The sequence below is a fragment of the Ylistrum balloti genome, unplaced genomic scaffold (genome assembly GCF_031769215.1).
Source record: "Ylistrum balloti isolate Yb309-2 unplaced genomic scaffold, AGI_CSIRO_Ybal_v1 Utg369774, whole genome shotgun sequence".
Taxonomy (NCBI): domain Eukaryota; kingdom Metazoa; phylum Mollusca; class Bivalvia; order Pectinida; family Pectinidae; genus Ylistrum; species Ylistrum balloti.
In genome coordinates, this window is record NW_026781966.1 from 1 (window position 1) to 72,089 (window position 72,089).

At 35.5% G+C, this 72,089-nt stretch overlaps 2 protein-coding genes across 3 annotated transcripts in view; both read right to left on the minus strand.

The window, feature by feature from the left end:
* Positions 1 to 6: 6 nt before the first annotated feature.
* Positions 7 to 21,324, minus strand: LOC132544011 (fibrocystin-L-like; the record flags this gene model as incomplete). Its single annotated transcript, XM_060207568.1, is given in 34 exon segments — positions 7 to 50; positions 439 to 497; positions 499 to 598; positions 955 to 1,143; positions 1,472 to 1,716; positions 2,243 to 2,429; positions 2,597 to 2,732; positions 2,878 to 3,002; positions 3,197 to 3,466; positions 4,073 to 4,178; positions 4,594 to 4,716; positions 4,845 to 4,999; positions 5,752 to 5,851; positions 7,091 to 7,245; positions 7,704 to 7,855; positions 8,106 to 8,236; positions 8,552 to 8,788; positions 9,197 to 9,348; positions 9,630 to 9,779; positions 10,127 to 10,410; positions 11,093 to 11,181; positions 11,950 to 12,218; positions 13,119 to 13,211; positions 13,661 to 13,771; positions 14,204 to 14,274; positions 14,464 to 14,506; positions 15,175 to 15,257; positions 15,761 to 15,811; positions 16,382 to 16,475; positions 17,218 to 17,275; positions 17,606 to 17,696; positions 19,536 to 19,755; positions 20,570 to 20,632; positions 21,222 to 21,324. Coding segments are annotated over 34 exon segments (4,539 nt in total), but the record flags the coding sequence as incomplete, so codon positions are not given.
* Positions 21,325 to 61,095: 39,771 nt separating this feature from the next.
* Positions 61,096 to 72,089, minus strand: part of LOC132544012 (glucose-6-phosphate exchanger SLC37A2-like) — a 56,941-nt gene continuing 45,947 nt past the window's right edge. For both annotated transcript variants that reach the window (XM_060207571.1, XM_060207569.1), the window contains 7 exons: positions 71,859 to 71,949; positions 70,297 to 70,359; positions 69,359 to 69,444; positions 68,449 to 68,497; positions 67,369 to 67,521; positions 66,183 to 66,280; positions 61,096 to 62,246 (listed from right to left, as the gene is read on the minus strand). In XM_060207571.1, the coding sequence (XP_060063554.1) occupies positions 62,196 to 62,246; positions 66,183 to 66,280; positions 67,369 to 67,521; positions 68,449 to 68,497; positions 69,359 to 69,444; positions 70,297 to 70,359; positions 71,859 to 71,949 (591 nt within the window). In that variant the 3' untranslated portion in view covers positions 61,096 to 62,195. The remainder of the gene's footprint in view (positions 62,247 to 66,182; positions 66,281 to 67,368; positions 67,522 to 68,448; positions 68,498 to 69,358; positions 69,445 to 70,296; positions 70,360 to 71,858; positions 71,950 to 72,089) is intronic.

The window sequence follows — 72,089 nt, forward strand, 5'->3', positions numbered from 1 at the left end:
AGTACTAAGTGTACCGACACAGGATCCGGACGCTGAAGGGTTGTCAACACCTACACACATGACAAAAGTCATTGTATAACTTAAACTACGATTACCTTTAATGTAAGACCAAAAACGTTTCTATAGAAAAAAAAACATTGAATGTTGATAATTAGAAATATGAACATTGCAACGTATTAAAACTCAGATCTATGAACAATTTTCCAATTTGAGTCGACGGGACAACATGGAAAAATGGTTCAAGTCGGATTATTTTTCTTTGATTTTGTGGTTATTCTTAATCCATAAACTTATATGTTTAAATCATAATAAGTTGACTGGTTAAAAGAGCCGAGCCCAAACGAAAAATACATGATTTTGCATTAAAGTTAATCTTTCATATAGCTAGTAAGAATTCACACGTGAACTTTCCTATTTCAAATCATTATGACGTCTTACCCGAATTCTTGTCATAGACAGCCTCAATTCCACCAATTTTGACACTTAAGTCTCCAACATACGCTAATGGACCCTCGGAACCATGTAGTTGTATAGATATCTACATAATCACTCCAAAAGTATTTGGTGCCCAATGTATTAAACTTGAATTCAAAAGCGCCTGCAAAGAAAATACACTTTCATAGTACAATATATATACACGTTTTATTTTTCAAGGACTGTTGAAATTGTTTTATTGGATCATTGTGGTATATGAATGTAATGAACACTTTATTTGATCGCAGTGATCTCTCTGTTAACTAGTGGGTGCTCGTTAATATGGCTAATAGTGTCGATGTTTACCTTAGTTTCATGGATTTTGCGCTTGGATTAAAATTATACAAATGGCGCAGTTGCAAAAACTGTTGAAAGATCTTATTTTGTAGTGGTTCTACTAGTTTTTGCAATTGAATATCAACATAGTTGCGATTAAGTTTTTAGATGTTTTGTATACAATTTGATCAGGATGATTCTTACCTGTTTTTGTTCCAGTGGGACCACTACTGAAACCATCGGTTTCGGCTTCAATAGAACTAGCATTAGTGGTCTGTTGCACTCTCGGCTTCATTCCGGCCACCCAGGTTGGGTAGTTCCAAGTCCAGCGAACCGTGTCACCCTGATTCACTTGTAGGTTCTTTGGGTTCCAAGCATAACCAATGCCAAAAGCTGAAAACGTTTCAAATTACTTGCAAATCTCAGTTGAAACTTAAAACATTTCTTTTTTCCATTTCCTCTTTTTTGTTCCACCTGATTTGGTCAGGTTTTGCAATTTTCATTCTTAGTTTTTCCCTCTTGCAACCATTATCAAACAATTTTGTAATATCGAAAGTTACTATCAAAGAGCTCTGAGTTTTATTTAACTATTTTTTCTCTATTTTCCTTATTTATTTTATTCAGTGACTGCATATGAATTCTAAGAAAAACATTACGGAATTAGTGTTTCTCCCCAAGGCCAACAACATCTACAAGTGTTACCCTGAATCATAATCCTCACCGAAATGCGATCCCTGATTGTCAATATTGTGGACTATTCCTGTGTCACCAATTTTGCATACGATCTGCGTTGACGTAGCAGTTGCAGCGTCAACATCACAGACGGTATCTCCAAATTTTACTTCAGCATCAGAACCCAAACCGTCTCCGGTAATGGTAACCATGGTCCCTCCATGGAGCGAGCCTTGAAGTGGGTAAACGTTGGTGACTTTCATGAGGTAGTCAACTGTAGGCACAGCATTTGAGCTGCATGAATAATAAATGTGTTAATCCATCACTTTGTGACAATTTGAAGGAATTTACAGTGATATGTTTACTGCATAGCGATATTACATACTACTTTGTACTACCAATACCAGAAAATGTGCATTTTCAACGATTAGCTTTTTTATTGATAAATCTTGAAGGTTTCTGTAAAAATCATATTACAGTCTTTGGCAAAATGTTTTTCCTTACAAAACTCATAAGATTACACATTTGAATGAAGTTGTAAGAATCGATGTTTCGTCGATGTATAATCTAATAAAAAATAACGAGAACTCCGTTTATTGTATCCAGCCATAATTTTCATTGGATATCATGCTATTTACCATGAAATTGATATCCATCTTATCTCATAATTCAGTTAAATTAAGCCTGATCTCTGCTAAATCAAATGATATTCTAAATTCTATAACGTCTGATACTAGCTGGTAATATAACCAATGCAAACCTGTTAAGCATGTATAACCTTTAAACTTCAACTTTCACACAGATATTAGAACATAACTACCTAGAAAGAACAGCAGCGCCATCTGTTCCAACGACAACTTGAACAGCCTTCAATCCTGGAGTAAGCGATGGAAGGGTAGCGGTCACTTGCGTGTTCGAATATATCGAAGGGGAGACAACTGTACCACCAATGATTACTGTTCCAGAGCTGCCAAATCCTGACCCGGAGATCGTTATTGTAGCTCCACCTGGCGTAAGATAACATTACATCAAACAATCAAACAACAACAACACTAAATATAAAAAACTAGGAAGAAAATCATAGAAAATGTTAGCATTGATGATATAGTACAGATATACTGTATTGTATTTATTATTATGATTCATTACAAACACGACTTTGAATTAAACTGACCTTTAACCCCTGATGTTGTTGGAGTAATGGAAGAGATCTGAGCGGTGATTCCAGAATCATATGTAAATGAGCTTGAGGCTGTAGACGACGGAACTCCCGCCATGGCCACAACCACAGATACAGCCCCAGCTGATGTCTTCAAATGCAAACCACACCAACAAATGGTCAAAACAATACAAAATATTACGTGGGAGAAATAGGACTGTAATCAAATTTACCAATACCAATACCAATTAAGTGTTTGAATGATGAAGTTGGTATAACTATAACAGAGTACTGACCTTGGGAGGTATGACGCACACTATCTGGTCAGGGGATGTGGAGATGACTGGACAGTTTTGACCATCTACGGTCACTGTTGCATCACTCCTGAAGCCATATCCATCAACAGTCAGATTTACGCCACCTAGAAAGCGAAATGAACCGACATCGACTTATTTAATGAGTCATATCACATTAAAAACTGTAGGGATTACTTAGTACTTCAACAACTTGAAGAGGGTGTATAAACAATAAACTACAGAAGAGGGACATCGAAAACAGTGTAAACCGCTCAGACTACAAAAGAATGGTGGAGAAATCATAGATGGCTGTACTTACCGCCTAAACTACTGGACGATGGTGTGAAACTGTTGATTCCTGTAGTATAGATGTAACTGACGTCACCACCACTGTGTTGCGCCATTCCAGAACCTGCCACATTGACATCTACCTTGTAAATGCCCTCTGGGCCGCTGCCAATTATACAAGTAATTGATGTAGATGTGGATCCAGTCACAACACAGGCCGTGCCTCCAATCATTACAGAATTTTCAGCAGGTGTTCCACTGAACCCCGTCCCGGAGATGGTAGCAACTGTACCAGAGAGCCCTACCAAAAGTAGCGTTTGGTAGATCTGATTATCCAAAAATGTTCAACTTTCTACAATACGTTCATTATATATTATTATATAATGTTGCTCACTAGAGGTAAAATTATGAACATTCAAATAATATCTCATTAGTTTTAGTTTTCATGGAAAACATGTTCAATAACTTAAACTGCTAGGTCATAATAGGCAAAACAATTGATTGCAAGAAAAAGCCAAAATCATTATCACGTTTCAATACAAATTTACCAGTAGTTTCCTTCTAAGAATCTAACTCATCGGTGACCTATGGACCTAACTTTTAAATCATGGAAGGCGATTGAAAAATATCAAAACATAATGTCAAAATTCATCAGGGAAGTCAATTGCCGCATTGTGTGATAAATTTGTATGTATAATACTTTCAAAGGGTATGAAAAAAACGTACTTTTATAATAGTTACATCTCTGACTTGAGTTCTAGTGGATTGAGGATTGAAAACAGGTTCATATCGCTATAACGTACCCTTCAGGGATAAATATGAAAGAACAACCCGGAAAAAAGTCAGGATAATTTGAATAAGTCACTTCTCTGGGGATTTCCTGTCCTTGCACATTTTGAAGACTCACCTGTACCCGGAGATATGCTTGTTACTGTAGGCGTACTACTCATTAACCATTCAAAGTCACATGTTCCAGAACATTTAGTCGGCACATCATTGATAAATGTCGTCACCTGGAGCACAAATATGATTTTAATAAAGTGAGATAAACCTCTAACTAACCAACATACAGCTTTCAAAAATAGTTATCTTTACATTCATTTAACTCTAAACTTGCACTCTAGGACTACTCCAGGAGAATCATTAACGAGTCGATATTTTCACGTCTTCACACATTTTTTACTTATCAATATTTTTCTTTTTTTTTTTGTTCTCGAATATTCCTTTCATATATGAAACTAAATAACCAGATTCTTTAAATTCAAGTTTAAAGGTTACGTTATTACTCTGCTTAAAATAAAACAAAAATGGTGTTTTCTGTAAAGATCATCAATACTGAACAGATTCAACTTGATTGATGATTTCAAATTTTTTTTAAAAATCGATTATCTTTCAGATAGAACGAACATCAGTAACTGACATAAGTACCTGTGCTTTACTATCGGGAACTCTGAGTAATTCCCCTGGTATAGGATCAAAAACAACATGGCCGTCTGTCACATCTTTAGGTAGCATGACAACAGATTCTCCTGTAAGACGACTAGAGTCAACCTGGGAAAATAACCAACAAATAACTTCAGAGAAAGGATACATTATCTGTAAATTGGATGCACCTTCAACATATTATACTGAAGCAAGTGTTTTTCTATATCTGTGTTTAAATTCAAGACTTTTTTCACCTGAATTAGCGCCTGGTCCCCGGCCAAAGAGTCGTAAGTTATCATCCAATTGAAATTGGCGCAATCTCCGTCTTTTGTAACCGATGCATCATTGAGACCCTCAATTGACTTCAAGTTGTCTGCTAAACTGTCTGTATCAATGTCGGCCGGCATTGCTTTTTAAAGGATTAAATAAAAACAGACACGTGCTAGAATATTTCAGTAGCAAAATCGTGGTTGATTGTACAAATGACACAAAGAAATTAATGACACCATTTCAAATAAAACTTTAGAATTATGTTCAGTTAAGTATGAAATAAAACAGAATGTACTCAATAATGATTAAATTTGTATAATAAAGAGTTGTCTTTCCTTTAAGAGCTCTTCAGCAATGTCAGAGGTTATACATGCCAATCCACAAAGATATTCAACTAATCAAATATAAGCATCAACAGTTTATCGGTTCAGAAACTGATTTCAAACATGTATGGCAGATGATAACTCAAAAGAATATTTTAACCTTAAGTAACTGATATTCGTTTATTTGGAGATTTATCTTAAATAATTAACTGCGAACAAATGATAATCACTTAGGATACAAATTTCTAGTAGATTTTCTGAGTACTGTTTATCCATGAATTCATGAAAACAAGTTCCAGGATTTAATTTTCTTTCGAATACTAAATATGATGAATAAAAATAGAAAATAAATTTACATTTATTTATTGATTTTTTTTCTCGCCAATGATAATATCAACAATGATACAAACAAAACGAAAACCAAAAATTCACAAAAATGGAAACACAAGAAAAAGAAACAAAGAAATAGATATAATTAAAACTATTTATCAATAGGTCAATGCACAAGGAGTTTAAATTATTGATCTTAAAACCCTATTCACCAAGTAATCGAATTGCTGTTACTCACCAGGAGTTGTCGTTTCTAGAAATGTTAGAGTAAACGTGCCCTGGATCGGAGGAGATGCTGCTTGGTCTCTGTTCACTGTAACATTTGCTCCAGAAGGAGTCTTTGACAAAACGTATAGATAAGTTGCCTAGTGTTATTTGTTGATACATTTCTAGCGTGTCATGTCTCTTTACATTATATTCTAAATTTTCCTTGAGAAAATCGTATTTGTTCATTGACATTTCCCTCTAATCAATCTCATTTCTTGTTTTCTTTATTTGGAAATATAAGGAAAAGCATGTGTTCTGTTTAAATAAAACCCAGTCTTATTTTTGTTTCGAAGTTTTTGTATTATCGCTAAAGAATTGAGAAGTATAACATAGGGATCCTTTATATTATTTGGGTCTATATCTCTAAAGAATTGAGAAGTATAACATAGGGATCCTTTATATTATTTGGGTATAACATAGGGATCCTTTATGTATTATCTCTAAAGAATTGAGAAGTATAACATAGGGATCCTTTATATTATTTGGGTCTATATCTCTAAAGAATTGAGAAGTATAACATAGGGATCCTTTATATTATTTGGGTCTATATCTCTAAAGAATTGAGAAGTATAACATAGGGATCCTTTATATTATTTGGGTCTATATCTCTAAAGAATTGAGAAGTATAACATAGGGATCCTTTATATTATTTGGGTCTATATCTCTAAAGAATTGAGAAGTATAACATAGGGATCCTTTATATTATTTGGGTCTATATCGCTAAAGAATTGAGAAGTATAACATAGGGATCCTTTATATTATTTGGGTCTATATCTCTAAAGAATTGAGAGGTATAACATAGGGATCCTTTATATTATTTGGGTCTATATCTCTAAAGAATTGAGAAGTATAACATAGGGATCCTTTATATTATTTGGGTCTATATCTCTAAAAAATTGAGAAGTATAACATAGGGATCCTTTATATTATTTGGGTCTATATCTCTAAAGAATTGAGAAGTATAACATAGGGATCCTTTATATTATTTGGGTCTATATCGCTAAAGAATTGAGAAGTATAACATAGGGATCCTTTATATTATTTGGGTCTATATCTCTAAAGAATTGAGAAGTATAACATAGGGATCCTTTATATTATTTGGGTCTATATCTCTAAAGAATTGAGAAGTATAACATAGGGATCCTTTATATTATTTGGGTCTATATCTCTAAAGAATTGAGAAGTATAACATAGGGATCCTTTATATTATTTGGGTCTATATCTCTAAAGAATTGAGAAGTATAACATAGGGATCCTTTATATTATTTGGGTCTTAGTCATCTATTTATCAAAATTTCTATGTTTCTTACCTGTGACGAAGCGGAAGTGAAAAGTGGGAAATTGTATCCACAATTAAGCGGGACAATGGTAACTTGGTGACTACCTGCTGACCCAGTCACTGTGACACTATCTACTTGTACACCGTTTGGTGTGGCTGCCTTTAGACGTTGCATCGCGATTCCAGCTGCAGCAGATAATTAAGAATTAAGATCGATTTTGACTTGATATTTAATAATGCCAACTTGTAGCTGACTAACAGTTACGAATTGAATCAATTTAAAGAGGTCATGGGTCTACCTATCTAACGAACAAGGGGCGAAATTGTTTTGGTAAGTGGACAAGGCAGAACTGCATGAAAGTTATCGAGAGGCACAGTTCGAAAAACAAGCCTTATATGATTTAGATAATACCGGTAGACGACATTCTTAATTAAAAGAAACGATTTTCACAATGTTTCAATTTTCAACAATCAAAAAAGGTGTGACCTGTTTTTCTTTTAATTACATTTTCATGGTATCTATTTTTGTGTGATTTCAATGCATCAGCTGTGTCCTTGATACAGACTATATAAATATCACGTGATCCAGAGACATTTCTTAGAAACTTGTGTTTAATTTTAATGTAAAATACAATTAAATCTACCATCAGTGGTCGGCGTTGTTGTACCCATGTACACTTCATCGATGTACATATCTCCGGAACGATAGACAATTACTGTATTCAGGAAAAATCTGCTTCCTCCAGTTGCGATGGCGCTCAAAGCAGTCAAGACCTCGACACAGCTGTATTCCCACCTAGAAGGGAACCAAAAATGCTTAGTTGAATTTATTGATCCAAGCTAATATTTGAAGATGAATATTTTGGTAAAATAAAAAACGGTTTTTGCGCGAGTTCCGGTATCATGATTAACTAAGATCAAAATAATAAAATATATTTATTTCCTTGAAGCACTGAACTGATTTTAGTCGGCATCATCTTTCAAGTGCACATTTGTTGTATGTTTCAGACTTCCCTAAACAATATCCCTAATACAGAAATACATACGATGTAGTTCCGGTTGTTGTAATGACGTTTGACAATGTTGCCCATGCATCAACAGACTCTGATTGTTGGTCTGTGTATGTGTACGACACCCTGAGGTTAGTCCCGATAGCCCCTTGATGAGCGAAACATAGCTGTAATAAATTGACATGTTTTGGTTACGTGAAGGTTTGATAATCACTAGCTGTTTTATACTTTGTATTTTATGACATAAGAACGGTTATCGTGTTTTCCAGTGATAAATAAGGTCCTTGTTTATCAGTAGAAGTTAATGAGAGGTAGATATTACAAGTCATTTAACCTACTACTGATCTGCTATAGAGCCATACTAGAGACCTGAATTGTGTATTTCTCCTTACCAGGTACTAGCTAAATTTCGCTAAACTAATTCAGTTCAGCGAAACAATCAATTCATTATACAGCTGTTTCGTCATTTTAGAAGTAAATACCTTTGGGCTCAGCGTCAAGGAAAGTGGATCAGTGTTTGAATCAGATCTGAAGATATATCTCGGGTTTTTGACGACAAACTTGCCGCAGAAGGCTTCCATTTCTTTAAAACGGTTATATCGGTTGTAGGACGGGGTAGAAGAGGAAGATTCAAATGTGTACTGCACTTTCTTTCCAGCAGGGCTCGATATATGTGACGGACATCTTGTGCTGAAGAGTGTCTCCATTGATTTTTGTACCTTGATGATAATCATCGTTAATATTGTCAAAATGTTAATTTAAGAACTCCTTGTAAAGCGTAGTATGAATTCGTGGCCAAACAGGCACCATGCGGTAATTCTATATTCATGTACAGCGCCACAAAATAGAATGTAAAGCTAAATAAATCTGAAATGTATTCAATAGTATTTCTATGAGAATTGTCAATAAAACCAGAGGTACTCCACATTCAGAAGTGAATGTATTACAATAAACTCGTAGCAAAGAAGAAAACACTTCTTGAACATCATGCAAGAAAATGTTATCTGATATAAAACATTCCTTGAAAAGTCAAGACAAGAAGTACAATACAATAGTATACATTCTAAAATAAACCAAACAGCAATACTATCGGCACGATATTCAGTTGTTTCCTGACAAGTTCATACCTCGCTAGATGGCGCCCCTGGTGACAAGAGCGGTGCGGGAACTCCAGCAATCGACAAAGCCACCATTGCACCACTCGGAACTCCAGTTGTTGTCTTGGTTACGCTCACTGTAAGTGAGGCTGAAGTCTCGAAATCAAAGGCTGGGAAGTCTCCTGAAACAAATTGCATCAATGGAAGGTCAGTATCGCCAGTGTCCCCTAAATGCGTCAGGTCATATTTCATGTGATATAATTGACATATCAGAAATCAGGAACAAGGATCAAGTGAAGAAATTCATTATACCTATCAATGACGAAGGGCGAACGGAACGACGTAAATACTGATAAAATAGGTCAATCGATGATGGATCGTTACTAAGGAAGGAGATATATACATGGTAGTATATGTTTTGTGCACATGATCTCATCAAATGATTAAGTTTACAAGTACTTACCCCTATCCGATGTAAAGGTGATTGTGTATTTGAAGCCGTTCGTGGAGGTAGTTTGTGACGTAACAGATACACTTTCACCGCTACTAAACACTGGGAGCTTATTGATAGCTGTCGCTACATCAGCGGAGTCCGCCTGGAACGCGATTAAATCTGCAATCATAAATAGTTTAGGGTTTTGAAGGAATAACGATAGTGCAGATAAGGAAAGGTAGACAACTAGCCAGCCATGAGGACCGAAGAAAAATATTAAAATTCTAGCGGAGTTTTGTGAGAAGTATGAGTTAGTATGCTTATATAGCAAGAACTGGGTATTTTCTATGGACAGAAGTAGGGACACTTTATCAACAATTTCACGTTCTGTAAACGGACTGGTTTCAGATTTTGTTTCACATGAAGGCCAGGTTATGATAACATATATGATATAATTAACACGGGCTATGCATATGTAATTAATCAGCAGTGAGCATAAGTAAGGACTGTTTCCTCTCATCATGTACCTGTAAACGCATTGTAAAGGGACAATCTGAACTGGCCTCCTGATCCAGATACTTTCTCCTCAATTGTGACTTCCTGTACAGCAGAGGTCGAAGATCCGGTAGTAAAACCAGAGAAGGTGATATCCTGGATCTCACGTTTAATGGTAGATGTAACCTCTATCTTTTGAACTTCCGGCTTAGCGTTGTTTGTGTAAGCCCTTGTTAAATTTGTATCGTAGAAGCGAGCTGAAACTTTGGCGTACGCCCCAACTGTTCCTTCACGGTGATAGACTTCCATATAATATCTACAACAATCAATAAATGCGTTATATAGTTAATGTACAAAATCTGTATAAACTCTTCGTTTGTATCTATGTAAAAATCAACCCTGATTTTTAGTTTCTCGGCAGTTGTCTCTTTCAATTATTTTTTTCAGAGACATGTATAGGAGGATAACTTTTAGAGAATGTAAGAAGAGTTGTAAAGACGAATTTATAATATCATAATGTGTAAGAAATCTCAACAGAAAAGATTAATTTCAATGTACAGGTACTTAATTTTAAACACATGGAGGGGTGACGCAATGATGGGCTAAATGGTTTTCCACATACATCAGCGATAAAGTTCTCCTTGAAAAATGGAAACTTACCATAACTTACTAAAACATTCAATAAAGCTTTCAAATGAAATCTGACAGAAATATTGGCAATCACTGTCTTTGAGCCTGTACGTACATGTTCCACAATAATAATGTCCCACAATAACATCGATTTAAATGTTATTTTACATTAAATAGTAATGAGTTTGTGTCTCGTCCAATCGTGATGTATCATGATATCTGCAATATGTTGACCATTTTCGTTAAGACATATGATAATAACTATTTTGGTCTATAAATATATTTACATGTTGACCATTTTCTGAAGACCTATGACAATATCAACTGTTTTTGTCTTTAAAATATCTTTACTCAATGGTATTTTTTACCTGTTAGCCTTGGCCAGGTTTTTCCTTGAGGAACTCTGACTAATGGCGCTATCATAGTTGCTTGTAAGTCCCGCGTAAGCAATTCTCACCTAATGAATAAACATATAATGTCTAAGAAAACATGCACTCTTTGCTATAATTATTAATTGGTATGAGGTTTCAAACGACAGAACACGCATCAAATAAATGGAATTGCATCTTATTGAAAGGATAAGACAAATTGAGGTCGGAAACAGCGCAAGTATAGTATACCGATAGATAAAAAACTATCATTTGAACTCAAATAAAAAAAGACAAAAATGAATCAAACTGAGGAAAAAACCGAGTCTTTATCAGAAGAAATGTGAAAAAGGACAAAGATGAGCAATACCACGTTTTCAAAATTAGAGAAGTAGTGCAAGTTAATACAACGCAATCACTGATCACACCAATGCATTGAATAATCGTAGGTTAATTCTGATCAACTATTCATCAATATCATATTAAAGAAAAATATCGATTATTATGATTACCGCTTAATGACACACAGTTAAAGGCATCATAGTGTTGAAATTGAACAGTTATCTTCAACAGTATTGTGTATTTAAAACTACTCCGGCAGTCAAAATCCAATAGTTACCCATTTATGTTGAATCACAAAACATTTGAAATTCCTATTTCGGCACGCATCCTAAAGATTAATATCGTCCGACCAGTTTAAATATTGAGGTAGAAAATGTATAATCTGCATAATATAGGGCAGAATAAGTCACACTCAAGAGTGCAAACTTCTTTTAGATATAGGTATAATGTTTACCGTTCTGAAGAAGACATGTACATCCAACATATCTAAGCTGAAATAAAATTCCATGACTAACCATATTGGCAGGGTCATCGTCAGTGCTGAGATAAAGTTCAGCCCCATCATCTGCCATGATATGGAAACTGTAGGATCCGTCAAAAGGTGGTTTGAAGAATCCGCTCATTTTCGTGACCATATTATCCATGGTACTGTCAGTGTAGTATGCCTCATCTAGGAAATCCGTGAAGTAGTCTGCGGCACTATTGTCTAGAGCTCCAACCTCGGACAAAAGAGCTTGTGTCTTTGTGGTGGCATTCCAGATCTCAAGCTTTAGACCACGGTTTCCTAGCAATAAAAGCATAGGTATGAGAAACTTAGGAAATATTGCTTAAGGAAATTAAGCAAATAATGAAAATGCATAGTGTTCATCCAAAAGAAACAGTATCCACAGAGTGGTTAAACCTACAGGTCAATATATACGATTACAGTGATATATGACAAAATAGCTGTAAAATGTTAGTTTATTGATTTAATTACAAATAATTAATCATTGCTGATATGTAATTGGTAGTATAAGTAAGTATGGTTTGGTTGTGGAAATGTATAATATATATATATATCGATATGTTTCTCTCTCTCTCTATATATATATATACTTTAACCAAGCATGGATAAAGTAGTGCAGAGAGAAGGCTAGTTTTATCAACACAATGCTATACTAAATTCGTTTCCAATTAAATTCCGATTAAGTTAGTTTGGAATGGACATCTGAAACATTAATCTCAATAGTCCATGGAGATGGTTGACATCTAATTTGCGAGAGAAGCTTTCAATCTCCCTTACAGAGGTCACCAGCGACAAGCTAATGATTTCAATGATTTAATTGTTTATTCGATAATTAATTCTGCGAGTCCGTGTGGAAGTTGATAATGTATGATAACCTTAAAAGGTTAATAATTGAATAATGTGCAGCAATTAGACACATGTTTTCTCTCTGTTCTCACAATGTAGATTTATTTTGAGGATAGAAAATAGTCAGACTGGGGACTGAGTGATTAGATTGAAAGCGACACTCGAGGTTTGAAAGTCGAGCGTGGGGGAGAGAACGCGCGAGCGGTAGAGAGAGTAGACATCATGTTCCTATGAGGGATGTATAGCTGAGGGACATAGACGCAACGCAATTAGCATAATAAAAGTTATACGATCAAACCAGAAAACATGTTGATGGTGTGTAACAGATACTACCTGCATGTCTGGCTGGAGTCGATACTGGTTTAGCTGCTGTCTCGCATGTAATCAGTGTTTTGCTCACGGCGCCCTTTATAGTACAGGGCGTACCTATAATACAAGCAACATTTTAAGTTAGCAAGGTTTGTGTATGCCTTTATTTTCCTGAATTACTAAAGACAAATTGCATATCGCTCATAAAAGTCAATAGAATAAAATAAAATAACTCGTGAGACTGTTGATTTTTAATGACGGTTATAAAACTTAGACAGTCTTCAAAATAGCTAAGAAAGCCAATAGAAAATTATTGGTATTGTATTCTGTTTTTTTGGTTTTTGTTCCTGTTCTCTCTGTAAAATTGTTTTTATGTGCTAAGACATCGTTCAAAACTGGACTTGAATTTATTATTGGTAGCTTCTTCGCGTTTGTTTCATAAAGTTAGGGACATAAGTCAATAGTACACGCCATTCTCATATGTAAGATACGCAACAAAATCAACATCGCTATATTACATACATTTTAGAAATCAAGACAATTTATATGGCTTAATTGATACCTACCTCCAACCATTACAACGGCACCAGTGCGGGTTTCGTCAAAGTTACTTCCGTTGATGGAGATAAGGGTTCCTCCCTCCACACTGCCAGTGGCTGGGGTGACCGAGGTTATCTCTGATAAATAGAACACGACCATTTAACATGAACAGAAGTATAATGAAGAACGGAGTCCCACCCTCCACACTGTCAGTGGCTGGGGTGACCGTGGTTATCGTGAATAAATAGAACACGACGTTTCAACATGAAAAATAGTATATGTATCAGAAGCAATTTCATGAAACTCGTTTTTTATATCAATGTTAATGAAATGATCAAAATACCAACACATTCCATTGGATTTTTTTTTAAACCAGAAGAAACCAAGAAATTTACAATTCAAGAAAAGTCTATATGGGTAGAATGAAAGCACTATCTCCGCCCACAATAAGTTTAGAACTTACTGCTCGTGTATAGTTTAGCATACAGAATCTATTACCTTGTTTACAATCCCGTAAGGTATGTTTTATGATGATTATGTCTCATTTCATGGTTAAACAATGTACATACCAGCGTAAGTCTGGAACATGTAGAACTGGTAATTCCCACTGACTTGGTATAAGTCCTTACTTGGTTCAGCCCTGAACATAAAGCAACTAGTTTCTGATTTGACAAATACGAAGTTTAGTACTTTTTTATTCACACTTGAGTAATGTTTCTAAAGGTAAAAGCGCATGATGTTTCTTTTTCGTAATACGTAAAACAAATGCTATAATTCATTAGAAAATGGCAACAAGCGACATTCAAATTGAAAAAAAAAATCTACTCACCTTCCGTACTCATCAGAAATGATGAAAGTGCCATTGATGTTCCCTATAAGTAACCAAATACAAATGTTGATATTCAAGGGATTGTGATGTTTGATATGGTTTTAGCATTGTCAGTATCGACTCAGGAGGTTGACATGTCGATAAACCTTCATATTCACTCTGGAACCTTTGGGGCAGAATACTAATTATCTAAACGTTAAATGTCATTTTGAAATATTGTATCAGCAGATCATTGTTACAATAACAGAAAGACCGTGGATATAAAGCGGAATGTTATAATAAAACGTCTTTTTCTATGGTTATCCACAGAAAATGCTGCAATGAAAGAAACGTTTTTAAAAACAAACATCGATCTAGGATTTTATTAATCTCTTTAACTTTATTTTTCATAAAATCGAATTTGAATTTATTGGTTAAACTCATAATTATCAAGATATAAAATTTACAGTTTTTAAACACACGTTTAAAGCATCGTATAATGGAGTCACTACGTGTTTTGTGCAGAAAGTGTGTGTTGTGTATGTCGGGTATACAGGTGAAATAGACAACATCTTATCATACTTATTTTCCGCTCTAAATCTACAAATAATGGCCTTTCAATCAAACGACACATGTGAAATTTATTGTATAGAAATAGTGCGGTATATATTAATTTCACTATCACTACAAACATTGACCGACTAGCTGACCAGTGGTCAATCGATTACTTACCTATTTTAGTGCCATTCACTCCGATTTTACATTTGATATAACCATTATCACTGCCACCATTGTTGTCCAACTGGATCCCATAACTGTGGAGACAATAACTTGTTATAAAATATTGATGATGAAAATAACTGTCTTTTTAACGTTCTTTTCTTGGAAATAAAACCATTGATCCGCACCATTTGATCAGCCACCACAACTACACAAAAGTGTATAAAACGTGATGTCTGGTTTAGATATATTAGCTTTTAGGAACAAATTGGGAACTGTACAAAGCATATATATGGTGGATGTCGTCGATGAAGTAGAAGACGCTTACTTTTCCGAAACACCTTGCCTTTGCTCCTTGTATTTTGTCCACGAGCCTCGATGTAAATCTTTCTTTTGGTCATATATTGCCCTAGTTTTGTTGCATCTGAGTTTGCATATTGATAATGTTGGCATACTGGTATTTTCTTGTTGTATTTAATGTTTGATATATGTATACACAATAAACATTAAGTACGTGAAAGTAGGCCAGGACTAACTATACAATGAAGATTTGATTACATTGGTCTGAACGTTTTCGGCGGATGAACTGGATACTTACAATACGTCATCTGCTTGCTTCAGCTCACAATTTTGACCTCCAACATAAACTCTACAAGACAAAGCATGGATCTAACATCAAAATTAAGCGTTTCTTTATCTATGCTTTCAAAATCGTTTTGGGAAGAATAAGTGTCACTCTGTTAAATTTCTAGCCGAGCCGCAAAATACTGCTCGAGTTGCGAAAACTTGCTCGATATGTTGAGCGTGATACTAGAAAAACAGTGGTCCCTCGTTCGAATCCTAGTATCGATATCCTAAAATACTGAAATAAATAATGACCACTTCTGTCATATTATACATATTTACTGTAAGAAAAGTTTGAAGGGGTTTTTTTATTTAGAATTTTACTCATTCATTTTATATGATTTATTCCTTGAACAAAATGGCAATTAGTTGAACAACACGTGTATTGTTATATGTACTCGCCATTCTTTCTCACGATATCTACCTAAAAGGTTTTTTTTTAAATACCTAGTCTAATATTATGTTTACTTTTCATTCTTTTTGGTTACGTGGAGTTAGAATTATTCGTTGCATTTTCTTCATTATCTGGATCTGCAATAGTTTTTTAAACTAAATCCTCACCCACAGGACAATTGTTTTCATGAAATAAACATACCGTACAATATTGACTGTTTTCCCATTGGAACTTTCATCCTTGTTACTTCCATACATATCTGTGAAGATCTTTCCAGAAAGTGTTATAATTGTACCTGGAACCCAGAAAATTGTATCCTGTAACACTTATAATACTAATGATTGACTTCTCAGAATCAACAAACAGGTTATTTCTGTGTCTGATGTAAATATGGACACTTTATCTTACGAAATATCTGTAGATTCAATATAACTTTATTTCAATAATCTACAAAAGTCACATGTAAATAGCACCTTTCAGTACAATTTAGAATCAGATATACACAGTTCAGCCCAATCATGAGTTCAATAGTACCACATAGATGTTCTGTCGGCATCATCATTTAAACTCTTACGTGTTAGAGATTTACAACTTGACATACACGTAGATCTCATATATACCATGTTTATCATACAATGTATATCATAAATGTTTATCATAATTTGTCTATAATACAATGTAATACCATATATATCATACAATGCTTATCACACAATGTTTATCATACAATGTTTGTCATACTATGTTTATCACACAGTGTTCGATACTTAACATACAATAGTTCATTTGCATTGTTTAATACGCCATATTGAATGAACATGTCGGCTGAAGACTATTGAAGTGATTAAAAAACGATCGTGTTTTGCCATTATATCAATGTTAGCCTCTCAGAAGGTTACATTGTCTCGCAAGATTTCGTCATAACATGAGATAAAGACTATAGTCAAATAAACAGAAACTATAAATATTGTACGTACATGACTCTTTGTAAATAAATAACTTAGTTATAAAACCAGGGAAAAGCAATGGTTTCCTACCTGGAGGACCAGAACGAGGCTCAATAGAAGTAACGGTTGGTGTGTTTGAATCACTAGACTGAAATTGTAACAAGAAATCGTTATAATCGTGAACGTGTTCAAAATAGACTATGTTTTACTTAATAGTGACGTCACTGGAGAAAAGTCCGAGTTATAAAGGGATTGCGTTGTACATAAAAATTAATTTACTTGAAAAACAAGTGTTATTATTTTTTTTATCAATATGTAATCGTGTAAGGTGACCTGCAGTACGTATGTTTTAAAACAGAAAACTCAGATGTGATACATGACAAGACATTTAGAATGTGTTGAAGTCACTTTCCCTTTTCAGACAATGTTGTAAAATTGATATATCATATGTTTGAGTCAAACACAATGAAATACGTACAGCAAAAGGACAGTCGTTACATATGTTGCTGTCGTCGATTGAAACCCCATCAACAGCTACTTTAACTGAGTATGAGTCAGCCGGCATACGACTATCAAGGAATAGAAAATAAAAATCAATTATCAAAATTCACCCATAATTGTTTGACTTATGAGACATTAAAATTCTTAAAATTACGCATAATCAATAAACATATTTTAAAAGTAATCCATTTTTACGCTAGAGATCAAAGATGGAAAACATCCTTTACACAAACTAACAAAATGAGTGAAAAATGGGTTTAATGGTAATTTTGGAATGGTGTGTATCGTAGAGAGCAGCATCTTAGTTTAGAGTACATCAGGTCAAAAGTCAGTTAATGCTGGACCGAGGAAAAGATCCCGTGAGTGATAGGTAGTGATGCACGCCTGATAACGGGCGGGGTGTGTACCCAAGTGGTGAAGCACCGTGGCAGAATATCGCCAGTATGATTGATCAGGACAGGTAGATGCTTTCTTGTATGCCTCGCGCTGGCGAACACATTTGTAAGTAAACAAGATAAGAAACAATGTATAAGGTAGATCAAAGATGGGAAGTTCATAACGGGTACTCCTAGTCGCACGTGCCTTCATAATTAGATGCTCCGGGGGATGGGTTATTGTTGTCCAATTGGGACTAGGCTTAAATTAAGTATTTGGGTATTATTTATACAAAGACAATAGCCAGCAGAAGTCTAGTCGAGTCTTGGATCGAGTAGCTAGAGAGAGTTGGGAGTCGGACGTGGAGACGGGCAGAGTCCCGTATGGGACCTGCTCCGCGATGGAGCGGGTCCTGGCCAAGTTGGCCCATGGACATTTGTATGGAACTCTTTGATATGGACGGGCAGGTGTTTAGTTTTTGTCTGCCTTACACAGGTGTTTAGTTTTGGTGCCACGACATGATGCTGTATGTTGATTAGGAACTATCTTTAGTAAAGGATACTAACGCGAAGTACTAACTATGGTAAACCACTGTACGATGAAATAAACATTTCGGTCAACCCAAGTAAACACCGTGTTTCTGTACATTGTGTAACAAAACACACACACACACACACACACACCCTCACACACACACACACACACACACACACACACACACACACACACACACACACACACACACATTTATATATGCAATATACAATTACTGAATAATAATTCCATTCGTACACTGGGGCAAAGACGTTTAAACTGTCATTATACTTGAATGTTTATTACTGTGAATAACAGAAGTAGAAATGTCTTAATGTCACCTATGATGGTGTAAATTACAATTACTAATTAACATTTTTACAACTGTGACTAAGAAGTTGAACTATGTTAAATCTTGATACCTTGAATATCAATGATGGGGGTTTCCATCACCAAAATATATATATATACCAGTGTTACTTACAATAACTGATTACTGAAATTCAAGTTATCGGTTTGAGTGTGCATGAGTCAGCCGGCATAGAAGTGATGTGAACTTAAATCATTCATTTGACTGTATACGAACAGTAAGGCTATAGAGACAGGATAATTCAATTATCTATCATTGAGAAACATTAAAACTTTATCCTTGGCTGTAAAATCCAGTTCATTTACTTGTGATGTCCTATACATATATATCGATGACACGAGGACGTGGAATCTTTGTGACAACGAAGTTTAAGAAAGTGTTTTAAAAGTCAAGATATCTCTAGACAAAATATACCATTAGTGTATGGGGTTTGCTGTTACTTTCCTGATCCGCTAGAGGTCAAGCAAGGTCACGGTTATACAGAGAATACGACAGCGGAAGAGGAACTGACGTCATCAGATATGCCTGTAGACAACAACGGTTCAAAAGAGTCACAGAGACGTAGAACCTTTATCAAACCAATTTAAGGACAGGATGTGATCACGAGCTAAGATGACGTCAAACTTACAGAGTAGTGCACAGGATCTGTGTCTCGTGGGTACCATCTTTCTGAACGGGACAGTCAAACTGTTGGGTCCCCGACACCAGTGTGACATTGTTACCGAGGTGAGAGTTTCCTGCTCCATAGTTAAACTGATTCTGGGCGAAGCCTTTACCTGCAATGGTTAACAGAACCGCTCCATTTGTACTTCCTTTGGAAGGATTTACACTGGTGACATCGGCACATTCTGTAATGCAAAAAATAATATTAGTAAAATTAACATGTTAACAAATCGATTAAGACATGTTAAAGCCGTTGAAAGCACACTACATCGTTACATATAAGTTTTTTAACACTCCGAGAATTTACAATTCTAAATCAGGATAAAAACAAAAAAGAAGGAACATGAAGGACATAAGGGGAATTGAAGTTCTATAAATCTGGACTACCAAGCGAGACTCGAACCCGTAACGCCTTGGTGAAGGGAGAGCCTGCTTACCATTTCACTAACCAAGCACCTTATACTATTGAAATAATTCTTGTGTATTTAAGACTTGCTGTATGATCCTCATTAAATAATTTGTGAGTTTCAAATGGCATAAACTTGAGAATGAAAAAAATGTCTTTAACCGATGTCGAAAACAAAAATCACTGCGTATGTATTGGTTATTTGTGCCACGCAGCAATAAAAGCATTAAAATGATATGTTATAATACATTACTGTACGTTAGTACTTAACTGTTGTGACAAAAATCTGAATTGATGTTTGTACGACTGATTAATAGATAAAATAAAAGATTAAAGTCACAATCGAAATGTACTTTAATACTAGGGAAACATAGAACAGTGATCTCGTTTGGTTTAGAAACGATTAAATATTTCAATAATCAAAATCGTTTTGTAACAAAAACCAGTTGTTTACACTTCAGATGGTGGACACAAATAACTTAATTATTTACAGAATTACATCTTTTATAGATAAGACGTTATAAGTAAATGTGACTGACATCAAACAAGATTTATACAAAATATTTGTTTTTGTAATTACCATATATGTTTACCTAACTGGATACAGTTTATAACGTCCAACCCTACAGCGTAATCTGCTATCGTCTCAGCCCATACTAAGTATAAGAACATTAGGTAAGTCTATCAAAACATAAATCGGTACTTGTTTATGACAGAAATGTTATCTTTAAACATTAGCTATGATACACAGTTGTCGGGAAATGTCTTATAAAGTACCTAACATTAACCTAAAACGCAGGTGTATAAACACATTTCCGATTCCCAAGTCTTTAGTTGTACAGAAACCACAGGTGACTTTATTAATTAATTTTCCTGTGGGCTAGTTATTATAAATATTAAAACACGACTAAGATGAAAAATCAACAATACCTATTATGACACGTCTCTGTGACAGACATATAATTGACGAGTGTCCATACCTAATTCTTTTATATATTAAATCTCCCTTTAAACGAACAAAGGCAATTTGTGGTTTGTTTATAATAAATGTTTATTCTTTTAAGTCGGTGTTTCAATATATCCAGTGATATGATCGTTTTCTAAGTGCCCAGGTGTCCGACATATTGGCAGTCATCTATTAGTTCAGTAAGTTCTAAATCACTTACCAGATACAAATCCTTAATTGAACAGTGTGTTCTGTATTGATTCATCTTCATTTAAAATATTGAATGTTATACGTCTTACATAGAATCATCTTCAATGCTGACCCTGCATTTCTTTGCCCGTTGTGTTTGGTATAACGTCCGATAGTTTTACCGATACTACCACAACTGTAGTACTCTGCCATTGATCAGATGCCAATGTTAGTGTGCCAGTATTTACGTTATTATTATTATTATTTCTTTTATTTCCTCCAAGTGTGAAGAGTTGTACAAAAAGAACATACATTGACATTACAGAAAGTAATAGTGCGTTTGTACACAAATATACACATAAGAAACATTTAAATTAATATAAAGTAAACAGTATACACAGAGTTTACGTACGTATATTGTATACATACAACAACTCCTATAGTTAAGAATATAAACGCGTGAAGTAAGCGTTTTCCATATGGAACGATATAATATAAAGAAAAATTATATAGTAAACACATTGCATAAAAGAATCATTTCAATTACATACAAAGTGAACAATAGACACAGAGTTTACGTGCGTATATTGTATACATACACCAACTCCTAAAGTAAGGAAAATAAACGCACGAAGTACAATATCAAGATATATATATATATATATATATTGTATGAAGTAATGCAAAAGGAAAAAAAATCTTGATTTTCTTCTTAAAAAAATCATTTCGGGTATTTTTTCCCAGTTAAATCCAATAAATGTGCATATTACAACCATAGGATTTAAGACGTGAATATTTTCATATTGAAGTAAAAATGACCAAACATTACAAATACGACTACACACTTTCAGAGCTTCTTTCTCATGAAAGGGGAAACAATTCAACTTCGTCATATATACTATTTCTATCTCTATTTTTCAGGTAAAATAACTATTTTGAAATATTTTCGTTGAATTAATAAAATTATTTACCACGTATCTTTGATAAGACTTAGTAGTTTTGTGGGCCGCGTTCAGGAACATTTGTGAATATTCAAACCCTTGAAGTCAATCTCTACAGACAAAACGCTAAAATAATGGCACCTGAACCAGGTTTTCATCTTGTGTTTTACCTCTATATTCATACAGGTATGCTGAATTTCTTAGCACTAGGGTAATTAAAATGCCTCATCGATTTCCATGATTTTTATTATTATTATTATTTTAATCATCAAATTATTACGAAAAGTCTGTGAAAATATAGATCAATGCATAAATAAACCATAAACCATGATAAGTAAACATTGCTACCACTATTGATAATGTTATTTCTGTTCATTATAAACCTTTTGCTCTAAAATAGAACATCTTTAACAGTATGACACTTCTAGCTATCCTTATATATCTTACACACAGAAATTATGTGGTACAATATGCCTGCAAATAGATGTATTTGACCTCTGTCTGTTCCATCTTTTATTTGCTTTATTAGCAAAGCTTAAATAGGATAAACAAGATGAACTTGTCTGATTATTTTAGTAATGAATTCATAAATGCTAAGAGATAAACTCAACTATTCAAATTCGTCGAAACAGATAAAAAAAGGGGGTCAGAATATAAACTAGGAAAAATATGGAAGTCACAGAGATGGTACAGAAAAAACGTATGTAGGGTAGAAGTCACAGAGATGGTACAGAAAAAAACGTGTGTAGGGTAGAAGTCACAGAGATGGTACAGAAAAAACGTGTGTAGGGTAGAAGTCACAGAGATGGTACAGAAAAAACGTGTGTAGGGTAAAGTGTCATCTGTTTCCTTGACGACCACAACGTTGTCGGTCCAAGTATGTAATGTTACTTTCTAAACTTAGAACAAAATAAATAACACTGAGTTACAATCACGCGGAAATAGATGGTAGATAATTCGTGAAGGAACATTAAAACCTAACAATAGGAAAAACAAGCCGAAATGAAAGCTGCTGAAAAAAGCGCTTTATCTGACAGTGTTATATTGGCTGAAAGAAGACTATCTTTCCGAAGTTTGTTACTAAAAATGGAGGCGGTGTTATCGTCAAGATATTGAAAATGTTTAATAAAAAACAGTGTGAACGTGATTAAATGAGTTTTAAAGAATATCCACATTTCGAAACATGTGCAAATTAAACAGAAATTAGAATAATCGATTTTTTTAATTTAATGCCTTACAATGTTAGTACATGTCAGGAAATAAATTGCTTTAGCGGGACAATTATTTTCAGTCACGTGATTCCTTTCAAACACAAGTAATGTATATAACCAGTGCGTGGCCGATTTTTAAATAACTTGCCAAACTAACTTGTCCGAAAACGCGGCCTTCTTACTGAACCTCTCGTCAAACATCGACTCACCGATAAATTATACATGTGTTGTTAATACAAAAACGGTACATTATACAAACATAGCAATTCATTTCGCCTCCTAAATTCTTTTAGAGTCGAGAGAGGAAACAATATATTATCCTTTGTTTACTTGTTGAGTTATTGTTACCACCGGAAAACAAACGCGGTCGTCATGCTTTAACAGTTTTAACAATTACTAAACGGTCCTTGTAGCACGTGATGAGGATGACTATGCAGAAATTCAGTAGATGAGCCCTCAATGTCCATCCAATCCCTACAATATTTAAACATTATCTTTGTGTCAAGTCATGACATAGTTGGTAACAAAGACCTTCAAATCACATTAATATTAATGATAGGAAACGCTCTATGAAATCTTCGGTTGATTTGATATCATTAAAGAGACATATTCTCTGGTTATCCAGCAGTATTAAAGCGACATGACCATTGTTTCATACACCTCTCTACCTAAGCAAACAGCCATGGCTGAGCAGAGACGCGTATCATGAATTGACAGAACAGTTGGTCTATTTGTTTTAAAGCTACCTTACAAATAGTAATCTTGAAAGTCTTGTTAGATGAAACCGTCTCTGTTAAGGCTAGTCAAAATAATAAACAAAATAACAAGAGATGTTATAATCATTATGTCATTTCGAAACGGAATTCTCTAAAAGGAAAAATATTCTGGGCCAGTCGGCCATTTTATGAAGGCAAAAACACTAAAAGATGTATACTGGTGATAATTCAACGACACAACTTTGTTACTCTTAATTGACATTATACCGTTTCTCGTTTGTCTTTATACAAACTCTCGTTTGTCTCTATACAGACTCCCGTTTGTCTTTATATATATTCTCGTTTGTCTCTATACAGATTCTCGTTTGGCATTATACAGACTCTCGTTTGTCATTATACAGACTCTCGTTTGTCTCTATACAGACTCTCGTTTGTCATTATACAGACTCTCGTTTGTCTTTATACAGATTCTCGTTTGTCATTATACAGATTCTCGTTTGTCATTATACAGACTCTCGTTTGTCTCTATACAGATTCTCGTTTGTTTGTCTTTATACAGACTCTCGTTTGTCATTATACAGATTCTCGTTTGTTTGTCTTTATACAGACTCTCGTTTGTCATTATACAGATTCTCTTGTTTGTCATTATACAGACTCTCGTTTGTCATTATACAGACTCTCGTTTGTCATTATACAGACTCTCGTTTGTCATTATACAGACTCTCGTTTGTCTTTATACAGATTCTCGTTTGTCTTTATACAGATTCTCGTTTGTCAGACTCTCGTTTGTCTTTATACAGATTCTCGTTTGTTTGTCTTTATACAGACTCTCGTTTGTCATTATACAGATTCTCGTTTGTTTGTCTTTATACAGACTCTCGTTTGTCATTATACAGACTCTCGTTTGTCATTATACAGACTCTCGTTTGTCATTATACAGACTCTCGTTTGTCATTATACAGACTCTCATTATATAGATTCTCGTTTGTCTTTATACAGATTCTCGTCTGTCTTTATACAGACTCTCGTTTGCCTTTATACAGACTCTCGTTTGTCATTATACAGATTCTCGTTTGTCTTTATACAGACTCTCGTTTGTCATTATACAGACTCTCGTTTGCCTTTATACAGATTCTCGTTTGTCATTATACAGACTCTCGTTTGTCTCTATACAGACTCTCGTTTGTCTTTATACAGACTCTCGTTCGTCATTATACAGACTCTCGTTTGTCATTATACAGACTCTCGTTTGTCTCTATACAGACTCTCGTTTGTCTTTATACAGATTCTCGTTTGTCTTTATACAGACTCTCGTTTGTCATTATATAGATTCTCGTTTGTCTTTATACAGATTTTCGTTTGTCATTATACAGACTCTTGTTTGTCATTATACAGATTCTCGTTTGTCTCTATACAGATTCTCGTTTGTCATTATACAGATTCTCGTTTGTCTCTATACAGATTCTCGTTTGTCTTTATACAGATTCTCGTTTGTCTCTATACAGATTCTCGTTTGTCTCTATACAGATTCTCGTTTGGCATTATACAGACTCTCGTTTGTCATTATACAGACTCTCGTTTGTCTCTATACAGACTCTCGTTTGTCATTATACAGACTCTCGTTTGTCTTTATACAGATTCTCGTTTGTCATTATACAGATTCTCGTTTGTCTTTATACAGATTCTCGTTTGTCTTTATACAGATTCTCGTTTGTCATTATACAGACTCTCGTTTGTCTCTATACAGATTCTCGTTTGTTTGTCTTTATACAGACTCTCGTTTGTCATTATACAGATTCTCGTTTGTTTGTCTTTATACAGACTCTCGTTTGTCATTATACAGACTCTCGTTTGTCATTATACAGACTCTCGTTTGTCATTATACAGACTCTCGTTTGTCATTATACAGACTCTCGTTTGTCATTATATAGATTCTCGTTTGTCTTTATACAGATTCTCGTCTGTCTTTATACAGACTCTCGTTTGCCTTTATACAGACTCTCGTTTGTCATTATACAGATTCTCGTTTGTCTTTATACAGACTCTCGTTTGTCATTATACAGACTCTCGTTTGTCTTTATACAGATTCTCGTTTGTCATTATACAGACTCTCGTTTGTCTCTACACAGACTCTCGTTTGTCTCTATACAGACTCTCGTTTGTCTTTATACAGACTCTCGTTTGTCTTCATACAGACTCTCGTTTGTCATTATATAGATTCTCGTTTGTCTTTATACAGATTTTCGTTTGTCATTATACAGACTCTTGTTTGTCATTATACAGATTCTCGTTTGTCTCTATACAGACTCTCGTTTGTCATTATATAGATTCTCGTTTGTCTTTATACAGATTTTCGTTTGTCATTATACAGACTCTTGTTTGTCATTATACAGATTCTCGTTTGTCTCTATACAGATTCTCGTTTGTCATTATACAGATTCTCGTTTGTCTCTATACAGATTCTCGTTTGTCTTTATACAGATTCTCGTTTGTCTCTATACAGATTCTCGTTTGTCTTTATACAGATTCTCGTTTGTCATTATACAGATTCTCGTTTGTCTCTATACAGATTCTCGTTTGTCATTATACAGACTCTCGTTTGTCATTATACAGATTCTCGTTTGTCTTTATACAGATTCTCGTCTGTCTTTATACAGACTCTTGTTTGCCTTTATACAGACTCTCGTTTGTCATTATACAGATTCTCGTTTGCCTTTATACAGACTCTCGTTTTTCATTATACAGACTCTCGTTTGTCATTATGCAGACTCTCGTTTGTCATTATACAGACTCTCGTTTGTCTCTATACAGATTTTCGTTTGTCGCTATACAGACTCTCGTTTGTCTCTATACAGACTCTCGTTTGTCTTTATACAGACTCTCGTTTGTCATTATACAGACTCTCGTTTGTCATTATACAGACTCTCGTTTGTCTTTATACAGATTCTCGTTTGTCTTGATACAGATTCTCGTTTGTCTCTATACAGATTCTCGTTTGTCTTTATACAGACTCTCGTTTGTCTTTATACAGACTCTCGTTTGTCATTATACAGACTCTCGTTTGTCTTTATACAGATTCTCGTTTGTCTCTATACAGATTCTCGTTTGTCATTATACAGACTTTCGTTTGTCTTTATACAGACTCTCGTTTGTCATTATACAGACTCTCGTTTGTCATTATACAGACTCTCGTTTGTCTTTATACAGACTCTTGTTTGTCATTATACAGACTCTCGTTTGTCATTATACAGACTCTTGTTTGTCATTATACAGACTCTCGTTTGTCATTATACAGATTCTAGTATATCGATACACATTTTCTCGTTTGTCATTCTCCTGGACCATAACCTTTAAACCTATTAGCTCCCTGACTTATCAATCAAGACAACGATAACCCAAAGCGTCAGAAGACTTCGTATCTGATTGATTTACTCTTTACTAAAACGTCTTGCCGTTATGGGTATTTTACAGCATTATTTAAAAGCTTTTTTCATATTTCAATATATAACACCTGTTCCACTTATTAATTTTCCTTTTTTATGACTATTTATGAAAACTAAATGTTGTATTATCTTTTTTTAAAAGAATTTTAATGTTTACATAAGGTAAATCTTTACCCAAGCAAAACCAGAAATATTTAATATCCACGATAACGTTATAAACATCTCAGTTTATAGGTAATAGAGAGCTGTTCTTTAATAGGACCGCTTCACGTGCCATTAGGTAATCAAATAAATAGAGGTGTTCCGAAGCACGTCTGAACGTGTTGAATAGGATGAGCCGTGTGGCGACTCGAGAGTATCTTCATATTCAATCGCTAATGGGGGTATATATTTTATTTAATAGACAACCACTTACAAGGAGATTTAAACCTCTATAATATCCCTGATAAATTTCTCAACATACTGATACCCTCGAGAGCAGATCGGTTTTTAAAATTGTAAAAATTGAGTTCTGGTTCGAAAACAAAAGTTACATTTACTAAGATATTTTTTTACTTTTATTTAAATTGAAGACATGTACAAATATGGCCGGAGATGTTTATAAATTCTGGACATAGTAGGAAGCAAAAGATGTTGTCACGGTGTTCAATCACATCATTAAAACAAACGCATATTCAAGCTTGAACTGAACTGCACCGCATATAGACCGTGTGTTTGAACTGTCTGACACAGAGACAGAGTTTGAACTGACACCACACATGTACAATGTGTTTGAACTGTCTGACACAGAGACAGAGAGTTTGAACTGACACAACACATGTACAATGTGTTTGAACTGTGTGACACAGAGACAGAGAGTTTGAACTGACACCACACATGTACAATGTGTTTGAACTGCCTGGCACAGAGACAGAGTTTGAACTGACACCAAACATCTACAATGTGTTTGAACTGCCTGACACAGAGACAGAGAGTTTGAACTGTCTGACACAGAGACATGACACAGAGACAAAGAGTTTGAACTGACACAACACATGTACAATGTGTTTGAACTGACACAACACATGTACAATGTGTTTGAACTGTCTGACACAGAGACATGACACAGAGACAAAGAGTTTGAACTGACACAACACATCTACAATGTGTTTGAACTGTCTGACACAGAGACAGAGAGTTTGAACTGTCTGACACAGAGACATGACACAGAGACAAAGAGTTTGAACTGACACAACACATGTACAATGTGTTTGAACTGTCTGACACAGAGACAGAGAGTTTGAACTGACACCACACATGTACAATGTGTTTGAACTGGCACAACACATCTACAATGTGTTTGAACTGTCTAACACAGAGACAGAGAGTTTGAACTGTCTGACACAGAGACATGACACAGAGACAAAGAGTTTGAACTGACACCACACATGTACAATGTGTTTGAACTGTCTGACACAGAGACCGAGAGTTTGAACTGACACAACACATGTACAATGTGTTTGAACTGTCTGACACAAAGACAGAGAGTTTGAACTGACAACACACATGTGCAATGTGTTTGAACTGGCACAACACATGTACAATGTGTTTGAACTGGCCAAGTCATAGACAGATATCCTCGATACCGTAGCGGTTCCCATCACATTGGCTCTCTGCACCGATGGAGCATTTGATTAGTCTACTTAATTAGATTTGTGAGTAACAGAGTCGAACAACACAGGGAACATACGCGTACACACTTTACCCCGTACTATATACACTTCTCCATGATTATAAACACAACTTATATTTATTTTGTTATCTCTTGACCTTGGAGCTAGTAACGAGATTTGAAATATTTATGTGTTGACCACTTAACGATGAAGTTGAAGCTGATCCGGATGGATTCGATCGCCGTGATCAATAATTGACATCTACAATACCTCAATGTCGCGCATGCGCAGTTCCAGGTACAGGCGGTAATTTCTGTTGAGAGCCCGCGGGAGCTCATGTTAATACTCACTGAAACACTTCACAATACAGGACGTCTGATGTCAAGTGTTTTTACTTTTCCCTGCAAAATAATCGTTTTAAACAACTGCATCAGAAATGTAAAAAGGAGAAAGCATTTAGTGTAGGAAAAACAATGAGCTGAAACAAACACCCCTCTAGGCTCAGAAACATTGTACAGTCTTCGTGAATTGGCCGTCAATATCACGAATACATGGGTGAACGAAAAGCCATTGACCCTATGTGAACCTAAGTATGAGTTACAGTCCAGGTGAACGTAGACTTATCCTATTGTGTTTTATTGATTGGATATCCCCACTCAACTCTCTTAGAAAATTACATCATGTTTTACTGTGATCGGGCACCCCGATCTCAGTGCCAAGTATCTAGGTCAGTTTGCTTACGTCACTTTTTTCCGGTCTTGTTTAATGTTGCTTCAAGTCCTGTTAACGAGCAGGGGCATTTAAGGACGTGCCCGGCCTGGGTAGCGAAGGTGGAGTTTAGGTGGCGAAGGAAAGCTGGAGTTTGAGTGGCGAAGGAAAGCTGGAGTTCCCGGAGAAAAACCACTCGGCCACGTGGCCTCATACTTGCGACTCAAAGGTTGTGAGCTAGTGATAAAGTGATAAACCACTCGGACGTGGTTGTCATCTTCTACATTCGACCAGTCACCAAAACGACACTTATCAAAAAACTAAGACACCAATACAAATTAGCTCATAAAACATAAAATAATGTTCTGTTACAAAATATTAGACGGCAGAATGCTACTTCTACTCTCGATGGGCTTGACAAAAAACAGATCCAAAAACCGTTTAAGATTCCGAATATAACCATCAACGATATGTCTTGTTTACGTAGATAGTTCTGGCTTTTTATATAGTGTTATTTAATCATCAGGAAACATTCAATTTTACAACTGTTACATCTACCGATGACCTAAGAACATGCCTGATTAAATTATCTTTATATAAAAAAACCTAGCTGTCTACATATTTCCTTTTCCACTCTGTACTACTAAACTGAGGCCCTTTGTGGTACGAAGAGTAACGTGTATCTTTTTCACCAGAAATAACCCATTTTCCGTGATCGACAAGATTTCTTAATGTAAGCTTATCTAAAGGTAAAAAAAATACATCGGCAAAAAGTTTAAAATTGATATTTATCTGCGTGATATGTTCCGTTGTCAATTCCGTGTGATACGTCGAGCGCGGAAATTAATGAACAGCAGCGGGGTTCTTCCAGTTTAATTATTCAGGAGAACATTATCGGTCAGAAATAATTTCTACACCAAAACAAGCGTGAAGCAATATTTCCCAATAACAACAGTCCAACCAGGTCTGCTTTATATTCATCTGCAGGAGAAAGCTAGGGACTTTGTGAAAAGCGGTTCCGCATGATTTACCTACAACGCCAGAGGTTGACAACGATGAAAAATGGTAATTTAGACTTGTGACGTCATTCAACAAGATGGCGATAGATGTGTGTGGACAACTTATAAATGTCAGCCAGAATTTTCTTGTTATTTTCCAACTGGTGGTACAATGTCAATTACTACTCTTACCAAAAATCCCACGGTTCAGAGACACATGAGCTTTAGGCATGATCCAACATTTTTTTACATCCCATCGGAAATCGAACGCCTATCTAACACCCAAAGATTAATATCCCAGTCATTTGTTTCTCCCGACGAACGTACCAAAACATATCTGTATATTTCTGTCATGAAAAATTCGAACGCTCACATATTTGTATCGAGTTATTAATTTAAGAACTCAAAAAGATACTGATAAGTAAAATGCGATAGATTCACGCCAATCCTCTACTTGGTCCCTTTATTGCGCACCTGCTGAAGGCTGTAATAGAGGATGTTCATTCATTTAGATAAGTAAGGATCCCTGTATTTACATCGAAGTCAACACAAGAATATGTAGAAAAGTCCAGCGTACACACTGAACTCTCTAGGGTTGCTTCCAATTTATAACTAATAAGTGATACAGGGAGGCTTATTCACGCTAAGAAAAAGTTAGAAGTCAAGAGAGCGCTGTCAAGGCAGTTCCAACCAAGGGAGACAACTCCCGCGGTTTTCACTACATTGCTCCCCGTTTTATGAAAGCCCCTCGTCAGTTCCTGCTCTATGTATTGAGGACACAACTTCTGGAGGATGATCGGCTTGGCCAGAGTGGTGACTGACGAGAGTCTTGGGACGTATCAGTAATGCAGGACTTAAGGGTGCTTATGTAGTGAGCACCCTTAAGTTAAAATGAGCATGTGATGAGACACATTTAACTGTGACTGGAGCCTTCTTTTGTTCCTTTGCCTATCCTTTACTACTAGGGTACCTGAACAATTCAATAACCTTCATAGTGAGGGTAAACTAATATTGGTTTCAAGTCCAGGGCTGGAACCTTTGCCATAAGATGAATGACGTGGTTCATCATCCTGTATATTTGTACACACAGTTCTATTATTCTATCTAAATAAACTATATTATTGAGATTCCAAGAGTTCTAAAAGATACTTCTCCTCCTTCATTCTGGAGGGATTAAACTATATATAGAATTTGACCGGCGAAAAGGCTGTTCCCACCTCATTCCATGGTCTTGAGACAGGAGCCTTGGTGAGGGGTATATCAATGTGCTGTTTCCCTGCATAGGTTCGAATACCACCACAAGATCCTTAAGGGAAGGGCATAGAGTATGGCGATATGGGGTCTGAACTATAGAGTAATGCTATCCTACTCCTGAGTGTGCTGATATTAACAGAATCTTTCACTCCCTTTGGGGTGAGACATGGGGATCTCAACCCGAGGGGGGATTATTAAGTTGTCAAACACTCGGCAGTCTCGTGTTTGACAGCTTGCTGTATGGACTCCGCCCGCCGAGGAAGACACTTCCGTGGTTAACCCTGCTATGGCTCGGGAGGTTGGTATCATACTTGGAAAGATATACACGATAGACTGAGTCCCGTGGGAAAGGGACCCAATCATTTCCCCAGGATGGTTATTTAATTCCCTGTTCCTACATGTATGATACAATGTAATCACTTCTTACTTTCTGTAAACCAGTGATGTGTATGACGTTAAACTTCTCAGTTAGCGCTGGTTAGCGAGCTCGTCAGAACTGTAAAGTTCTAAATCTAAGTTCTAAGGTTCTGACAGCTAAGATAAACACAAACTATCTCCCACCCATACCTATCTGGGTTCCCTTTTCCCGTCTTACTGAAGGACATATTTTCCGGAGAGCCCTAGCAGGAATCTGTGACCCTTCACCAGAACTCGCTCTGGTGCCACGGGTTTGACCCTCGGGAGCTCGCATGGGTGGTCCGTGACCATGCGGGAGTTCGGTTTCGCGAACGAGTTGACGGGCTTCCCTTAGTGAGAGGATTTCATCATCATCAGATTGTTCACTGTTCTCCTTCCTCTGATTGAATGTGTGCTTCAGACGGCGTAACCACCGGATTGATCCACCATCATAATGTTTCAGTCTATCGTGGCAGTATTTTGAGCCTTTTGCTGTACCTGACCTTGTACAAGGGGTGTTTGGTCTCTACAACTAGAAACGGCCCTAGCCTGGGAGGCTTGAGCTTGGAGCTTTTTTTCTACTGTGATGGAGGAATAAATTTCGTAAACCACATCTCCTACATCGAACAAATTGTTGGTAGCCCTGACGTCAAAGTCTCGTTTCTGACGTCTCTGGTACTTCCCAACATGTTGCCTAGCAATGGTGTGAACTTCTGCAAGAGCAAGAAGGTCATGACTTTCGTCTAACCTCGGTTAAACCCGGTAACTTACGGAATCTGCCGAGATGTGTCGAGTGCTATCACTTGTGACTAGATCACACATTTAGGGTATAATTTTTGTGCCTTTAAGGTCATAAATCATATTGTTGGACCATATCCAGACATGAATGTGAAAGGATCGCGGTGATAAAGACTTTTAAAGTTTAACTATTAAATAATTTTAACACTTGCTTTAAACTGGTCATAAACCTGTGGCTTTACCTTCTATATGATATCTCTATCATTCCACTGATATGATGGTATATAAGATTGGACATCAAAGTGACATTCTCGTAAGAAATGCATAAAACTTGGTCAGTGTTTAAACTTGTCTTCTTCCCCAGGATTCCTAGTGTGGAATTAATGTTTATACTTAATGGCTAAAGTGACGTCACAAATCAATAGAGGTGATATTTGACAGACAACAAATATCTGAAACCAATTACGTGAAGTCACTCCGTGGAAAATTAGAAATAAATCTCGATGCAACGAAAGGTAGTGTAAAAACGGACGACGGTTTTACTGTTCGGGTCTTTTCTCTGAACGTTTAGCATCGCTAACGTTTTCAGGCCTAACGGCCATCTTCAGGCGATACATTTACCATAATCTTTAATAGCATTATACATATATATGTGTGTGTGTATATATAAATCAAGTAGAATCGGTCTAAAATCTTATGAAATATTTTGTAATTTGATTATAGAATACAAATCACTAACATTGTCCCTCCCATACCTTGGAACCCCTTGCCCTGTGTAGTTTGTATACAATCTACATTACTGACCTTGTATGACCCCCGTGTTCGTTTTGTTTGTAAATGTTTCCGCTCTGTAGATTTCAAAGTTGTAAACCAACGACCTCTCCTTTATACCCAACTCATGTCAAATGCCCAATTGATTACTTTGTCCTTATAAAATAGACGGTCAATTGGACGTTGACTTAATGAGTAGCGTAATTAAACAGGGTTTGGCAAAACCATTGTGTTTATTGTCAACAAGGTGTAATACATATCCACGTACAGATACACTAAAAATCACCGTAAATATGTGTTGATGAACTTTTTGGCGATTGTTCTTTGCCTTCTAATTTTTACCAAATGAATAAAAAATACTTCGTTTAGGTTTTATTTAACGTCTATATAGACAATATGTCTGCCGTATCTCTTTAGTGTAGCATACAGATAAAACAATTCCCTATCTCTTTATTATATATATTTCTTCTATAGTCTATCACGCAGATAAAGAAATGGTTAATTTCTATCTCTTTATTTCATATAAATTTCTTCTAAAGTCTATCACGCAGATAAAGAAATGGTTAATTTCTGTCTCTTTATTTCATGTATTTCTTCTATAGTCTATCACGCAGATAAAGAAATGGTTAATTTCTGTCCCTTTATTTCATATATTTCTTCTCTAGTCTATCACGCAGATAAAGAAATGGTTAATTTCTGTCTCTTTATTTCATACATTTCTTCTATAGTCTATCACGCAGATAAAGAAATGGTTAATTTCTGTCTCTTTATTTCATACATTTCTTCTCTAGTCTATCACGCAGATAAAGAAATTGTTAATTTCTGTCTCTTTATTTCATGTATTTTTTTCTGTAGTCTATCACGCAGATAAAGAAATGGTTAATTTCTGTCCCTTTATTTCATATATTTCTTCTATAGTCTATCACGCAGATAAAGAAATGGTTAATTTCTGTCCCTTTATTTCATATATTTTTTCTGTAGTCTATCACGCAGATAAAGAAATGGTTAATTTCTGTCTCTTTATTTCATATATTTCTTCTCTAGTCTATCACGCAGATAAAGAAATTGTTAATTTCTGTCTCTTTATTTCATATATTTCTTCTCTAGTCTATCACGCAGATAAAGAAATGGTTAATTTCTGTCCCTTTATTTCATGTATTTTTTTCTGTAGTCTATCACGCAGATAAAGAAATGGTTAATTTCTGTCTCTTTATTTCATATATTTCTTCTCTAGTCTATCACGCAGATAAAGAAATGGTTAATTTCTGTCTCTTTATTTCATATATTTCTTCTCTAGTCTATCACGCAGATAAAGAAATGGTTAATTTCTAGACCCCATAAGCACATAATTCGTTATCTTTTAATTATTTATCCATTGCTTAATATATATATATATTCTTAGTGAAAACAGAAAAGAAAAAGAAAAATATATATATGAGATGAAATATCTTTTTGAAAAAAAAATAAACAAAAACGTTAAAATAAAATAGATTGAAAAAGATGATTAATGAAAGAAAAAAAAAAGGTTAAAAACGAAAAATAGAAACACCAAATATAACACGAATGAGACCATTTTCGATGACACTATGAAATTAGACAAAACTATATATTTACATGGACAGACTAGTTCGGTCTTATCCACTACACTTTATTTATTTATTTATTTATTTATTTATTCATTGGTCTGTTATAAATCTGTATGGTCTCTAAGATTTATTTCAATAACGAACTTAAAACCTTGATAGGTTCATTACTTATATATCTATTTATTTATTTATTTATTCATTGGTCTGTTATAAATCTGTATGGTCTCTAAGATTTATTTCAATAACGAATTTAAAACCTTAATAGGTTCATTACTTATCTATATATCTATTTATTTATTTATTTATTCATTGGTCTGTTATAAATCTGTATGGTCTCTAAGATTTATTTCAATAACGAATTTAAAACCTTAATAGGTTCATTAAAATGTGTGTTACATTGTAAGTATATATATATATATATATATTGTAAGGGATATATATGTATAGATGTTTAACTATTTTATCAGTCAATATCTTTAATGCCTTGTTTAAACGTTTTCCTTAATTACTAAAATCATCTTTTTTCAAATTTCCTATATGAAGTTAAAAAAAACAGTTTAGCTCTGAAGATTATTTAATGAGAATTCTACAGTATAGATAACATATTTCTAAATTCCTTACAGAAACGAAAATATCGGTGACGATCAATCATCTATTCACATGCAAATATTGATGGCATTAAAAGTATGCGTGCAATATATAATCCACAATATTGCTACATTAATCCCAGTTCATTTTCCAGATGAGCGAAATGAAATGTTAAACTATTGAATAATTTATCACTGTTTCTAAGAAAATCGATTCACGTGCTAAAGATTTATAAAATATAACGATATCATAGTTTTCTGATTTCGACTAAAGTGTTATAATGATACATGTGTTGTCCGGTAAATAACTTGAAATTGACTTGTATATCTGTCCGTCTCGCTACGTGTTTGTTTAAAATGTGGGGTTATGTACGTTTTTTTTTTCATTTTAATGTGTTTGGATGACTAATAAAATGAAATCAAATTAAAGTTTTGATAATTTTTAAACTTATCCCCGATGTTATTACATGATGCGATATGTAAATATCACAATATATAATATTTTCTTATTTCTCGGTCTACAGGCACCTATTGTGACCTGGTACAGGGTGTAAAAGTGCATACATGGACGAGATAATTTGTCAGACCTGGGTTACAGAACGACGACAATGGATCGTAACATGTGTATGGTTCATTGCTTAATTGACGCAGTAAATGTGTTAACTCACAGAGTTTTTTAAATAAAGTTACTGATGCCGATATCCATGAATTATTGAATCAAGTGGTTACGGTAAGGTACAATATATGCAGAAATAGATAAGTACAGAAAAAACTTCAGGTAACATCGCTAACTCCCATCATCTATATAAATATAATACTGGTGCACACTTTAATACACATTCACAGCAGCGTACATTTTTTTTTCTCTCTCTCTCTCTCTCTCTCTCTCTCTCTCTCTCTCTCTCTCTCTCTCTCTCTCTATATATATATATAATATATATCTTCCTCTGTATGCCTGTCTGTCGCCCTCTCCCCTCCTCTCTCTCTCTCTTTATGTGTGTATCTGTATCTCTGTCGCTCTCTGTCTCTCCTAGTCTCACTCTCTGTCCCTCTCTCTGTGTCTTTCTCTTTATGTGTCTCTGTGTGTCCATTTGTCTCTCATTGTGTATATGTTTCGCTGTCTTTGTGTCTCTCTCTCTGTCTCTCTGTGTTTGTCTAACTCTCTGTCCCTATCTCTTTTTGTGGGTGTTTCTGTGTCTCTGTGTCTCGCTCTGTCTCTGTCTGTCACTCTTTCTGTCGCTGGCTTTCTCTCTCTCTTTCCCTGTCAGCTTCGTCTACTACAAACGTAGAATCCGTTCCAAAGAAAATGTAGTCACTTACTGACAGTATTGACTTTTATGTGCAGTTTCCGTGGTAATTCTCTTCTGATTTGAATCATTCAAAATTAATTGACAGCTATAAGAAATTTCAGTGATCTACATACAGTATGCTACATCCGTTTTTTTCCCCGTCATAGCCAACCTCTGTCTCCTATTCTTACTCATTCACTTCTTCCCTTCTCGTTTCTTTTTGTCTTTCTAACGCAGCAGAGACAAACGCAACGAACGCAACACAGATTGTAGGTATTACATAGAAACCTAACAAGATTACTGTTTTTTGATGGACGTCTCATCTTGACTACCGAGTATGCTTTCATAGCCTGATATACTCCCATCTGGTTCACAAAGAACTCAATGGGAAACTGGTGACAGAAACATACAGGAATAATAAACCGTATTGTTGTTCAGTTTTAATGGTCGGTCAACACGATAAGGGGTCACGAGTAGAGTCGTTGTAAAGGCAAAATGGGTTCAACATATTATTTCCTGAATGTTATTGAATAAATTTTTAAAACCTAAAGAAAGTCAGGATGAAAAGATGAAAGTGGTAGCTCCTACAAGATCTTTAGATTATATTTTCTTAAAAATTAAATCTAAAACTCTGGCATTGTTATACCGTGATACATAAATACAAAACGGCTTTCGTTAATCCGGATACACGGACTTCGGATTATCAGGGCTGTGTGGTCCAGAATATCGAAATAATTAACAAATATCAAAATAAAACAATCCAGTCTTATTTATAAACATTGAGGAATGAGATAACTTACCTGAAATGTTCAGTAGCGCGAAGATAATGGCAGTATATATGAAGCGTATATCAGTAACAGCCATCACACTCCTCCGCTGAAAGATTGGGCGTCTGTAACAACAGGGCACATAAACTCTCCATACATACACACGCTACAAAATCGATCATGCAGGTAAAAAACCTACCCACATTGTACCTGTGTGCTGTTGGGGAAATATCCAATCAGAATGTCCGTTACAATGATATTAAACCAATCAACGGTAACCGTTAATCATCAGGTTATCTAGTCAATGGTTATTGATTAAAACAAGAAGATGGGTATTTGGGAATACTATGGCGGAAGGCAACAAATCGGGCTTAAATTGATCTGGGAAGTGGTCAAAAAATTATCCAACACATCATCAATCAGAGATTGAAAACGTTCATCTTTTTGCTGTCTATATCAGATGAGATAATACACAGTTGTTAGTGTATTTTAAACAGAAACCTTTATACGGTACGTTTAAATGTCCCTTTACCGTAAGCATATTTTTCAATCATTGACTTCGCATTAAAATGATAGACACCAAGACTGATGGTGAATGTAGTTGTTCTCGAGTTGACAAATATATACGGCACAACACAACATACCAGGAGTAAAGTTACCTCACCACATCACCCTGTCTATATCTTATATACTGAACAACACAACATACAAGAAATCAAGTTACCTCACCACATCACCCTGTCTATATCTTATATACTGAACAACACAACATACCAGAGATAAAGTTACCTCACCACATCACCCTGTCTATATCTTATATACGGAACAACACAACATACCAGGAGTAAAGTTACCTCACCACATCACCCTGTCTATATCTTATATACTGAACAACACAACATACCAGGAGTAAAGTTACCTCACCACATCACCCTGTCTATATCTTATATACTGAACAACACAACATACAAGAATAAAGTTACCTCACCACAAGTCTATATCTTATATTACCTCACCACATCACCCTGTCTATATCTTATATACTGAACAACACAACATACAAGAAATAAAGTTACCTCACCACATCACCCTGTCTATATCTTATATACTGAACAACACAACATACAAGAATAAAGTTACCTCACCACATCACCCTGTCTATATCATATATACTGAACAACACAACATACCAGGAGTAAAGTTACCTCACCACATCACCCTGTCTATATCTTATATACTGAACAACACAACATACAAGAAATAAAGTTACCTCACCACATCACCCTGTCTATATCTTATATACTGAACAACACAACATACAAGAAATAAAGTTACCTCACCACATCACCCTGTCTATATCTTATATACTGAACAACACAACATACCAGGAGTAAAGTTACCTCACCACATCACCCTGTCTATATCTTATATACGGCACAACACAACATACAAGAGATAAAGTTACCTCACCACATCACCCTGTCTATATATTATATACTGAACAACACAACATACCAGGAGTAAAGTTACCTCACCACATCACCCTGTCTATATCTTATATACTGAACAACACAACCAGAATAAAGTTACCTCACCACATCACCCTGTCTATATCTTATATACTGAACAACACAACATACCAGGAGTAAAGTTACCTCACCACATCACCCTGTCTATATCTTATATACTGAACAACACAACATACCAGGAGTAAAGTTACCTCACCACATCACCCTGTCTATATCTTATATACTGAACAACACAACATACAAGAAATAAAGTTACCTCACCACATCACCCTGTCTATATCTTATATACTGAACAACACAACATACCAGGAGTAAAGTTACCTCACCACATCACCCTGTCTATATATATATATACAGGAGTAAAACCTCACACACTATATCTTATATACTGAACAACACAACATACCAGGAGTAAAGTTACCTCACCACATCACCCTGTCTATATCTTATATACTGAACAACACAACATACCAGGAGTAAAGTTACCTCACCACATCACCCTGTCTATATCATATATACTGAACAACACAACATACAAGAGTAAAGTTACCTATCACCCTGTCTATATCTTATATACTGAACAACACAACATACCAGGATAAAGTTACCTCACCACATCACCCTGTCTATATCTTATATTACCTCACCACATCACCCTGTCTATATCTTATATACGGCACAACACAACATACAAGATATAAAGTTACCTCACCACATCTCCCTGTCTTTCTCTTATTTACTGAACATCTCAACATACAAGTATTAAAGTTACCTCACCACATCACCCTGTCTATATCTTATATACTGAACAACACAACATATCTTATATAGGAAATAAAGTTACCTCACCACATCACCCTGTCTATATCTTATACCAGGAGTAAAGTTACCTCACCACATCACCCTGTCTATATCTTATATACTGAACAACACAACATACAAGAAATAAAGTTACCTCACCACATGAACTTAATACACACATACCAGGAGTAAAGTTACCTCACCACATCACCCTGTCTATATCTTATATACTGAACAACACAACATACAAGAAATAAAGTTACCTCACCACATCACCCTGTCTATATCTTATATACTGAACAACACAACATACAAGAAATAAAGTTACCTCACCACATCAAGGAGTAAAATTACCTCACCACATCACCCTGTCTATATCTTATATACGGAACAACACAACATACAAGAAATAAAGTTACCTCACCACATCACCCTGTCTATATCTTATATATTGAACAACACAACATACAAGAAATAAAGTTACCTCACCACATCACCCTGTCTATATATTATATACTGAACAACACAACATACCAGGAGTAAAGTTACCTCACCACATCACCCTGTCTATATCTTATATACTGAACAACACAACATACCAGGAGTAAAGTTACCTCACCACATCACCCTGTCTATATCTTATATACGGAACAACACAACATACAAGAAATAAAGTTACCTCACCACATCACCCTGTCTATATCTTATATACTGAACAACACAACATACCAGGAGTAAAGTTACCTCACCACATCACCCTGTCTATATCTTATATGAACAACACAACATACCAGGAGTAAAGTTATACATCACCCTGTCTATATCTTATATACTGAACAACACAACATACAAGAAATAAAGTTACCTCACCACATCACCCTGTCTATATCTTATATACGGAACAACACAACATACCAGGAGTAAAGTTACCTCACCACATCACCCTGTCTATATCTTATATACTGAACAACACAACATACACAACATACTATATCTTATATAGAAATAAAGTTACCTCACCACATCACCCTGTCTATATCTTATATACTGAACAACACAACATACAACATACAATACGGAACAACACAACAAATAAAGTTACCTCACCACATCACCCTGTCTATATCTTATATACTGAACAACACAACATACAAGAAATAAAGTTACCTCACCACATCACCCTGTCTATATCTTATATACTGAACAACACAACATACCAGAGATAAAGTTACCTCACCACATCACCCTGTCTATATCTTATATACTGAACAACACAACATACCAGGAGTAAAGTTACCTCACCACATCACCCTGTCTATATCTTATATACGGAACAACACAACATACCAGGAGTAAAGTTACCTCACCACATCACCCTGTCTATATCTTATATACTGAACAACAATATGGAACTCCTTTCAGTCTTATCTTCAATTTAAACTAAAATTAAAACTAGGAAAAGTAGACAATGAACAGACTGGTGGTGAAATAGATCCGTTTGATTAACATCGCGTGCAGTGACCACCAGGTACATCGGGTAAACAAACTGATGACAGATTAACAAAATTGACTATAAAGGACGTCACACGGATATCCCTAAAAGGAAAACCCATTCAGTAGATACGATAACGTTTACCTAACCCCTGACAAGCAATGAGATAAACGGGAGAATATGTTTATATTGGTTATAAAATGAAAAGGTACGGAATACGTGTTCACTTCAGTATTTAGCAAGTATTCAGATTTTTAAAATGCAGTTGCTAGTGGGTTTATTTAACATGGTGATTTTTGACCGAATACTTTTCACGGGGACAGGACTTCTCTCACGTTACTAGACCTATACAGATGTGTTAATAATCTTTTGAAGTACCGTCCTTCATGTTGTCGCATTAGACATGTCTATCTTACTGACACGTAGCGTCCTTCATGTTGTCGCATTAGACAGGTTCATCTTACTGATCCTTAGCGTCCTTCATGTTGTCGCATTAGAAAGGTTTATCTTACTGACACGTGGCGTCCTTCATGTTGTCGCATTAGACAGGATTATCTTACTGACACGTAGCGTCCTTCATGTTGTCGCATTAGACAGGTTTATCTTACTGATCCTTAGCGTCCTTCATGTTGTCGCATTAGAAAGGTTCATCTTACTGACACGTAGCGTCCTTCATGTTGTCGCATTAGACAGGTTTATCTTACTGACACGTGGCGTCCTTCATGTTGTCGCATTAGACAGGTTCATCTACTGACACGTAGCGTCCTTCATATTGTCGCATTAGACAGGTTTATCTTACTGACACGTAGCGTCCTTCATGTTGTCGCATTAGACAGGTTTATCTTACTGACACGTGGCGTCCTTCATGTTGTCGCATTAGACAGGTTTATCTTACTGACACGTGGCGTCCTTCATGTTGTCGCATTAGACAGGTTTATCTTACTGACACGTGGCGTCCTTCATGTTGTCGCATTAGACATGTTTATCTTACTGACACGTAGCGTCCTTCATGTTGTCGCATTAGACAGGGTTATCTTACTGACACGTAGCGTCCTTCATGTTGTCGCATTAAACAGGTTTATCTTACTGACACGTGGCGTCCTTCATGTTGTCGCATTAGACAGGGTTATCTTACTGACACGTGGCGTCCTTCATGTTGTCGCATTAGACAGGGTTATCTTACTGACACGTGGCGTCCTTCATGTTGTCGCATTAGACAGGGTTATCTTACTGACACGTAGCGTCCTTCATGTTGTCGCATTAGACAGGGTTATCTTACTGACACGTGGCGTCCTTCATGTTGTCGCATTAGACAGGGTTATCTTACTGACACGTAGCGTCCTTCATGTTGTCGCATTAGACAGGGTTATCTTACTGACACGTGGCGTCCTTCATGTTGTCGCATTAGACAGGGTTATCTTACTGACACGTAGCGTCCTTCATGTTGTCGCATTAGACATGTTTATCTTACTGACACGTGGCGTCCTTCATGTTGTCGCATTAGACATGTTTATCTTACTGACACGTGGCGTCCTTCATGTTGTCGCATTAGACAGGTTTATCTTACTGACACGTGGCGTCCTTCATGTTGTCGCATTAGACAGGTTTATCTTACTGACACGTGGCGTCCTTCATGTTGTCGCATTAGACAGGTTTATCTTACTTAACATATTTAACTTAGTAACGCTTTGAGACTTTCAGTATCAAACATACACAGTAATCAACAGATATCTTCATGTATGATATATGTGTGTTTAGGTTTTGCTGACGCGCCTTTAAAGATGCATTGCTATTCATTGATTAGATATGAATTGGGAGGGTTGGGGGTAACGGAAGTCTTTCCCATTATATCTTACAATGGTTCTGTCGTCTCCTTTATTACAGTGAAACGGTGCGGCCGTACCAACAGACTTTGATCTCTAATGGAGTTGATGGTCACGGCGTTGATAAATTACTTCTGTAAAAGCGTTTACAAGTCTATAAAGAACAACACACCACGGAATATTACGGGATCAAACCTACCTCGTGATTTTATAGAGTTATGACCTTGTACGTAAATAGTAAACAATTAGATTGTTATTGTTATTTCAGTGGACCGTGATACGTGACCAGGTGTAAGGCAAGGTATCACTTAAAGGCACGGACAAAATCTGTACTTATAGCCTACATGATGGGCAACATACAATGAATAAGAAAGAAAGAAAGAAAGAAAGAAAGGAAGGAAGGAAGGAAAAACATTTATAAACCCGCCATTTCAGTGTAGGATCGAACATATCCGAACATTCAGGAACTCACATTTTCTCACTGTAGTGCCAACAAGAGTCATCCGTCGTGAGACCCGCCATCTCGAAAGGACAAACAGATCCACAAATCCACAAATCCACACACTTGTAATATTTACTGTAGCCTGTCGTTTATACAGCTACACTAAATGGCGATTTCCGGGAAGCCGATAAATTAGATAACCATTCCAGACCTTCCGTGAAAGTTAGGGAAATGACGGTTGGTTTTGTCTTTTATTGTCTAACGCCCTATCTGACGTCATCCACGCGTGTGCTTGGAAGCGTGTCGACGTCATCTTGCTATCACACGGATGAGTAGGACTCGAAGAAGGACACCCAACCTGGTACAAATTATACTAACCCCCCATGTGTCTAGTCTACAGGACTCCAAATAGGGCACCCAACCCGGTACAAATTATACCAACCCCCCGTGTGTCTAGTCTACAGTTCTCCAAATAGGGCACCCAACCCGGTACAAATTACATGTCTAGTCTACAGAACATAAAACCTTCCTCACAGGGGCGAAATCTGAACTAAAAGCCAAAAACGAGGCATTGGCAGTGGAGACATTAGAAAGAAGAGTGAAATTAGTCGCCTCATACGATCAGGCAATGGGAAGAGCAGAAATATTCCCGACCTACAGAGAACGGCGTTTTATAAAAAAAAAGTGTGCAGCTACAGTTGTGGAAAAAAATCACGGCATTTTACTTATTGTGGAAATGTAGATGAATATATTCATTAAACAGATACTGTATGTACATTGAAAACGTATTACACATGGAACGAAACGTTAAGTTTCACCAGTACAGTGAATGTATCAATTTGTACATTTCACTTACCTTTCACAAGTAGCAGAAATTCTTTTTTCAAAAAACAGAAAATAAGAGACCAAATCAATTTATTTTAATAAATTGATTAAAAAATCTTTCTATATCAAAAGAGCAAAGTGTTTTGTCTGACCTCTCTGTGTGAAAATAATTTGGAGACGGATATCACTACTCATCATTAGAATCATAATTCTAAATGTGTTGTATTCTTAAGATACATAGGAAATCACTATTATTCGTTAAAATAAGAAAAACGTCCGCGATTCTAATTCACTAAGTTTATTTTTATCAACAATTCAAATATCTTATACCACTGATTATGGTATTTGTATGTATAAGGTAATAGGTAGTATCGACCGTGTGGTCCGATATTGGTTCGGGATCAAAACAAATGTTCGTTGCCAAGTTTTAATTAATTTGAATAGCGGCACGGTTCAGAATATACTCATGAACGTGACGTTGTTCTAAAATTATCTGACATATGAAAATTACGAAATTTATTTAATTATTGGGCTGCTGCATCTCCCCGTCCATATTTTGACTTTTCTCTCGGTCACTGACGAATCCTAGAAAGACGAAACAGCTGTATGATGCAACCTCACTGACGAATCCTAGAAAGACGGAACAGCTGTATGATGTAATATCACTAACGAGTCCTAGAAGGACGAGACAGCTGTATGATGTAACATCGCTGACGAGTCCTAAAAGGACGAAACTACTGTATGATGCAGCATCACTGACGAGTCCGGAAAGGACGAAACAGCTGCATGATGTAACATTACTGACGAGTCCTAGAAGAACGAAACAGCTGTATGATGCAACCTCACTGACGAATCCTAGAAAGACGAAACAGCTGTATGATGCAACCTCACTGACGAATCCTAGAAAGACGGAACAGCTGTATGATGTAATATCACTAACAAGTCCTAGAAGGACGAAACAGCTGTATGATGCAACATCATTGACGAATCCTAGAAATACGAAACAGTTGTATGATGCAACCTCACTGACGAATCCTAGAAAGACGGAACAGCTGTATGATGCAACCTCACTGACGAATCCTAGAAAGACGGAACAGCTGTATGATGCAACCTCACTGACGAATCCTAGAAAGACGGAACAGCTGTATGATGCAACCTCACTGACGAATCCTAGAAAGACGGAACAGCTGTATGATGCAACCTCACTGACGAATCCTAGAAAGACGGAACAGCTGTATGATGCAACCTCACTGACGAATCCTAGAAAGACGGAACAGCTGTATGATGCAACCTCACTGACGAATCCTAGAAAGACGGAACAGCTGTATGATGTAGTTTAATTCATTGTTTGACTCCACTGCATCAAACTCTATAAATAAAACGGTGCTATTCATTATACAATCTATAAATATATTATATCACTGCTCAGTGAAGTAACGACAATACGGACAATAAGTTGTAAATTGTCTATACAAACCCCTCTTTTGTCTGTGTATAACATAGAACTACAGTGTATAACTAGGACTACAACTGCGAGTAATACCGGAAGTCATCCTGACCCCGTAACTCGTCCCACGGCGGCCATGTTGGAAGTCAGACCCGAAATAAGACCGAAGCGTGCACATCGTATTGAGCATGTCCGAGAATCCAGTTTCTGAGATTAGTTGCGAAAGCAACGGCGGAAGAATAATAATGAGTGAAAAAAACGAGACCTAGCAATAAGCCAACCCCACCTTCCGATTTCGTTGGAGTTACTTTACTAGAGGCCAATGATATCGTAGATCTGTGATAGATAGTTCACCTACATATTACACAGTGATTAAGTAATAAAGATCTATCGATATTGTAAAATTATATTGTATTAATTTCTGTTGCTAACTATGTAAATTATTCGCAAACCGCAACACGATGCCAGTTACATGTACGTAAAACACACAATGTACATTAACAAATAGCAGCGTTGGCTGTGGCTCCTAGACATCCACCAGTATCAGAGACATTACCATTTCATCTCGGCTTCATTTGTCCGTTTGTCCGTATCAACATTAATTAGAAAAGTGACGTTTTCTAACAACATTGATTTAATTATGAAAATAAAACCATATAAATGTTAATGCACGTGAATTTCTGTTCCTAAACTTAAAATTAAACGAAGGAGGTGGAGGAGCCAATGTCGGATGGAAATCGGTGAGCTTTCTTAGTGTGGAATCTCGCCTTGGGTATGGATTCCTCAAAGGTATGCAGGGCAGTTATAGAAATAAACTAATTATATAGAGAGAATAACAACCGTATCATACTCAAACGTAACCAGTTAGTAGAAACTTCACTTATCTACTGGTTTCGACCTTGTCGCAAGGTGTTCATCATTGAGTATGTTGCGGTTAGTATTCCCTCTCTATAAACTTATAATGATAACATTTTCGCATTCGCTAGTCCATTCATTTGGTCGGTCCGTACGCCGGTAAAAGTTCATTGTATAATGTATCAATTTATGTATCTGTTCCTTTCGTTCTTTTTAGAATGGAACATTTTGGCCCCCGACTCCTTAAGTACAGAGTTGATCACGTTTCACGAATCCTTAATCGTAAACAGAATTCTTACGCAATACACACAAAAACACAAATTTAAAATGTCACGGTCCATGCATGTCGGTATAGACTATTTTCAGACTAGTTGTATCTAGAAATTAATATACAAGTACCTCATAATATCTCTTTTATTATTTATTTCGCTCCCGACGTCAGAAAACCATATTAAAACGATAAAGATAGGTGTTGATTAAATAATTAATAGAGTACACAAAAAATCTTTTAGGTCACCTAGTAAAGTTAGATATAACCGATATGGGTAAATTGACTTCACTGTCGATATTAGATATACTGACTTAGTGGTGTGACGGTGACATGTATACACCGCGGTCAGTGGTCCAGGCCAATTATGGTAAAGGGATATGACAGTAACATCAATGTCATTAAAATATACACATTCATATCCAAAGGTCATATTAATCGATATTTATCACAACCTATTGACGTCTAATTATTGCCGCGGCGATAATTACTTAGATCACATGATTGATCACGTGGAACGTTAAACGGTGATGTCGATTCATTCCTCGCCTATCTACACTAAATGCTGTATGTCTCCTGACAGGACCGAACTAGAAATCAATAGATACTTGGTAAAGAATGTCAGAAACAACACGATATACAAGTGCATGTGTATTTATTGGTATCTTACAACAATAGAACCAACACTTTATATCCAAATTTGAAATAATTGGTTTAAATGTGTTTGGTTGCCACAAATAAAAGCATGATGATTAGTCATACGTGTGACACTGTCATCGCCCTTTCACAAGTCAAGTACAGATTCCAACTTTTGACAAAAGTAAAGGAAAAAACGGAAAATTTGGGAACATTTGTTTTCGAGATTAAAATTATAAGAACTTACAATTTATTGGAGACGATGATGTACACATGGACATCAACATGTTTCTATTTTTAGAAATGAGCCGTATTTTATCAAAATATAACTTAAATCCATTACAACAATGGTTTTTGTATAGAGTGGGGGTGTTTTTCATTACAGACATCCGTCTTGGTGTACATATCGAGTACCTAATTCGTTAGAAGATATTCTACAGGAATTTATGTTGTTTAAGGTGGAGATAAAAATAGCCAGGAAAACGAACACACACACACACACACACACACACACACACACACACACACACACACACACACACACACACACACACACACACACACACACACATACATACATACATACATACATACATACACATACATACATACATACATACATACATACATACATACATACATACATACATACATACATGCATACATACACACACCCATACATACATAAAAACAAACATTATATGTGATCTGCCTTGGACAACTGACTCACTGGAACCGTTTTTTTTTTTTTTTTTTTCGCGAAGCAAAAAATGAATGTTCTACCTGTCAGGTTAAGACGTTATCATGGCTTATTGAATATTCATTCTAGCTTTCATGTAGAAATGAAATAATAAAAGATAATATACAGGAATGTTAAACGAATACAAAAGGAATTTTAAAATATGTACATTAACAGTATGGAACACGTGATACCAAAATAACTCGTTCGGGAAAGTGGGTTTTATTTACTCAGAGTTTTGTACATTTTGTTTCCTGTTTTTCTAATTTGTAATTTAAATGGTTTCCTGTCGGAGTAAAGGACAGATATCCCGGTCCATGTATAGAACGAAGATCGTTATCCCTAGCTAGCATTACTAAACTTGTTTTATATTCAATGTGTCGTCATATCGAGGACTACATCCGTAGTTTGAGAGAAAAATGCAAAATCATGCTTCGATCTAACTCACGGACCTAAAACAGCTTAATTTGCATGTCATGATAAAACTGCGGCCAATCTTAAGATATATTATATAAGTATCTATTTATATCAACGAATTACAAATAGTCACTTCATTATCATTGAGTGATTCGTGATCCATAAAAGTAAAACGAGTTTTGAAATATTACAGATATATTTCGCAACATTTTCCAAAAAATGATTGTACGTACCGATAAAACAGTAAACCGCATGTTCTAGAACAACGATCACAACAAACCATACCATACATTTGTACAAAATGACGTCATTTCTTATGTAATACGTGATGAAGCTGATATGTCCTGCTGTATCAATGTTGAGGTTGGGAACTTTCTCGGTATGTCACAAGGAATTCCATTCTAGATATGTATATATTTCTTTTATGAAAAAATCCTTAGGATTGACTAATCAGAACAAACAGGTGTGAAGAAATTTGACATGTAACTGACTAATGGGTTATTTCTACACATGGTCCGTACGTAACAAGACGTCGGTGCAGATTTGTGATTCAGTGTCACACGTAGCTGGTAAACTGTACAAGATGTGCTGAAATCATTTTGAAATAAATAAACGAAAAAAAAAAAAAATCATTTAAAAATGTAAATCGATACCAGATATTAAATGTGATGACTTAACTTTGTCATACATAAATTTTATCAATCATATTTGTACAAAAGACATGATTACATGCTTGGCTTGACATTAGAAACACGCTTCGATTTCCTTAAAAATAGAATTTAGCGTCATTAGATTGTACTGTGAAGGATACCCTCGCTTCCATATCTGTAATGTTTAATTAAAGATGCATATGTATATGTTCACCAAGTCGCCCTGGTAACGTGTTCCCTGGTAACGTGTTCACCAAGTCGCCGTGGTAATGTGTTCACCAAGTCGCACTGGTAACGTAATCACCAAGTCGCACTGGTAACGTGTTCCCTGGTAACGTGTTCACCAAGTCGCCCTGGTAATGTGTTCCCTGGTAACGTGTTCACCAAGTCGCCCTGGTAACGTGTTCACCAAGTCGCCCTGGTAACGTGATCACCAAGTCGCACTGGTAACGTGTTCACCAAGTCGCCCTGGTAACGTGATCACCAAGTCGCCCTGGTAACGTGTTCACCAAGTCGCCCTGGTAACGTGTTCACCAAGTCGCCCTGGTAACATGTAGGTAGTGTTTTGGATATTACAAGGTCGTCTGAAGGATTGGCAGTATAACAACACCGGTTAAATGAGTAGCCATGTTCAAAGTGAAATAAACTGATACTGAATAAACATATTGAGTACAGACAGAACACAAGATATTCTAACAAGGAGAAATTATGTTTTCATACCACCGTCTATGTATATGGATCGAGCGAACTCTACGTAAGACGTGCCGATGTTTTGACAAAAAATATGATAATTTCCAGAGAACGACTGACTGTTCTCTTGCTTTTCAATTGAAAAAGACTGGAGAATCTCTCGGATTCTAACGGAATTTCGACTTAAGCGATTTCCAAACAACGAACTCCTACTGTACATAAAAATCATTGTGTATACATAGAAATAATTACATATCTTTTTTAGATGTCGTGTTTTATAGATGAATGAATCAGCAAATATGAATACACAATAGGATTTTTAAACACTACCTATTAACATATCAGTACCATCGCCTATACACAGTGTAACAACATATAACAACGTAACGTGGATAGGACTTGGAACATTTAACGGCCATTACGAATGTTTCAAATTAAAAAGGTGATGCGTCAGAACCATGTGTACGACATCAAGCCGGATGTGAATTTTATACACAGTTAATGTAAATAGTATATCTTAATGGTCATTTGACTAGGTTTTGGTATGTCAATCTCTCTGTTGTCATAGTTACAGCAAACAAACATCCTGAATGATTTCAGATTGTAACGGCGAGTGTGACAGGACCAGGATAACACTATCTAGTTTTGTCAACTATGATAGTTACCTAAGGTAAATAAACTGTACTTATAAAACATATGTAGCTGATCAGAATTATCTATGATTGGAATGCAAGTTGTCATGGTAACTCTTATGACGTCAAGGAAGACACAGCAGCGCCAAAATAAAAACCTCTACAGCCCTCGAGGACAGTTGCTAAGGCTAAACCTTTACACCCAGCAGGGCGACCGATAGAATCCAAAATGATCGAAAAAAGTCGAAATCAGAATAGTTGTAACAACCCCATGATTCAATAAATTTCGTAATTTTCAAACTTCTTCCCACAAACATTAGATGCCACGCAAGTCGACATTGAGCGGAGAGAATGACTTCATCACTATGTTATCTCGACATGTATGACTATTTCAGGGGTCAGAGAGAACGTGTTTATAAATGTGTTATCGCGATATGACCAGGACTTTATTACTATTTAATCTCGACATGTACGGTTAGTTCAGGAGTCAGAGAACGTGTTTATAACTATGCTATCTCGACATGTATGACTATTTCAGGGGTCAGAGAGAACGTGTTTATAAATGTCTTATCGCGATATGACCAGGACTTTATTACTATTTAACCTCGACATGTACGGTTAGTTCAGGGGTAGAGAACGTGTTTATAACTATGTTATCTCGACATGTATGACTATTTCAGGGGTTAGAGAGAACGTGTTTATAAATGTGTTATCGCGATATGACCACGACTTTATCACTATGTTATCTCGACATGTACGGCTTGTTCAGGGGTCAGAGAGAACGTGTTTATAACTATGCTATCTCGATATGTGTGACTATTTCAGGGGTCAGAGAGAACGTGTTTGCTGGTAAAATGTTTGAATTGATTAACGGCAAGCTATGGGAACAGACTGTGTCCCTCTTTTGAATGACTTCATTGTTTTTATATAAGGCTGAATTTTATCATTATCACGATATTCGTGCATTATGTGCGAAACAGATAAACGTAAATCACTAAACAAAGTGATTGTGGTTGTTAGAGGGGGCAGGGGTAATGAAACAATTGATGGCACTAGTATAACATAATGATTGGAGTAATGAATGACCCCCCCCCCCCCCTTCCCTCCTGTGGAACTAAAAGGGATTGAGAATCCTTCGGACCCCTGACACATTGTCCTCGATGTAACAGAGGTCATCACTGCTATGTCTCTGTTTCTACATGACTAGGACTTACACCTTTGGGATCCCTGCCTTACATGTACTACTATAGTTTAATGCTTTACCATGTGACCTTTAACCTCCGCGGTGTCAGTAAGGGAATCTAAGTACTTAACCAGGGTGATCATCAGTGTGTAATGGTGAGTAAATAATGTATCACCCAGACTTTCAAAATCTAAATGAATGCTTTAAAGATTTGAGGCAAGCCCAAGATAAACAATCCAGTATAATTCACTATAATATCCTAGGGATACTTAGAAGTGTACTTCACTTATCAACAGAACTTATGATATGGCTTTGAGACCAAGAAAAAGGTCTTTGATTGCTATGTCTGGTGGAACTTGACTGAATTACACATCAACAACACTCAAAGTGTTGTCATATCAATCACTCAATCTACAATAATGTATTGTTAGTGTTAAAACCTGAAAAAAGTGCAAAGTTTAGTGTCTTTTTTGTCAAAACATACAACAGTTCATTCTTATAGTTATACCATCTCCCGTTTAATAATTCAGCTGTCACTCGGGCACTATTTGAAGGAAGGTAAGCAAGAGAAAAGCAATGACCAATAATATTTACAAATGCCAAGTAATGATGTTCAAAATAGGTCAAGGTCATCCTTACCATCAGACTTGGCAACAAGTAGGCTTACACTGTAGGCAAAACATCACTATCCCAGACCTCACTGCAATTAAGGATCTACCTTGCTCAAGGACATATCAAAGTTTTTCAGTGTCATTGAAATAGGTCTTGGTCATTCATCCGCGGAATTAGGTTTATCAATAAACCATTCTACTGATGCACTCTTGACGAAAGTGATTTAATTAAAAACACTCAACCTAAGGTAACTTATTGCAGTCATATCCCCAACATCACCGGCTGTAATTTATCTGCTATCAAAATCATCCTTGATACTCCATGGGTTACGATCACTTTTACTCTCTGTGCCCCTGAAACATGTCTTGGCAAAATTGAAGGCACAAGTGAGAGAAAAAAACTGACCAATCGCAGACTGATACACTCCTTTTGAGGACTATCAAGGGGTGACACTCAACTTTGAAACCATTACAATTTATTGTTATGCGACCTCGAGATTTATTGAAAGTACATCAGCACATTATTGACTTAACTGAATACCGTGATATCGCTCCTGAGTAAAGGACTTTATTTCAAGTGAGCATCATTGGTGTAAAATCTTAAAAGTTATGACAAATCTGGTTACATCTTTGTATTTCTAAGCAATGCTATGACAAACAATCTTGAAAATATAAATGAAAAATTATTCATGTATTTCTACCAATATGCCATAAAAAGGTAGGTTGGTAGTGAAATCTTTTTATCGTTTAGATATGTTATTAAGGTGTAATCTTGACTTAAAAGTAGTCCTTCTCTGGATACCGTAAGAAAAAAAGCTTTAGGACAAGCTAAACATTTCAGAGTCAGTAGTGTTGGCAGAAATACAAGAAAGATTTTAGGCCTAATGTACTTTGACAGGTAGTTCTATTTACCCAGTATTCATGAAAGACTCTTAAAACAAAGGAAACCGCCATTCTAGTTGTAGTTATATTGTCTCTGTGAAAATTGTCAAAAAGAAGTACTTCGATCATTTTGCAATGTGGAATCTTAATTGTTTATATAAAGTTGTTGTTAAATAGTAGCTGGGTAAATGACGATCCCATACTGTAAGCGACCCCAGCTCTAGATACCGTCAGAGAAGAAACTCTGGGCAATATTAAGGAACGTATTGTGTTCAATTGAATACAATATTTCATCAATGACGACGTGTTAATTTAAAGGCAATTTTGAAATATACTTATCAATTTTTTATTGTTAATTTTTGAAGATCAGTCAATATTTGAAAATGCATTATCAATCCAAACTTGATTAAAATGCAATGTTTCTTTGGTTAATTGTTCCTACAAAACAAAAGCTAAATGAATAACCAGGACCCAGATTCTCAAATGTTATTTAACGAGTGAAGTGTAAAAAAAAGTGTCGACAATTGCGTTCAAGACACGCCAACACTCAAATTATATCGACCTGACCTAGCGCCTCAGCTGTGAAATGGCAAAGAATTGTGCCAATTATGTTTGATTTATACTTGACTTTGAACAGCCGATCCTAGAACATCAAATTTATGTAGAATATGCTTCAGCGTTATACCTGTAAGAGGTATAGTAACTCCGAGTTTTTATTTCCAGAAATGATTCAGGCTTTGTTCCTTTCAATATCTCCCATTAACATTTACCTACGTCATAGGGACATTGTTGTTTATTCTTTTGTTGAAGTTTTTATGGCCTGTGAATTGATTTATCAGCATAAAATACAGAAACGATACCCTACAATAATAATACTGTTAATTATACTAAATGAATATTTAATTTTTTGCTCTATATTTAGGTCACCTAAGACAAAGCCTCAGGATGACCTATTGCGGTCCCCTTTTTGTCCGGCGTCGTGTGTTGTGCGTAATACAATTTCAACATTTACGACTTCTTCAGGAAAACTCCTGAACCGATTTCAATGAAATTTTACAACAACTTCCATGCTTTCAGGAGCACCAAACTTAATCTGGTCCCCATGCTCCAGGGGCCTAATGAGTTGGACCCCAAAAAGAATTAAATTAATTGAAACCTCAAAAATCCTCTTTTCAAATCCCAGGTATGCTAGAATCTAGTACTCTTCATGGATGGAAAAGATGCTTTACCACAATTGTAAATTTCATGGCTCCAGGGTCTCACATTCCCCTGGGGAGTGGATAATGTCTGCTATAATTTATACAGGAAATTGTCGATTTTGAGCATTATTGGTTTATTTTCTATTGGAAATAGTTCAAACATGAACATAACTATTAGTTTAAGATGACAATTTGACGAGATGCACAAATTGACCTTGACTGACCCCCATGGGCTGATGGGCGACTGACCGTGAGGGACTGATGGGCAGGACCAAACGTGGATCAAATTGACTGAAATTTCAAAAGTGTTCTACTCTTCCTTGATGGAATATTTCATTCAGGAAAATTCAAAACTGAATGAAATTTTCTTTTAATTCAGACTTGGACACAGCCATAACATGGGACAGCAGTCAAATTTAAACACAGTTAACATTTGCATGATGTGTACAATATAGTTAAAGTTATGTCATTTTCATTATCATTTCTATGACATGTTACAAGAACCATTGTGACTCAGTGAGTTACCAAATTATATAACTTTGGATAGATATGTCATGAAATAAAAACAATATTTCAGGTATTTTCGTACTATTGAGAGTAAAGATGTTCTCGATATTGTGTTCAGCGTACGTCCTGGTGAGAAATAATATTGGTTCTGTCTCCTGATATAGTCATATATGTCGAGATAGCATAGTTATAAAATCGTTCTCTCTGACCCCTGAACAAGCCGTACATGTCGAGATAACAAAGTTATAAACACATTCTCTCTGACCCCTGAAATAGTCATACATGTCGAGATAAAATAGTTGTAATATCGTGGTCATATCGAGATAACACATTTATAAACACAGTCTCTCTGACCCCTGAAATAGTCATACAGGTCGAGATAACAGTTATAAACACGTTTTCTCTGACCCCTGAAATAGTCAGACATGTCGAGATAACATAGTTATAAACACGTTCTCTCTGACCCCTGGAATGTACGTCATCTTCTGTTGCATTTGCATATCACCATTCAAAATTAATTATACAAAGTCTGTGGTCCCCCTCGTTAGAACTGACCTAATGCGGTATATCCAGATGGTTTTCTTCAGCAGCCGCCATATATATTGGAATTTTCCCAGTCAGTGATATGTTTTTGGTGGGTGGAATGATCTGTTGGTGCATATTTATCTATCTTAGAAGAATGTTTTCGCTTTGATCTAGTGAATGTTTGCCATAATGGCATTCTGCGTCGTTCTGGTATTCATTAATAACGACCGGAATCTCCTGCCTGTTTCCCTAATATATGATGCTTCGTAGTTCTTGCATCCAATTTTGTATACACATACTGCGACGTTCTCTTTGAGTATCTTATCTTTAGGATGGACTAGGATATTTCGAAGAGACTTGTGAGGTTTCATGGCTGTTGCAATGTCATGCCCACGGTAAATTCTCTAAATGTGTTCTGACACGCCTATGATGTAAGGGACGACTGCTTTGTTTTGCTCCTTTTCCTCGGTTGCTTCGTCTCTTTCGTCATGGCCACAGACACCCGAACAGCTATGATCAAGTGTGGCAGAATGGACTATAAAACACTGTTACCTTCTTTTGTATATGTTTTGGTCTGTGTACCATCTCGTCCCACTAGCTGCTAACTTTGTGTTCATTGAATTAAAGTACGATCGCAAAAGGTTGGTCACTATGTACATCAGTGCTAGTACGCTCTTCACAGGTCATTTGTCTGATGAATGTGACCGTGTTGTTATCGAAATGTCACACTCTAATCTTCTACTGGTTGTGTTATAAGATGAATGTGACCGTGTAGTCATCGAAACGTCACACTATAATCTTCTACTGGTTGTGTTATAAGATGAATGTGACCGTGTTGTCATCGAAATGTCACACTCTAATCTTCCACTGGTTGTGTTATAAGATGAATGTGACCGTGTTGTCATCGAAATGTCACACTCTAATCTTCTACTGGTTGTGTTATAAGATGAATGTGACCATGTTGTCATCGAAACGTCACACTCTAACCTTCTACTAGTTGTGTTATAAGATGAATGTGACCATGTTGTCATCGAAACATCACACTCTAATCTTCCACTGGTTGTGTTATAAGATGAATGTGACCGTGTTGTCATCGAAATGTCACACTCTAATCTTCCACTGGTTGTGTTATAAGATGAATGTGACCGTGTTGTCATCGAAACATCACACACTAATCGTCTAATGGTTGTGTTTTAAGATGAAGGCGACCGTGTCGTCATCGAAACATCACACTCTAATCTTCTACTTGTTACAACTTCTGTTCTATTGACAAACTGCAACTGTTCCTAAATAATGAGACCTTAGTGTGTTTTCGTCTCTGGGTCCCGAAGAGATGATCACGAAGCTGTCCGACTTGCTTGAAATGATTTTTTTCTTAGTTTCTGTCTTGTATGTAATGATATCGAAAAAGAACAAGCAAATAAAAATATTGATTCCTTATTCTCTTAAAAACGGTTTTCAACCAGCGCAAATATTTGAGAAAGCCGGTCATGGCATTTTTTTTTCATTACAAGTGACGAATGGAAACCGCATAAGATAGCTCGATAAAGACTCCTAGACCACACAAGAAATGTGTACTCTCTGAGGTTTAGATCTAACACTGTCACTTACATGTGAGACTTAATATAAGACTTTTCATCAAAATTCGGGTCATCAAGCATCTTGTATGATAAAGTCACACATCAGATTACATATACATATACGTTGAAAAATGTATTACCAAATCCAATTAAGATGTGTTTGTTCTTATACAATATCTATTTGCATAAATATCTATAAATGAAATACAATCTGTCATACAATTTTAGCCTGAATTCGTCAGTTTCTAAGAGACTACAAGAATTTGCAAGGAAGGACGAACGGACGGATGGACAGAAAGACAACATACAGAATGTGATGTACATGTACGCTGCATTTCAAATAAAAAAGGTAAAAAAACAACGAAAACAAAACGATATAGAGACACAGATATCAGATTGTTATATTTGCCATTGAAGCATGACGATATATCTGTTTTCATATACAGGTGTGACTAGGGGTTACCATACAAACACACCAAAAACTCTTCACAAAACACATTGTCCTTTCCTGGTTATACATATCATTTAACCTGTTCATGCATATCTCCGGAGACATGAATGTAAAATTATATTAAACGTGGTTATATAAATCATCGATACAACAGTTACCTCCCTTACATCATTATCAAAATGATCGAGGAATGACATTCATTTAAGTATGACTATCATGTTCGTTTACTACGAAGCTGCCGATGTGATAAACCAAGTCATCATGCTTTAATAAAAATGCAATGGAACTGGAATCGATATATAACACTTGGATATAAATTCAGCTGACTAGTCTTTTCAATAAGTGTATTTCCTGTTATACACGTTTTCTCTGCTTAAGTGAAGAATATAACAACAAAGAATAAAACGTTGTTATCTTAACCCAGTTAGTTATGTTTATAATGTGTTAATCCTAAATAATCATGATTTGTTCCGACTTGAGTGAGCAAAGTGGTGGTCGGGTGGCGTAGTGGTAACGCTTTGGCCGTCCATGGTTCGATTCCTGGAATGGACGTGGAAAGGTATTGGGCACACTTGCCTGACCACGTGGTTGTTCCAAGGAAATTCTGATTTCCTCCGACTTTAAGACCCCCCCATCTGAGCCAACAAGAGTTATTAATATAGGCTTAAAGCCTGTTTGGCAATTGTTGAACAATAAAGTTTACTTAAACAGAAATAAAATGCACTTTGAAAAAGGATTCTATTGAGGTAGATAGATGTGACCGGATAATGATAGGATTTTATCACACAGCCGATTTCTCTATCAAACACTCTGGTGTTCTAGAGGTAAAATAGTGAGGACATTTAGTAAGAAAGCCTATGAAATTATCATGTTATATATAATAACGTGCTTTCTTTACAATTAACCGATACAGGTATCAGTATACAGTAGAAATCAATCACTTCACTCAATTAAGCTACTTCTAGTTGTTATCTTCTAACGTTTACTGACTTAATTAGCGGAAAGTTGAATGACGTTTTCCGTCCACAATTACTTCATTTAATCTGAATTACTACACATACAAACTTATGTACCAGCCACCAAACCAATTTTCTCTAAACTGTAAACCCTGTTAAAAATTTAAAAAGTCATTATCATACTTCATACGTTTAATTACATGTTCCTGTATATATATTTATACTCTCAATCTTTATGCTCCTTGGTCAGTATGTAAAGGGCCTGAACACCATTTGCTAAATCATTCATTATATATATATTGCAGCTTCATATATTAGTTATCTCGCTGCCTTATTGTTAATTTACAAAAGTTAAATATTGCATTCTCTAAACAAATTGCATTGACCGACCTCGTTATAATTGTAACAATATAAGGATTTAGGAAAACACAATTTTCACCCATGTTTTTACTGCTTGAAATATCTATCATCTACCATCCAGGTACTAAGTAATATCAAAAATGTGCACAGTGATCATCATACTTACTAATCATTTAATTAGAGAAATAGCGAATTCACCATGAACAATTACTTAAAAATATAACACACATACATGATTATTTGAAGAAAATAAAGGTTTTAGATTAAAAAATGAATAAAAAATGTAGTTTAAGAGAAATTATCTTATACACAAAATATCAATAATTACACCCAAATAATCATTTAACTAAAATTAAGACGGTAAAATTGTCAACGGTTTTGCATCATCGTAATTGTTACAAATAAAAATGATCACAAAATAACGAAGGTTTATAAATATTTAAAAAAATAATTAACATGAATCATTATCACAATGGAAAAATCAATTGGCATACCAAAAACAATGTGAACCGTACAGCGACTGACACACATTAAAACAATCATTTACAAATGAACAGTTGTGCATATCAATATTAAAATGTAATCACAATCATTACAACAGGGAATTAACAATAATGTTTTTTGTCCTTGAGAATAATTACATGTTCCATAGAGCAACTCATTCGTATAATTTGCATTGAAACTGATATCTCATTAATACTTGATTAATCATCCTTGTTAATTCATACAAGTCGACATATTCTCAACGAACACATATCAACATTTGTTTCCCGGTTAGGTTGTTATGCATAATTATCTTACCCTGACAGAAATCACCTGTTACAAGCGCTGTGATCGATTACATTTAAAATCCATGTGTTTTTGACAGGTCAGTTTTATAACGGTTGCTATAATGATGCAATTATGGTCCTCCATACATATAATGTAGGAAATATCCACTCTGTACAGTAAGCTGATAAATGGAAATTACAATGTCAATAAAACTATTGATATAAACAGTACAGTATCTAAACATATGAACAACAGAGAATCACGAGATATCGTCATCATCTGACCCGTTATCATAATACTGTGATATTCATATTCAATATCATAATACATCAACACCCACATTATCAATTATCTTAATCTGAAACCCAAATTGTAAGTATTCATTATTTCAAACCCTGTTACCTTAATACCATGCATTACATATTCAATATATCTAATAGCCAATATTTAGTATGTAAACCAAGTGGTATTAAAATATTCATTATATTAAATAATGAATATTTAGTAAATACACCTTGTAGTATTAAAATATTCATTATATTAAATTGTGAATATTTAGTACATAAGCCTTATGGTATTAAAATATTCATTTTCCTAAACTCAACACATCAACATGAATAAAATAAACATTTCTATTTGTAATTTAAGTACAGCATAATAAAAAGACCATGAAAATCATTAATCCTTGTTATATATAAAAAAATATTGAGGTAATAAATCAAACAATCAAATTGTTTTCGTAATGAAATGAAACAAAATGTCCATAAAAAATATTTGTCTAATATATTGGTAATGTGATCTTACATTTCAACACCTGTTCTTGATTAATTAAGTACCAATGTGTGTAATCAAATTCAAATGTTTATTACACGAACCAACTAAACTAGTTGGTGATATGATTAACAATGCGGTAACAACTCTATTTCATTAAATATTTCATAAAAACTGTACGAAACAACCCAAAATTACCGACATGACATGACAATCTTCATACAAACAGTACTCCGTTTGAAAAATATTTGCAAAAGAATGTTTAAAAAGGGTTTCTTGATACAATGAAAAAACAGGTGCTCCTGAAGGGACAGCGTCTTAAACGAGTCCAGTCATGTTAGTCTTCCGATATTGCAAGTAACTAATCCTGTGTTCATAACATTAATGAGACCAGGGCCAACATCAACGTGTATAACATTTGAATAATTAAAATCTGGTTCATACAGTCTTGGAGATGTTAAGATTAAAATATTGTCAGAAAAAGACCACACGTGGAATGTTTAAACTAGAACATAGCAAGGTAAGAAGGGAGAGTTAAAATAAACTTTGCCCTGGGAAATATATTGTTATACTTACTTTGGATAAAACATAGAATCAAATAAAACACGTGCAGGAAGTAACAATTCAAATAAAGTATAGAGAATGCAACCGAAGTACCTGCACCATCAATGAAACATGGATGCTGGGAGCAAAGCAACAGTTAAAAGAATGACAAACGCATGAGAATAACAAATCCGAACGGACATCCAATCATCAGTCATCAGTTTGGACACCAAACTGTTAAGTATATAATTACGAACACCTGTTAATAACACATCGGTACAAAATAGGAATTAATCTGTTAACGAGTTTAGGGTAGACCGCTTTGATATAGAGTTCCATAAGTGCACTTGGATGATGGTTACACATGGTAGTTTTGTGTTAGTGACATCACACAAGACGGCTGTTCTGTAATGACATTCTGCATTAGATGTTGAGAGATCCATTACGTGCGAACTTTCTCTAGAATTTCTTTCACGAACAGACGCAGAAGTAACTGTGGATAAATGACAAAACATATATGTTAGTAATATTAGTAGGAATTAGTGTTAATAATGATAACAAAAAGGTGTTAATGATATCAAAATAGTGTAGGTACTTTATGTGGTTAACAAACAGTTTACAATCATTGATCACATCACTGAACTATTATGTCATACCGTCTTGTCATAAATATACCTCCCCGTCCCTTCCCCATTCTCAAGAGAAGATTTTCATGTATGTCAAAAGTCAAAATGTAAGATGCCGAGTTACCTACCTTTGAGGGGTGACACACGGTCTTACAAAAGTTAACCCATACCCCAAGTACTTAGTTTGTGTGATTAATATCGGAGAATATTGTTTTCAGACAAGACAGCAGAAGGAAGAGAGGAAGGACGGACACAGTAGTGCTCTCTAGTTCCTGGTGGGGGATTTACTTGTAAACACATTCAATTAACTCCATAGTACATCGACACAAATGAAAGATCATATTTATGTGCGTTATAAGAAACAATATTGACCACAAATCAGACACTTTCGCTAATGATAAAATTAAAACAAAAGGAAAGTTCAAAAGATTATATTCTCTACAAATCCAATTAATCAGTGCAGGTGACTATATAAAATAATAGTGCTTGTGGCAAATTGATGTTAGTGATGTACATTTTAAGCGTTCATCTATTTCACTTATGCAAGTGCCATCTTCTTGCATCTCTATGAATGTCTCAGTAACAAAAACGATGAGAAAATAATATATAACCAGTGGCAGACTATGATCAATTAATGAGAAATTTACACGACAGACGAAAGTCAAATGGGGAACAGGAATGAGACCCATGATTCCAATCCCATAACATACAGACGGAGTCATGCGTGGATCTACCATCTGCTTCGTCTACAGTATTACTCTGTGTACGTATAATATCATACTATATATTAATTAATAAGTTAATGGTGCGACTTTAAGGTTAAAATATGATTATTCTGTTTGTTGTTTATGAGATATCCTGAGTACAAACCTTATGCTAAAACTGATTAAGTAAGGCCTTCGACCCATTTAAAATTGTGAATAATTACAAAAAATGTATTGTCGAGTTTGAATTTGCTTTTCAGTCACATTATTACTTTCTGTTATCAAAATATTTAAAATCTAATTCCCAGTAATTATGCATTATAATGACCTGTTACAATTTATAATATATATATAAACACTGTTGGCTAGTTGTTCAGTGAGGATAATTTAGAGCGTAAATATTGAAACGAATAGACACTATCACATTTAAATAGAGATCTGCATGCATACATACAATACACATCACAAGGAAAAACAATTCACATCTTTTTGACAACTCGGAGCATTTGTTTTCACAAAAAACTGACTAGGAACACTTATGTGGAGAACTTATAAATATAAAACATATATAAACGCTATTTATAATGAGCACTTTGTAAATATATTAATAGCAAAAATATAATACATATAGAACATTATGCACATACAAAATCATGTCAGCACAATTAAGTGTAGGCTGAGATTTTAACAAAAACAAATTTTGATTTCAATATATTCTGTTGCAAAAATGAAAAAAAGTGATAGGACTTTAGACAGAGACTACATAAGCCTTCTCTCTATAACTCCGGTATGACAAAGTTGTTGTAATCAACAAACAAACGCATTAACAATACAATCAGCATATTCATGTCTCCATCAGATAAAGGTATTTTCAATGAATTCAATAATCACATTCTGATATATATCGAAATGAAACTTGATTTGTCTTTCTCATAAATATGGCATCCATAAAATATCAATGTAATATCACAAGGATTGTCTTCAGATCAAGATATAGTTATAATTAAACAAAACAATATCACCGGGAATTACCGGAAGATCAAAATATAGCTATACTATAGTTCTAGAATATAGAATATCAACGAGAATAAAAAAAATCAATACATGAAATAATGCAGTTCAGCAATACAATATCACTCGGAAATATTTTGAATCAAATCTAGTACAACAATCTCGTAATGCTAAACCGTCTGAATATTTACACTAATCTTTTCACTAATGACCGACTACAAAAACACTACCCTGCCAACCAGAAACGTGAGATCGTCGACAATGAACTACACCACAAAATGTAGATATATTTGAATACATTAGCATGTCTATTCAGATGTACGTAAAGGGTATATTTAACTTCATGGCAAGATTTTTTTGTCAGAGCAATCTTTGTTCCTCCTTAATATCGACTGGAATTACAAATTATAGAGGTGTGCGTAAAATTGTTAAGGCATCACTTTGTGTGTGTGTTACAGATACCGTCACTCACAACTATACCATTCAATAGTACATCAGAAAACATCACATGACGTGTGTTACATCAGAAAACATCGCCATTGTGTGTCTGTTACATCAGAAAGCATCACATTGTCTGTCACATCAGAAAACATCACATTGTGTGCCTATTACATCAGAAAACATCACACTGTGTGTCTGTTACATCAGAAAACATCACATTGTTTGTCTGTTACATCAGAAAACATCACATTGTGTGTCTGTTACACCAGAAAACATCATATTGTGTGCCTATTACATCAGAAAACATCACACTGTGTGTCTGTTACATCAGAAAACATCACATTGTTTGTCTGTTACATCAGAAAACATCACATTGTGTGTCTGTTACACCAGAAAACATCATATTGTGTGTCTGTTACATCAGAAAACATCACACTGTGTGTCTGTTACATCAGAAAACATCACATTGTGTGTCTGTTACATCAGAAAACATCACAGTGTCTGTTACATCAGAAAACATCACATTGTGTGTCTGTTACATCAGAAAACATCACATTGTATGTCTGTTACATCAGTAAACATCACATTGTGTGTCTGTTACTGTCACCCACAACTATATCATTCAATAGTACATCAGAAAACATCACATTGTGTGTATGTTACATCAGAAAACATCACTTTGTGTGCCTGTTACATCAGAAAACATCACATTGTGTGTCTGTTACATCAGAAAACATCACATTGTGTGTCTGTTACATCAGAAAACATCACATTGTGTGTCTGTTACCGTTACTCACAACTATACCATTCCATTGTACATCAGAAAACATCACAGTGTGTGTCTGTTACATCAGAAAACATCACATTGTGTGTCTGTTACATCACAAAACATCACATTATGTGTCTGTTACATAAGAAAACATCACATTGTGGGTCTGTTACATCAGTAAACATCACATTGTGTGTCTGTTACTGTCACACACAACTATGTCATTCAATAGTACACCAGAAAACATCACATTTTGTGTCTGTTACATCTGAAAACATCACATAGTGAGTCTGTTACATCAGTAAACATCACATTGTGTGTCTGTTACATCACAAAACATCACATTGTGTGTCTGTTACACCAGAAAACATCACATTGTGTGTCTGTTACATCAGTAAACATCACATTGTGTGACTGTTACTTTCGCCCACAACTATACCATTCAATAGTACATCAGAAAACATCACATTATGGGTCGTTAAAGATACTGTTACACTCAACCATACACTACTTTAGTACCTATGGGATAATACAATTTGACAGATAAAACTGGTGATAAAACTAGTATGATGAGAATGATGAGTTATATACCCGTTTAACTTTAATCTTCAAACTGAATATTGAGTATTGATATAAACTCTTTCCCATTACATGTTTTCGCAATCAAAATAACAAATGTGATCTGCATATCATATAACATCATGTCAGTGATTATACTAACTTTCCCTGTATCTTCGCATGAAGCCGAAAAGAAGCACACAATATGTAAACATTACAAAGCCAATGAAAAGACGTCTATGAAATGTAACAGATCGTAAAGAGCGGTTCCGTTGTAGAATAGTGGGGATTTCTCGCTGTGAGGCTATAGTTAGGCTTACCAAGAGCGATATAATATCGGAGCCAATCAGCATATAGAAGACATTGTTCCAGCCTGTTGTCTCAATTATACCTGCCAGCAGTGGACCAATAGCAGCACCTGGGGATTATAGTCATAAAAGTTATAGGGTGTAATATCTTAGATCTAAGATTTGATTCCTCAATGGGAAACCTCTGTATAAAAATTGAACCAAACAAAATGTGACTAAAAGATTCATCAGAAAGCATAATTTAGTATGGATACCTATCAAGGCGAGCTGTGTATAAAGTTAGATTTGGTAAAGTAATCTTCACTCACGTACGAGAGTCGAATGTATTGGCCATCCACTTTGGTGGACAGGACGTACTCGCCTCTCACCTAGGTGAGTGGTATCAACTTTGAGCGTGATATGTACGCGCTACCCATCTACGTGAGCGATATGCACTTGCCACTAACCTAGGTGAGCAGTACGAACTCAAAATTAACCGAGGTAAGTGGTGTGAATACGCCACACTCAAAGGTGTATGGTTTCTGACCATTGTGTCAATTATGGAAAGTAGGTGACCTCAATGAATTCGTGTTCTTATACCTCTGTCTACTGCAATAACCATAACCCCTATCTTCCCACACCTGTACTTTCATACGGGTTACCAACCAACTTATATTGATAATTCTTTCAGATACTGTACGATATCAAAGTCGGATGAAATCGGATAAAATTCCATAAAGGTCGGGCAGTAATTCCACTTCTTTTTACTTCCGATCAGGGAATCAAACTGCGGCCGTCAAGGTGACAAGCTAGTGCGTAAAAACTGTTCATCCAACCATCAATACTTGGTAATTTAAATACAAATTACCATTTATCAGACCTGAGTATAAGCATACACATTTTTATTCACAAACACCACTCATATCTATGCAATCAAAATTTAACTAAATGTGGATAGCCGGCCACATAAAACTGGGTTTATGTAGCCGTGTTAGCAAGAAATACATCAAGATCCCAATCATCTGCAATAATGGAGGCAGAAAATAAGGCGACTTAACAAAACCCACCAGTCTATGATGAATACAGTAAAATGAATATGGCCGAAACCAGCTGTCTTGCAGTATTAGATTTGAAATTAAATCCTCCAATTCAAATATGTCTCACAGATCAGTGCAACAATGTCCGTTACGGTGTCTTATCGTAACACGGAAGGACTTACCTATACTTCCGGTACCGTCTATGATTGCTGTGACGGTAGCCAGTGCCTTGGAATTACCCTGTAAGACTTTGTGTGTTCCCAGGTCAGCGCTTACTGCAGTAGTTATTAAGGCATACGGGCCATTAACCATGAATCCACAGAGAAGAGAGAGCCCTAAAAAAGCCAAAATTCAAAATAGTTCTAAGAGATGTGTACTTCACATTATGACTTTTCCACCCAAATTCTACATGCCTATTCAGTCAAATATTCAATGACACTTTGGTATATTAAATAACAAATAATTACTGTCATTGACAAAACCAAATTAAAGTACCATATTTTGGTGTTGAGAAGACTTTTGAAATTGAAATCAACTTTACCCTTTCTTTGCCCCGCCCACTAACCACAGAGGGTGTATGTGGGAGAGGCGGGATCAGGGTCAATCTGCGCATACCATCAAACTGTCATACTACACTAACTATTCTGACCGAGCGTATGAACGAACTAAATATAAATGCTACAAAATGCATTTTCATATATAAATTGTACTAACGTTTATCCCATTATCATCAATGATTATTCTTTAATTCTAACACATCTAGGTGTTGAAAAGATTTTTGAAATTTGAGTCAATTTGATCCCTTTTAAGCCAAGGTTCATATGCCCCTTGGGGTTGGAGATCGTTTAATTCACAATTTCGATTCATCTCTAGTCAGGGAAGTTTTTTTTATAAATCTTTATTGAAAACGATTCAGGATATCTTCACAAGAAACAGAAAATGTTAAATAGCATTTGTAAAAGGTCATCATGAAACGTTTTCCACGTAACTTAATAAGACACCTTATATCGCACGATTCAGAAAACCCATGTGTTAAACTAAAATACGGAGGTCACAATATAATAGTGTCATCCATTTGTTGCTCCAGATTCAGTACATAAGGTTATGTCACTGTACATATGATACTACCATTGATTTTTGACTGACACAGCCAATGAAAAATACTTCAGTGTATGTTATAAAAGACACATGAACATATTTTTTTTTGTATGTTCGAATTCACTCTACAACATATTCTTGTTACACAATACAAGTTTACCTACCTATACTATGAGCCAGGTCGATGCTTCCATAAAGGTTATATATATACATCTGAAAAAAATACACATGTCGATTTCTGTTAATAACAAACATTTACACAAATTGAAACTGGGCTGTCTACATTGGGAATTTATTTACCTGATGCATTACATTTTACAAACTTGCATACCTACGCACAGTAAAAATAAATATAAGTTTATGGAGCTTTATTTTCAACAAAACGAAATGTCCACAAAAAAATCATTATGAAAAACCTCCGAAATTTGAGTCCCATGAAAATACATGACTTTACAGTCCAGACTGATAAGGCGTCATTTGAATCAATTATGGCGTCATTAAAATGTGTGACGATCATATTCTACCAGTCCTAAACATAGTTATATAATGACCACTAAATATTTTAATTGCATTGAAAACGACCACGAACGGTAAATATATACCGTACTTTACTACAACTGAAATCCTTAAGAGTCGCAGAATATTTTATGTATTATTACATAAGACTGATATTTACAACTGCCGTCTGGACATATTGACAAACCTTTATCTATACGTGTACATCCTTATTTTGAAGATTGCAGAATGAACTTTTTACAAAAAATTTAATACATAGCGTAGTTACCGTTTTGGAAAATAATTACTTCAAAGTCTTAAATATTGAAAAAAGGGGAAAAATAGTCGGCGACCCCTGGAAACATACCGGTATTTACATTAGAATAAGTCACCTACGACACTTTCACGGTAAACCTTGGTCAATCGTGTGTCGCATTGTTAATTAGGAACAATCTTAACGAAAATGACAGCCATGTTTACCAGGTAAATGGAACATTTAATACATTACCATGTAAATTCATATCATAGATGGTGACAAGAATCATTCACAATGTTATCAAGCCTGTCATAAACACGTACCACTGGCGCAGCTAACATCAGCTGTATAACACATGTGGTGGCTCTTGCTCCTGTGTAGTCGGAAAGTAAGCCTGCCGCTATACCCCCTATTTAACAATGGATACATCAATTAGGGTGTGATGATGCACTGTTCATCATGTAGATATAATTGTACGAAAGTTAATAGCACCTTTCAATACAAACATACAATTGGATAAAGTGAAGCCAAAAACGACGTTTACTGAATTGTCCATTTGTTTCCTCTTTTGGAGACTTGTCATTGATGTAAAATGAGACTTTATAAGAAAATTGTTAGGTGTTATATCCTCAAGTATGTGCTGCTTGATTTTAAGGAATCTATGTATGCCATGCGTGCGAACTTGTGCGCGACTATGTTGCCAATATGTACGTCACCTGTCCTGTGTTTGTTGTTACACTGTTACGTGATGTTATGTAAATGTGGTGATACGAGTAGGGTAATTGTTGAAATGTTTCCTTATATGATTACGCAGAACATATAGTTCCACACGGCTAAATATGAATGAACATTGTACACTTATTTATCGTGAACCTATAAAGGTGTTTCTTTATCAAATTAGGGAAATAGCAGGAAGATGTTCATTTAACATAATGTCCGTCATATCATAGATCTATTATAATGATCATGCCAGTTGTTGAAGTAATTGTATTGCAGGGCTTCTAAAGCATTTTAATTATATAAACATCACGAATGGTTAATTGACCTTTCATTTATCCACATAACTTTCACAACTTTACATAAACACTGATTTATACTCTTCAGGTGCTATTTTGGGAATTTGCCATTTCAAAGTGACAGGGTTACATTTTATATATATTAGAACAAATTCGTTTGCAGCATAGACCCACCTAGTGGCTGTCTTTTAAAGAGATTAAAAAAGGTTGTTAAAAGGAAAATGGTAAGAAATAGACATTAGTACCAAATATGCCACCGACATCAAAGAGTGTTGACAGATCGGCAGCCTTCTCAGCATCAATATCAGCTGTCAGAAAAAAAGGAATAAACTAATCATTTCGTTCTGAATATCATATAAACATTTTCAATATTGAAACGATAAGTATCGCCAACATCACAACTCAAACGAATCTTAAGATCATTACAAATTGATGTGAAATTACCGAATATTTATGTTATAATGAAGAAAATAAATCATTAATACATTTTTCCCGATATACTGAGCAAGGTACTCCCTGCCTATTGAACTTCATACATGTGTGTTTTACATCAGTTTTATCATTTTAATATTAAAATTACAATTAAGAGTTCCAGTTTGAACATGCAGTAGAAGGGGTCATTTTAAGATATTTTAAAACAAAGCAGAAAAATGTAAAAAAAAATTACACACAAGAAACACAAGTGAATAACTTCTTTCAATCAATGTGTTACACAAAGTAGATCCAAACAATGTTTTAATCTGCACCATACAGTTGTTTCCTAACTCTCAGACTCCCCAGGAAATGTAAGGGTCTAATTTTTGAAGCATAGGAAGTGTCTGAGGTAAATCCAAAGTGATGAAAAAATATCAATCTTGATGGGCGATGCCCCATAATTCAATAAATCATGTCATTATATATATGGTAATGTTAGAAAAACTTCAAGTTCATGACTTTGTTCTAAACAATGCATCTAATCGAATGATTTTAAAATGTGGAACATAGAGCACACGAATGCTTGATATATTGTTAATTTATTGACTCAATACTGTATCAGTTTTATGTGTCGGTAAATAAAATTCAGACAAGGAGACGGTATGTGTTTAAATTATAGACATTTTAGGAGATATCACCTTGATTATATAACAAATCATATCAAATTCTAATTTTGTCAAGAGAATGTACCCATTACCACCTGATCAAAATCTTAAAGCTTGTTAGAATGACGAGACAAATAAAATTACTTTAATATTAAATTTAGGCAAAATATCATTCATTGATGATTTTCTCCATGCTAACTCTACTGAAGGACTCGCGTATATAAATCAGCCAATGAACCACTGGGATTTCGTTTCTTATCTGAGAGTTCCTACATAAAGTGAAATTTGCTGCAAATTTGCCCCCTCTAGGGTTTATATGTATACTTGGTGACAGATGAAAGAGGCCTGCATTTATTTAGCCATTTAATCTACTAAATTATGCTATATGTAGCCTTCGACAGGTATGTTTCTCTCAATCTAGATGGTTGTTATTTGTGGTGAACTTCAAATACTAATTGCTATTTGCAGAAATGTAAAAACATATTAAAATCTTCCTTTGAACACAGTTAGTAGTCCTTCATTCTAGCATACAGCATGCCCCATAGCAGCAACCTCGGCCTTTTGGCTATAAAGATGAGGTGGTTTGAATGAAAACTTTATACAGGGTAAACAAAGAAGACACCACACAACGGTTATAGCTCATCTAGACTCTTCAGGTCAGATGACATGAAGAACAGAAAACTAAAATGTCTTGAAAATAACATCGTTTAAAGTTCTGTCATACTTACATTTACTGCTGATGTACTTTGGCAGCCAGAAGAGAAACGTGTAGCTTACAAGTTTTGCGAAGAACAAACATATCGAAAATTCCACCACTCCCTGTACACCATAACGTAATGTAAAATATATATCAAACTGTAGGAAATTCAAGTACACTGTGTTATCTTTAAACACATTTCTTCAGATAATAACACTAATAAAGATCTGTCAAACTTTTAATTTCAAATCTACACATTGTG